At 40.5% G+C, this 72,089-nt stretch overlaps 2 protein-coding genes across 7 annotated transcripts in view; one reads left to right on the top strand and one right to left on the bottom strand.

Annotated features, from left to right (window-relative positions):
* Window positions 1-11,951: 11,951 nt before the first annotated feature.
* LOC110976880 (transcription initiation factor TFIID subunit 1-like) lies at window positions 11,952-57,167 on the bottom strand. Of its 6 annotated transcripts, none has more exons than XM_087132702.1 (38): window positions 57,119-57,167; window positions 56,419-56,484; window positions 54,072-54,131; window positions 53,664-53,857; window positions 53,320-53,452; window positions 50,766-50,882; window positions 49,710-49,996; window positions 49,295-49,501; window positions 48,668-48,847; window positions 48,034-48,322; window positions 47,570-47,680; window positions 47,177-47,286; window positions 46,751-46,936; window positions 46,131-46,250; window positions 45,554-45,727; window positions 44,986-45,159; window positions 43,503-43,693; window positions 42,368-42,482; window positions 41,830-41,971; window positions 41,347-41,477; window positions 41,119-41,196; window positions 40,481-40,630; window positions 40,145-40,267; window positions 39,575-39,750; window positions 38,607-38,730; window positions 33,648-33,842; window positions 31,345-31,481; window positions 30,655-30,841; window positions 30,217-30,422; window positions 29,770-29,878; window positions 28,902-29,000; window positions 18,673-18,765; window positions 17,953-18,105; window positions 17,415-17,534; window positions 15,594-15,771; window positions 14,369-14,575; window positions 13,697-13,776; window positions 11,952-13,409 (listed from the first exon to the last, which is right to left on the bottom strand). In XM_087132702.1, exons 4-38 carry the CDS (start codon window positions 53,802-53,804, stop codon window positions 12,930-12,932), a joined length of 5,703 nt encoding a protein of 1,900 aa, XP_086988828.1. In that variant the 5' UTR covers window positions 53,805-53,857; window positions 54,072-54,131; window positions 56,419-56,484; window positions 57,119-57,167; the 3' UTR covers window positions 11,952-12,929. The 6 variants fall into 6 exon arrangements, with proteins under 6 accessions (XP_086988828.1, XP_022086238.2, XP_022086239.2 ...); XM_022230546.2 differs by having other exon boundaries at window positions 56,456-56,484; window positions 57,119-57,165; XM_022230547.2 differs by having other exon boundaries at window positions 56,419-56,488; window positions 57,119-57,144.
* A 14,535-nt stretch (window positions 57,168-71,702) lies between these two features.
* Window positions 71,703-72,089, top strand: part of LOC110976986 (anaphase-promoting complex subunit 15-like) — a 6,990-nt gene continuing 6,603 nt past the window's right edge. The window contains exon 1 of the mRNA XM_022230739.2: window positions 71,703-71,892. Within this exon, the coding sequence (XP_022086431.1) occupies window positions 71,773-71,892 (120 nt within the window). The 5' untranslated portion in view covers window positions 71,703-71,772. The remainder of the gene's footprint in view (window positions 71,893-72,089) is intronic.

Raw genomic sequence — 72,089 nt, 5'->3', positions numbered from 1 at the left:
ATCCAGGAGCTCAACTATGCACGTACATGTGCATTGGTATCACTACCAGTGTATTAAATTTGACATCAATCAAAAACTTCTCTGCATGCTGTATATAAAAATCAAACAGTAAGAAAAATAAAATAAAGAGTAGCCCTGGTCAGTTGATGACCAATCTTCTTTCCCTTCCCTAAACTCTAATTCAATTTTCTTGGAATAATCCCGCATAGGCTTTCGACAATTTGAAAATCAACCGATTATTCTTTGACCTTTGCTTACACAAACCGGTTTCCCTTGCTAGTTTCTTAACCACAAAAACGCTCCTTGTTAAGAAAACAATCTGGAAAACACAAACGAAATTCATGGTGGCGGCTGAACTCCACTCCAACCAACTTAACACGCAGAATTGGAACAGTACATGTGTGTACGCATGTGCACACACATAAAATTGTGCACCGTTCGCATCAATATAATTTCATCGACCTTCGACATCGCTCCCTTTCCCGCGATCCTCCTTCATCGCTCTTTCTCCATCGCTCTATCATCATCACTCTTTTAACATTGGTCTTTTTCCGTCGCACTTTTTCCATTGCTCTTTCTTCATCGCTCTTTTTTCATCGATCAAAAGAGAACGATCGATCGATGTTTGAAGAGAAAATGGATAGATCAAGTTATTTGAATAATGCGGTTAAAAAATCAAGGAACCAACAACTTGCCTTGGAAATGAAGTCGTAGCCTTACATGTACTTCAGTCCAGCAGCTGAGAGGAAGTTGCAGCATGCTGTAGCGCCGGGTCACACGAGTCGCCAAGTGGACTTCGGTGCATGCGTGCGGGGAGCGTGCGATTCTCAATCTGCGCATCATTCGCTGCCAGCCAATCGCTTACCCTAAATGATCTATGCGAGGTAAAAAATGCGCAAATGGCGTTGCCGCATGCGCCAACAGAGTAGGCTCTGCAACTTGCTTTTTTGGCGGGAACTCTGTGAAATTAAGGTACACGTGAAAGAGAGGCTTTAGGCATATTTCCAGTCACTACAAATACTGTGGATTTGCAGCAGAACTATATCAGTCAAATTCCAGGTAAAAAAGAAGAAAAGTTGGCCAAAAAGTCAAGAGAAAGTGCACCTTTGGACATTCTTGTCCCCGAGGGTTAGGTTGACCAGACCGTTATTGGGGCTGTTTGTCACTTGTCAGGTAGGTCGTGCGTCCTGAAGCGTTGGGTGACAACTGGCGAGCAAACTGTCCGTATGTCAGCCACCAGCACGTATCCATGCATAATGTATGGCTTCACCTAAATTCACCGAAGTAGGCCGGGGCAGGCAAACCATGCACGCTAATTATTCTGGCTCTGCGAATCGTTGTGCGGTTCCATGATTGTGTATGTATACGTATGGCTACGGAGCAAAAACGTGTTACCGGGATTTTTACCAGCCAACTTGTGCATTCAACTTCCGGCCTACCTTTAGAATAAGAGGCCCATGGAGAGTGACGAACACGTCGTCAGGTTACAGAGAAGCAACGAGTCCACACAACGAAAACAATATTAACACAGTCAGTAGCTGTGTGTCTACAAGATATAGGGGAAAGAAGTATAACACAATAACGCTGATTGTGTTCATTAAAACTAGTTATTAATAGGCCTACTTGGCAAATTTACGAAACACATATGAAATCATGCCGATATTCAATAAGGCCCACATCAAAACACACAGCGAAAGGTTCTGGATTTTAAAGGCTCACGAGTACTGTACATGCAGAAATGTACATGTACATGTACTGTACATGTCCCTGTTGATATGATGCAGTGTGTGCCCTTGACTAGGGGGCCTGCCGGTGCTGCATAGTCTCACGTGCAAACCAGGCTTAATTACGCAGTCAATGTCAGCTCCGAGCAGACATTAATTCATCACCTGGGCAGTGCAGGTGCGATACTGCCTGTGAGGAGTTTCACGATTGCAATGGCCAAGAATCTTCTGAATCTCACCCGAGAGAGACCGGTTAATGTTCGGAGGTTTTCCGTAATCACTGCCCTAATGCGGAGATATTGTAAGCTGTGCGTCGGAGGATAACATCACTGCTTTTAATACAGGCCGCAACACTGACATTGATGCGGCCTGACATGGTGTTTGACGGTGCAAGTTATATATCTGGCCAAACGTAATTGTCTTGTCGTACGAAAACGAGAATTGGAAACGTTTGCAAGAATTTGTATGGAATGTAGGTCGCCAAGACAGACAGCGAAGCGGCAGACACTTGAGGTAACCACGGCAGGCCTTTTAACAATGTTTACATAATGTCATTGTACCCTGGTTCGTGTTTAATAACATTTTTTTTTCAAATGCCCCGATGAAGTACTGGGGGAATGAACAGCCGTGGATCACAGACTCCATCGTACAATCAGGCTGAATTAGTCGGACCCAAGTTCAGCATGAATTGACAGTTTTCGTGAGACGTCGGCACAACTGTAAGTTGGGGGCATTCTTCCTCAACTTGAAGACACTTTATCCTCTGAATTGGTGGCTTAATGTGCGCTGCAGCGTTGTCGTCGTGCACGTTTGAGTACACGTAAAAAGTTCTCTGCCAAGTATTGAACTGGTTTTGAGGGATTAAAGCCGGGGTACAGGGGAATTTGATCGTACATGCATAAAGTTAAGCTTACAAAATAAAATGATTTTAGAACATTACTTTTTATTATAATCAAGTTGATTATGACCAAAGGACTCGGCCGAGTACTTTTCGAATATTTTCTCCTTAAAACTTATATTTTACAAAACTGGGAGTGTCTGAAGTCTTACATTTATCCTGTATTCTGTGCATCTACCATACAAAGGCCCATGTACTCCAGCTTGATTCCCTCCTGACCCTGCAATATTTGGCAGAGAACTTGGTACTCGACTACAAATTAACACTGGTGCCATGCTAGGTTGAGAGAGGTTGTCTGAGAGGTCAAAAAGGCTTTATCTAAAGAATGCAAGGTCGTTAATGCCAACAGAAACTATGCTCTCGTATATACACGTACTGGTACCCATGTCAAAGCCTAAGGAAATGTTCACTTTAATGTTTGTAATCATTGAAATACATGTACAGGTACATATATATGACAACAAGTGGTAAAAAGAATGCACTAGTTATCGAGGGCCTACACATGAGGGCCTAATGATGAACCTGTACGTGTAAGATCTATTGCGAACAGATTGCGCACTTGCGCTGCGTGTAAATCAATTAAAACCTGGGTTTAGAAATATTAAAGGTAAGGAGTCCGGCACTTTTCAGGATTTTTTATTTGACCCCCACAAGCTTAGTACTATTGGAAATGTAATTTCAAAAGAAATTGAATGGTATAAAATGTGGCTCAATAGCTGCAAGTATAGTGAAGTTATGAATTTTTTTGTTATTAAAAATAGGTGTAATCGGTCCGTCACTTTTTGGGGTGGGCACAAGTTTTCTTTTCATCAATGTATTTGAACCACATGGAGTCTTATTGCTCATCGGTCCCACTTCCAGACATGCCAGAGTTGGACAAAGATCTGTAGTTAAGTCACAGTGGAAGTGTAAAGTAAACAATATCTTTTATTATGGAGAACTTTATCAATAATAAACACAGGATGCATGTACATGTATACAGTAACAGGTCAGTTGAGTTAGGCGTGAAATTTATAGTGATGTGTGAAAGATCACTGAAGCACAGTTTTGATAGCATAGTTTTGACGGTGCTTTGGTTAAATGCCTTGAGTCGTACATCAAATGAAGAGTGCTATAAGCTCTACAAGATGATGACATCATCGTTTCAAACCCGGTTGACACTCACGAGATATTAGGCTTAGACAAGACTATGTCACACGACAACAAACAAAGATGGCCGCACACAGTTGTTGACGCACTTTAAGTGGCTCCGATCTTACATTATTTTCATCATACTTTACACCCAAAACTCGACGTAAACAGACATAATAAATGGTACGAACACAAATTTCAGTTCTTTTACAACACAACTGCTTTTTAAAATATAGAATTTGATTCACAAAAAGGGCAGAAATCATTGATTGAAAACAAACCCTTTTACACGCTTTCAGATATACAATTTAGAGGCGCCGTTTCGCTGGTCTCCCTATTAAAGGAAAGAAAAAAGGGTGCACTCACAGGAAAGGTTTATTTAAAGCAATAAACGTTATCCCAGACTGTTGACAAGACGTTCAAAGACAAAGGTTAATATTTTCAAAGGTATGCATCCACTAGGCTATATTTCAGTCACATGAAATTGGTACACACAATGAGCACATGTAATTACTCGTCGTCCGAAGCCCCAGACTGACAACAGATCGACAGGTTAAAGCTCTAGGCCAATCCGGAGGACTATCGTTCTGCAGACTCCTAGATGTGAACCTGTAGATTGGAAGGGCATTGCCTTGGGCAGGATCATACCAGGATTTGTAGCAAGTAGTTACTGATGAATACACTAAGGTTCATATAACTAGTGTGATGTCACACTGTTATTGTTTCGAAGAAGTGAATTGGCGTCAAGTGCCTGGCATTTAATACATGTAATATACTTTTCTTTGGCAGAGTGTACTATGTGTATTGATCAACAACATTTATTAATCAGATCGAAAACCAGAAATTTATTTCAACAACGACATCCTTGGAATCCTGATTATGAAGCAGTAAGCGCTGCAGCAGACTTCACAACAGATTCTGCTTGGAAGGCCATTGGGTGGTTCTACATGTATTTGGATTGAATTCCCAGATGCTACTCCTAACGTCCTCCAAGCTATCGCAACCAACACCCAAGGCGGCCGAAATGCATCAACAACTCTGTGGAGGAAAATAACATATCGACAGTTGATTTCACTGTGGGCAAATCCATTCCTCGAATAGACTTTGAACACCCCTGTGCTCTCAGGGACTGGAGAAAAAAAGGGTAACTTTCATGATCCGGAACGCCCAGCAGAAGATCCTTGTGGTGATGTGTCGTTGATGAGTTGTCACAAGCCCGCATTTCGCCACGCCAGCTCTGGGCACAGTATCAACTCCACACCGCCACTAAGACAACGGCAAACATCAGGACTGAAACAGAAGGAGACAGGGCAACAACCTACAAGGGCTTTTATGGATCAAGTGGCTCTTGATCTCTTGCCTAATAGGTCGACTTCAATGCGATGTGAGAGGGGTTCAAAAAAAGTGCAGATCTTGCACTATGCCTCCATGACATTGCCTTGTGACCCATGTGCAATTCAAATTTACATCAGCGGTGAGAGTGGTGAGAGAGAACAACAATTGTGAGCCGAATCTATAAGTGGGCAAAAAGAGAGGGTGTCCATTGTCAGTCGAACTGACCAAAGTAAGCAACTCTACCTCTGGAGAAAACTGAAAAAGGTTCAACTGTTACCTATACTGCCGTCATAAATTTGACGATTTAATTTGTCCATGAAATATTTAAAGATCGGAATAGCGATGTGCCAACTGTACAGTCTGTGTCATAATTCGGTTTTAAGTTTATGATAGGCTTCACTGGGCTCTGAAATCCAACTGCGGACCTTTGCCTACCAATTTATGAAAAGCTTGTCACAAAATGGGCTTTAGATATATTTCTGAAAAAAGGGCAATATGCCAGAATGACCGCCACTGTCTTTACAAAAGAACATTTCTTCTGCTGCAAAAGTCCCTCCGCTAGTTTTCACAGCTGGTTGTCCTGCCATCGCAGATGTTAGAATCGGTGATAAATGTAAAACGTGTTAGCACTGAATTTTACTTTTCAAAGTTATTATTGTATAATGGCCATGAGCCATGAGGGATTAGAATGATTTGTTAGACAAGTGACTCTTCTTCATTCCCTCGTTGAAATCCTCGGGAGGGGACATCAACAGAGCCTGGACAAGCGTTTACGAATAGGTAAGCGAGCTACGTTATTAATTTTGCCGAAACTGTTGCGCCATACCACATTTTGTGAAGAGCTAATTCAACATTCTGTTGATTTCACTGGTAAACGGGTGGCTGGAATACCCATCTCTGCGATGATTCGCTGGACTTGCAGTTATTGATGAAACCGTCTGTCTGCATGACTTCATGATATGACAGCATGACTCCATGTCTCGATGGAAGGCAACTGGCATTCCGGGCAACACTGGCTGATGCTGGTGATTATATTTGACACCAAACTTATTCCCTCAGCTCGGAACAGAGATTCCCTGTCTACAGCTCAGAGACAGAGGAGAAGGAAATGGAGCAAAGCAGAAGCCAAGAGCCGGGGGTGTAATTATTGATTTCAACAGATGGCATCCAATGCTGACATTTTTCAAGATCGAGTTCCTGCAACTTTCTCGCCATAATAATTGCCCACACTTGCCTGCCCCTGGAGAAAAAAGGATACTGAGAAGACCGCGATGATGAGGGGGGGGGAGATAGATGTACTGAATCGGGTCAGCTTTGGAGTTGCGTTAGTCATTAGCCAGGTGTGAAGAAGCGAGCGGTGCTATTCCAGCTGGGGACATCGGCGAGGGACCGGGGTGTATGTCATCCACGGATAATCGCTCATCGAGAGCGCAGGTGCGTCCTTGGATGATGATTACGACGACGACGTTTTGGGTGTATCACTTCAATGACAACAATTACAGGACAGCTCTCCATTATTCATTCCTGAAAATGTAATCTGTACATACATGTACGTTTCAGTAACTATAATATTACTTTGATTTTTTATGCAGTTTTGATTCGTTAACTTAATGTTATTTCAATCTTTTCGTTCATTCACCTGTACTCCGTTTTCATTTCCTCTCACCTCAAATCATTACTTAATATGACATCAATTGATAGTACGTGTCGAAATGATGCCTAGTCCCTATAAGGTTAGTGAATCACGATGTGTAAGTGGGGGCTGCCCGTTTATGACCGCAAAAAGAAAGCTTTATAGAAAGATATGGTAAAGAGCCGGAGAGTGATCCGTGCAAGTCAGAGCGGCGATGGTGACTTTGACATTATCGACTTAGTAGTCGCGACAGTGACAACGGCAGCTGTTATGACGGGCGACTATAAAACAACGGTCAAAACGATGGTTCTCTGTGGTAATGCCGTGGAGATAGTTCACCGCAAACTAGTTCATGCGAGACGACTTCGGTCTGCACCTGTCGCGACAGCTGAATGACATTAATCATGAAATTCAATGGACTGTGAAATTCTTGTCTTACCAATGTAATACTATGGATAATGAGACAGGCGCTGGGATCATTTCAAAAAGATTGGAAATGTCATAAATAATTCGTTAAAGACAGAATAGGTCTTTATGACCATGCTACGCCAATGACCAATCGTCCAAATAAACACTACAGGAACCTGCTAAACGTGCAAAAACTTGTTGGGAGTTGAGATTGACAAGAAGAAACATGGTGGAATCATTTGAAAAATGATGTTAATGGAGAATTTTTTAAAAGTAAAGCGAAAGAATGTACTTTTAATGTGAAATGATAAAACAGCATACGTTCAGAAAGACACTTTTAATGTTCTGCAGTACCCAATTCGGACATCGTTTCGAGCGTTTTATTTTAGTGTTGGCATGTCTGTGGATGTAGGATCTTTGCCAATTTAGCGCAAAGCAAAATTGCATATGATGTGACTGGAGGTTTTTTCCTACGAATAACCTGCTGGGTGCAAATGATACGACCCATCGACTTCATTAGTACCCAGACCTTTTTTTAATAGGTCCACGTAAACGATACACACGGTGTTTGGCAAGAACAACAAGACGAGATCCCGAAAACGCTACAATGACTTCGATGAGGAATGCCTGTGTTTTTGCTAGGAAGGAACATGAGCCAAAAATCACACCATGGGAATAGTTTGTCGAATGACCCGAGCTCACATATAGCCGTCTCCACGTGATATTGAGGATCAGCACCGGGATGAAGGGGAGAGGGGACTCACTGGAAAAAGAATTTACACCACGCGAGCCAAAATTATACTATACAGCAAGACTCATCGATTAGCCGTCAGCATCGGAGGCAAGAGTGAAACATGAAGTAGCACCCTTGGGGAGGGGAGATGCAGAAGGGATTTGTCTTGGTCATCCTCTGTCTTGAGACAGCTCGGTGGCATCCCTCAAGCGAGTGAAGGAGGGCACTGCTCACCCCCTCTGGCAGCAGGCAGAAGTGCCGTCTCCTCTTTCGCTGAAATCTTGTCGCGAGTTCGATGGAAAGGCCGAAATGTTTGTCTGTGAGTGCAAACGTGCGCTGAACTTGGGAGGAAACAAAAATCTTCCAAGAGGAACAGGGAGTAGATTGCCAAACTTGCCCCCCTCAAAAAAAACCCCATAGGCCCTATTTCCCCTCACAAATTTTCATCTGCTTCGAGTTTTCCGTCTTTTTGATCCTTCGTCTATGCAGCGACCTCAGACAGTCCTTTCTTTGTTCCGTTCAACCCCGCAGTCCTTTTCCAGTGGCTTTTTTCAACTTCGGTTACCTTTTTTTAAAAACTGAACTTACTTTCACTTACATGTTTTTCATTTACTTGTAATCAGTCCTTTTCTAAACCTCTTTTTGATCTTTTGATCACCGCCTGTAACCACAATGAAGGACATTTTATCTTCATCTTGTCGTCTCCTCCACTATCTCTTCCTTCTCAATCATCGTTTGTCACGCTGATAGGCCTGTCTCTTTCATTCTTCGGTTCTTCGTTGTATCCATTCAGCATTGAACCTTTCTACCTCTTTATTCCTTTTCTCTCATCGTGAATGTAGTTTCTGCAAACTTCACTTGTATTCAAGCTCTGTCTCTTCTCTGCTGTCGTTGCCTTCTTCTCCACGGTGTTGATATTAGATCTTAAAGTACTACTTTCTCTCATCTCACGGACTGGGTAATCCAAAAAGACGACAAAATGTAATGACCGTCTTCAGGACTTATTGAAGCTCTGACCTTCATCAATTGCACTCGATTCAAGGCTGCGTGGGCCTTACATCACCAATCTACATCTGTGGGGGGGGGGGAGTGTTACAATGATTAAACTCCGCATATGCCTCACGGCTCTGTGATTCCGATCTCTTCGCTTTTGCGATGCACTTTCCATTTTAATAGGATGATTAATTTCGCAAAGCTCCTATTTTGTTGGGCATGCGAACACCAAACCGACTTTTCAAATGGCGCCTGTTTCATTTTGATTTTACGAAGAATGAAATGCTATGAATGCACGACCGGTGCACAATGATCAATTGATGACACATTGCTTCAAGTTCATCGTGGTTCCTCATAAATAACCCAGACCGTTACTGTCTACGGTGATGCCTAATCATTACAGATTGAATTATTCAAGCTTTCAGATAGGAAGAAAGTTCTCGGCAAGTAGCACGAAATAAGACTGGGAAAGGAGGTGGCTCAAAAGCATCCGAGGTTCGATCCTAGAAGAAACTGCATAGCGCCACCAACTTATACATTTGACAACTCAGGTTCTGCTTTCGAACTGTTTTTTTTTAACACTCGGACATTCATGACTTAGGCCTATCTATGATTTTCAAAGTGCTTACATACCTGCAGTGATGGCAATAGCTCGCTAAATTTAGCAAAATAGGCTGGGGTTTGCAGTCCTGTCAAATTATTTTCTCCCCTGGATAGCGTTTACATTAGAACAGGGTTGGCGGTGGGGTGCCCCGCTTTTACCGTTCGATTCATAAAGACTTGTGGTAACTTTGAATTTGAAGTTAACTGTTTTACTCCAAGTGTGCTCCATGGTGTAGTAAACCCATCTACTGTATATCTGTAACAACTTTTAAATTCTACTGACCACTAAACACATTATGATATTCAATCTATGATCGATTCTCCACACTCCGTCTGGTCGAGTGTTTAATCAAGCATTTTTGAAGATGGCGTGATGCACACGTTACCCGACAGCTTGCCAATGTGATTAGGCATAATGTATAATATGTTGGAAATCGATGACATTATTATTCTCCTCCAAAGTTCACTCGGGTTATGCTTCAAGTTATTGCCACGGAGAGTGAGCACTCAGTACAGGTGGGGAAAGGGGCCAACTCTTCCCCGGAATTTTCCACCAGCTCTTGACAAGTTTGAATTACAGCAGCAAGCATCCCATCTCGGGTGAAAAATTATCGAGAGAAAAATTCCCTTTTTGCGAACTACCATCGATCTAAAAACCTGGACACCGCATCGGCCGTAAACGACAGGATTTATTGACTTTATCACAGGACCACCTTTGTCCTTTTTTTGAAGGACTCTCCTATCATCAAGTGAACACAACATTCGTTTGTTTACTGTATTAGTCTCTTCTTGCATACACCATTGAAGATTTCTTCGCTAGCAAGACATCACTTGGAGAGGGAAAAAAATTAATAATTGAATTGGGGAGTTAAAATAATAACTACATATAGGCCTATATTGTCGAATACGTGTACATGTACATTCGGGGTCGTTCCAGTAGGAGTAGCGCTTCCTGTTTTTCCTGCGGTTATTTTTGTGGTCGTTGTGGACTTTCTTTTTGACGGCTCAGTTTTCCCGTGTCGTCGGTTTTGTGGCACAGGTGGCTAGGCTAGTTTCGTGGTTTGAATCAGACCACGTTACTCTATATTTCCTGTGGAGTCTCGCATTGCTGGTTTCAGAGAAAGAACACTAGCAGAGTAGCCGATATTAGTAGTAGAAGGATATAACATGAAATTAAAGTCCAAATACGTCATTTCGTCTATAAAACAAACCCTTAGTCGATAGTACAAACCCTTTATGTCAGACCGGTATCGAACATACAAATAAATTTATTCCCAAACGGACGGGCTTTATTATCTTCCTCAAACGGTACGCCCGTAACTCATGTCTCATCGGCTCTCCTTGAGTTACAACTTCCCCGGAAAAAAATCTGCTCGAAACTAAAGAAACTCCCTGTCGTCCATGATTCCCCTTTAATCTTCGTTTTCCTCCTTCCCAGTAACCCCAGTAAGTTCTGATGAACTAAAATGCCGAGAATATGTTCTTTCTTCAGCACGGAGATAAATGTACTCCTTGCAATACACCACACATTACCTCAACCTTTTAGTTCATTCTACAAGGAGGAAATATCCAATGCAAACACGTAGGTGAAAATGGAGCAACTTTCCCACCCCCTACCAATCTTCGATGAGTTCAAATTGACTCGCCGATGTTGAACACTCATGCTGTACTACGTCGGGTAGTCGAGACGACCGAAACGCTCTTGATTGGGCGGATCACTGACGAGGAAAGACTTCAGCTGAGGATCTTCTCTTCAATCGGAAGATCACACTGCCTTGAAATTTGAGCTGGTTTTGCAGTCTTGCAAAAACTGAAGGTCTTGAATGAAGAGGTTAGCTGGCAGTCATACCAAAGTGGCGGCGAGATATTGGCTGGTGTCAACTGAGCAAATAGAATGGTACACATTAAAAAAAAAAGAAAGAAAAAGTCAAACATGAGGGAAAAAAGTGTTTGCTGACATTTTGTGTGAACTTGAAAATGGAAATTAAATGCTTACCTTTCTACAGTCTGACGAAAGGGCTTTTCAGCCAACTGTTTCCATTTAATATTCAAAGACCATGTCACACCTGGGCAGGGTAGATTCCCGCCCCCCCCCCCTTCCCCGAACTCAGGGTCATACACTCGGTAGTTTTGAATTCGCTATGCACGTAAAGACACAAATGGTAGCCTAAGTTTCCATTCAATACAACATAGGTTTTGGATGTTGTGGTCACTTGAGGTTCATGACTACAAACGCGTCGGCCAACAAGCATCGAGCACGCCACGGAAAAAGAATGGATTTCGGGCTGACCTGTCTCGGGAAAATGCACGTTGCGCGCGAACAGCATGTCCGATTTCCACAAATCTGGTGACAAAATGACAGGAAGATGTTACTGCAATTTTTTTTTTTAGGCTCGGTGCATGAAAAATGTAACTGTGATGACACTGAAGAAAATTGCACTCTTGTAGGTTATACTGTGGAGGAAATGTTAGTTTTAAGACATAACACACGAACACGTTTTAAGCAATAGCTTTATTGACACGAGCTCAGAAACATTTCACTTTTTCTTCTAGACTTGTGTATTCAATGATTAAAGCTGCCTTTATTGGTGACATAGTGATTACAGGAAATCACTTCACCAAAATGCTTGAATAAAACGGGCAAATCGTGACCCCAAAAATAAAAAGGAGTACTTGTGCACTAAAAAATTTTTACCTTTGTTTTCTTTCCTTCTTTTTGGAAATTGTTTTTTCCACCTTACAGTATAAAATGACTCGATTCTTCTCTCGTCCAATAGCATTCAGACTGATATTTTTCAATACAAATTTTACCAGCCGGGTTTTCTTCTGGTTCTCCCAACATATTCCGATCTACTTCTGCTTTACGTTATCTTTAATGTACAATATTTACAACCAAAAATCGCCAACAAAGACATCACTATCCTCTTTCCTGAATGGGATAAGCTTCATTGTAAGAAATTAGCCTCTCTATAAATATGAGATGAGTTATTGGTCAATCGAACAAGGAGATCTTGACACTGAACAAATAAATAACAAAATAATGTATAAAAATTTTCAGTTTTGTGATCTTAAAATTTTTCCCCTCAATTTCAAATTCTTGTACCACAATTAGAACTGGCTAGTTTCCATATATCCAGTTCAAAAGCTAATGTGGGCTTATTAAAAACAGACTAACATGTAACTTGATTTCTTGTACATTATAAGCACCTTCTGACCTCCTCTGTGTCAATGAATTTTACAAAGCCAAAACACAAACTTAAGAAGTAAGCCAAAAATGACCTTTTACGCCAAGAAGAAACAAGTACAGTTAAATCTGGTAGGCAACAATGGGTCTAAAATCTCTAAATTCTCATGTGCAGGTAGTGTTCACTGTGTTTGGTAATCATCTCATTATCTTAAGAATTTTGTTAGCCACTTCGCAGCTCAGTGAAGTGTTCCCTTGCTCTTTGGCTCATTGCTCAGCCACTGGATTTAACCTTCATCCATTGCCTCTTCTTCATCCTCCACTTCCACAAAGTCATCCTCGCTGTCTTCTTCCTCCTCGTCGTCTTGAATCATCTTGCCCTCCTCCACATCCAGCTCCTCTTCACTCTGTTCCACATCTGCCATCTCAGAGTTTGGCCGGCTCATGTCGTACTCCGCTTCAAATGATTCATCCACCTCCGCTTCCACATCATCTTCTTCCTCGCCGCCATTCTCATCCTCAAAGTTGTCGGCTTCTTCAGTTTCGCCTTCTCTATCCTCTTCCTCCTCCTCATCATTTGGATGCTCGGGCTCATCCCCATCATCGTTTTCTGACTCCTCACTCTCGCTGAGCTGGTTTAGGAAAGGGTTGTCGCCTTCTTCATCTTCTTCGTCGTCATCTTCCTCTTCACTGTTGTCTGGTGTGATCTGGAGGTCATTGAAGAGGATGCTGTCCTCGGCATCTTGGATGGGCTCAAAGCTGGACTTCTGCAGATGAAGAAACACATCCATATCGTTTCTAAATACTCTTTTGAGAATGACTGTATTGAGCTGCCATGTTTACAGTGAATACATGAACGGTAGAGAGCTAATCTAGAGCATTACACATCCTTGTGGCAGGTGATGCAGTTTGTGTGTTTTAGACCAGGTACTGCAGCATGTCGAAGTCAGCTTCACAATCAAAGGTAATGCTCAAGTGTGGTCTCAAGGTTAACTTGTTTTGGTGCTAAAGGGGAACTTCTGTTGAGCAAGTAGTCTTAGGAGCGTGTACTGACCTTTTCTCCATCTCCCTCGATGTCCACAAACTCTCCCTCCTCCAGGTCATTACCCTGTACATCATCTTCATCATCAAACCCTGCAGGAGGAGAGCACACAATTCACAGGCAATTAATTATAAATAAATATAAACATATTTTAGACTCTCAAACCTGAGGGGAAAGAAAGAATACATGGAAGCAGAACCCAAGTCCAAACACATATCTTGTACTTCACATTTCTTTCATGTACAAAACAAAACTCGGCAAAAACAACAAGGATTAAGAAGCTGTAAGTTTACTCTGCAAAAAATTCAACTGTCAAGTTGATTATATCAAGTTAGATGTCTGACAAATTTAAAACAAATCTTGTTTTTTGTGAACTGGTTTCTGCCACCTGCTGTACATTACTTTCTAGACAATTTACATGTAGGGCACTGCTGTTTATTTTTGTTTTCCTGCAAATGTGTTGGTTACAGTTGTTATCTCATGAAAAGATAAAGCCACACTCACAAAAATGTGCACTTGCAACATGATATAGTATAATAGGCACAAAGGTTGGAATAACTTCAGGCATCTCAATCTCCCAACTATTTCAAGTGTCAAATTTCCCAAAACACCCGTTCTGTTATAAAGGATGATAAAAAGTGTCGGAGGGATGTGGGAAACGGGACAAGGCCGCCTGGTTTCTACCTGTCATGCTGTCCTCATTGGCCATCTGACTGGAAGGGGTGTTGGGAGCGGCCGACAGGCTTTCCGTGTCGGCCGCCTCCAGGGCACTCTCCCTTGCCAGCGCGATGTCCTTCTCTAGCTGGGCCAGGTGTTCCTCGTTGGAGGCCAGCTCAGCCCTGCAGACCTCCAGCACCCGCTGGGCAATCCCGGTTAGGGTGCTCTCCTCACCTGTCAGGGGGAAATTATTGCAGGAAATCAGCAATCACATCCACTTGCAGGCCGTGACCAAAACACTTCCACTGCAGATTTCTTTTGGCTGTAGAATTTGAGCAGCAGGAGTTCAATGGGACACTGGTTAACCCGCCTCCAGTAGATAACAAGCAGATAAACTAATCAGACTGTCCTGTTTTGTTGTCACTTTTCAAAGGACAAGTAATCCTGGCTGCATGCTGAAATAGTTTGCGGCACCCGCTGCTACATCCGACTCGAACCAGCAAGCTCAGTGGTCGAATGGTTAAGATGTTTGCACTAGTAAGCAGGAGGTCGTGGGTTCAAGTCCCACCCCAGTAAGCTTGTGAATTTTTTCGCAAGCTCTCAAACCAACACTGAGCATACAGTGTTATGAATATATGTCGGTCCTCAATGCAAAGTACATAAGCCCAACGTACACTTGTTTTGGGAACCAAATGAAAATTCTTTAGAAAGTGTGGCCTCTCCTTAAATAAACGAATACACATAAGAACATGGAGCTGAGTTGAGTTCAAGCATACTCTCAATTTAGGGAACAAATTGAAGCCCAATAAAAAGACAAAGCCTAGACTTAGAAAACCTCCAATATGCAGACTCGGACTGTACTGAAATCTTGTATCTAGAGCTACATGTAGGTCTAGGTCTCCATTGCTTTTCAATATGTGGGCACATGCTGACAATTGACTTTGCCACAGCTATGGAATCTTCTTTCAGATAAGGCCCTGGCAACAGAAGGAAATTCAGGGTAAAAACCTCTTCACTTATCACATCCATGTATGTATGTACATACATGTGTGTGTGAATATTTGAACACCATTAGAGGTTCTGAGGAAACTAATGCAATGGTTGTCCTCATACTCTTTATCCATTAGGTATCGAGGCTGCGTTCAAATTATCAACAGCAGATGCATTAATGTGGCGAACTGCATTCATCTAACTTCAGTGTTTTGTGCATTCACGTGGCTATTCAAAGCCTGCCTAGTCCCTTGACTCTTACCATTGTAAGCAGCACAGTTCTTAACCATGAGCTCCACGTGCTCTAGGAAATGGTCACGGTTATTGTACATGTGCTTCTGTGTGTTCTTCCTCATGGTCTCCAGGTCCATGGGGGTGGTGATGATCTTGTAGTAGTCCTTCACTTGTTTGGGGTTGACGGGCTGGTGGAAGGGCCATGACTGAGTGAAGAAAGGGGAGGGGGTTGATGGGAGAAGTTGGATATCATTACAGGTTCATGGGCAAGTACATTTAACTCTTCTGTGTCTGTGACTAGGATGGGAAAAAATCATATCCAGGTCAACATAAGCCAGAAATTCCATTGTATTTCCCTCAATATATGTTGAAGTTCTCAACCATGTTTCAAAATCCAAATTCCTTCAACCTCCTTTTTATGCATATTACTGTTAGACTTTCCAGTCACAGAGGAGTCCTTTGGTTTGAGCACCATAAATACAACACGATGGCGAAATAAAAAAAAAATGTTTTTATCAAAAGAAACACGCCATAATTAGTTGTCCTGCCGAGTAAAAAACTGATATTGAGCATGCCCAGAACAAAAACAAATTTTTGATCTGAATCATGGCTCCCATTTAACACTGACTAGAGTATACTGGTCCAATGCTGTCATCGTTATGAGAAATTTACAACAAAGTACCAACGATAGACATCTTGGGATTAACCTGAGTGGGAGAAAATTTATCCAAACAGTTCTTCATCTTGAGGGATGTTAATCATCAATTACAGCCCAGTTCTCAAGGCATTCATTATCCCCTGATACACAATGACCTGGTCCCACTTTCACTAGTGCGTATCCCACACGAAATAACCACCTCTATCAACATTCTTAGTGAGATTAGTGGTCCAACAGAGTGGACGACACTAATACTGTCCACAGAGTGAGATGATTGCGATTGCAAAGAGCCAAAGTTTGTCAGACTACAAGGCCCAATTTCAAGGTGCTGCTTATCATCAAGCAAACTTTTTTGCTAACCACAGCCCAAGTATTTGCTTGACGGAAACCAAATTTCATGGCAAACATTCCACAGTTGCTGTGCTTAGTACAACAGCTACACTGGTGTGCACAGAGATTTCCATTGTTGTGTCAAATTAAGCAAACCTTTCTTCCAAGGTCAGTGTGCTTTGTGCTGTGCTTATTGCTTACGGTCTTCATGAAATATAGGAAGCACAAAGTTGTGTGCTTGGCAGCGCTGTGGAATTGTGCCTAGAACTCCATCTAATCAACTGAGGAAAGTGGAGCAACGTGTACATGCAGGAAACAAGTATTCAATAGAAATAAACAGTAGCATATTTGTTGAAATATTCTCCCCATCATCCACAGCTGTGATGGTTCAGCATAGCCCTAGGAAACTAACACCAACAATTAGTGGTAAAAACACAGCCGAAGAGGTTGTTTAGATAAGCGCATATTGAATTTGTTGTTTAATCAGTTATGACATTCCTGGGTGTTATTTACCAACCCATCATGATGGTTTAATCAGTGACAGTACAAAGCTACATGACTGTAAATGTAAAAGAGGGTAGTATAAACAAACGAACATCAGGCAGTCATGCCAATCTGTTTTTCATCATGTGCCTGTCGATTGTCTATAATTTACATTGCTGAACTTTATTATTTACAGTGGATATGTACATGTACATGTCATCTGCTTGCAATGGTATCAATCAATCAAAGGGGTAGAGTGAAAAAAAGTGACATGAGCAACTTTGAGGACATTACACAATTCTTCGTTTTAAGCTGACCATGAAAATAAGTTCAACGGGTCATCCAAATGCATTGATGTTTTACAAAGAGGCAGCTTACATCAGGGACCGCTCTCATTGCTGTGATGATGTTGTCTAAGATGAAAGAGAAGGCAACCTGATCGTCATCATCAAGCAGTGGATTGATGGCTTTCTCAATTCGAGAAAATTTCTCATCTTTCTGCAGAAGACAACAAATTGAAATGTGAGAACTGGTACATTCCAACTTTGAGTAACGCCACAATTCATGTGAACTTTAAACAAATTTTACTGACCCGCGGAAATCGTCACAACGAATGCAAGCAATGACTGATTCTACTTTATTTTAAACTACAACAACTTCGAGTTCAGTGCTTAAAGACAGCTCTTGAGAATAACTCACGGTTCTAAGTGTGGACTGAACAAGTCCTGTCGATGTGTGCCCATTTCTCAATTTCCCAATCACCAGCCAGTAAGCTAATGCAAAACTCATTTTTTTATGACAGCAAATGCCGCAACCAATTGCACTGGATGGAATTTGCAAGAGGGTGAACCAAACTTTAGGATCACTTTACTGCATCAGCATTCACACTATACAGCCAATACTAATAGACACTGACCTCCTCCATTCTCTTTTTGCAGAGAACCAGCATGTTGTGGGCTACCATGGTCATGGGACTCGTATCACCATTGTAGAGGGCGCTGTTGTCCACAATCAGCTGCACGTCACTCAAGAACTCTTCACGAGACTGATATTTCCGAGCTCGCAATTTCTACCAGAGAGGAAAAAGGTAGGGTCAAACCTGAAAATGAACTAGATTGGTATTTCAAAAAGGCAAGATCAATCCGGCTCAAGGCATGCCAGCTCAAACATGCTGGAAGTCACATTGAAACACCAACCTCATGCCTGACCCTTGCTGTTCTCGTATGACTTCCGACGGGCTTTATTTTGGGCATGCACTGTTGGAATATCATGTTGGTTCTTTCAAGATAATTCTGTTGTATGCTTAGGTCTCAGCACCCATATGATTCTAGAGGACTTCTTGCACCCTTTTTCATGTACAGCTTGGGGAAAATAAAGAAATATGGCAGACATTTTAATGCCACTGCCACTGCGCACTGTAACACCAACACAAAGATGAACTGAGGGTTGTGCACATTTTGATGAAAATTGGCCAAAATACAATGCCAACTCTGGTTCCAAAATACAACCATGATGCCATCAGCAAGCAGAGGCATCCGTCAGGCATATCATTGGATGAGTGCTGACCTTGGACAAATTATAAAAATTATGTCTTCATTTATGTCTTCGGATGCCTTCAGAATCAAAGTTTCCATACCTCACGCATGGTCTGCAAGTCCATAGCATTGTGGACTATCTTGTAGTAGTCGCTCAAGTGACGAGAATTCACTGGTTGGTGAAACGGTGTGGCCTGTGAAATAAGAAAAAAACACTAAATAAATGGATCACTTTAAGCCCGCATGGCCTCTCCACCCTGAAAGAAAATGATAAATATGTATAAGTGTGAAATAAACTGTTCACTGACAAAACTCAGTTTAACGAGTACACTGTGTACCTGTAGGCATTGCTCCATGTACATGTACTCAAATTATCTCTTGCTTGTAGTATCACTTAAACAGCTGCCAATAAAAACTTTATAACATTTCCAATTTGGTTTCTTTTTAAGCACTTTCGCGGTCACTGTGATGACTTTTTAAGAAATTCCATCACAGTGATATCTGAACACAAATTTCAACATTCTTATCCAAGGATGCAAACAAGCACTACTTCAAGCTGCACAATAGTTGCTTTTCCCCAAGACAAGGGTAAGAGGGAACTTCCCTTTCACAGAGACATGTCTTTACCATTATAGTCCCAGTAAAGTCCAACTCCTCATTGACAACAACTGCAAATTGGGTGAGGAGAACAGCTGGAGGCCCGGCGTTGCCTAGAAGGATGATCTTCAGGGAATACGTATATACCCCAAGGATGGCAAGAGCAAGGTGGGGACTGGCAATCCAACAAGAGACTAGTGAGACCTTTGGGCTGCCCGGGGAGGGTTATTTATATATATATATACATATATATATATATAAAACATAAAACCCGACGAGGACGGGGTTCCGTTTTAGGGGGACAGCCAGCTACGCACTTTCCTTTTCCCCCACGAGACTGAGTCATACCCACGTGACGTCATGTACACTACACCAGACAGCTCTTTCTAATGCTGCCACGCTTACGCACATAAAATCCTCATATGGCTGTTGACGCTGCTTTTGACAAAGCAGTTATTATTTTGGGGGAGCTATGCTGGATGGATGACATCGTACCCATGCAGTTGTTCCTCTACCTTTCTAATGCTGGTAATTCTCCGGTTGCAGTTTTCGGTCCTAAATCCAACTGCTTTGGCCTCTGTTTTATTAGAATATTTGAATAATACTCTTGGCTACTGAATATTAGTTTCACTTCTTTTGAATGCTGGCATCCCTATTGTCATTATGTGTTGCTTCAGGGTCAATGCAGCAGTTCATTGCTGACCATTTCAGATGCATTTAATTTTTAAAGTTACTAAAGCCACTGATGGTTGATAATCATAACATTATACAAGGGAATCATCTGGCCTAGACCACCAAAGGGATCAACCAGCAACAAAATTATGGCAAGCACTGACCAATTCGTGTTTTAATTCAGTGTGAGGTTTATGAGTGAAAGCTTCTTCAACTGTTGGTGGAGCGTAGATTAAAAAACATTACTTTGAGATGGGGCCTATTCACTACTGTTGCACTGCTGTTGTAGCAGCTACAGAGACCAGTAGTTTCTGGCCTCTTAATGAAACGCATTGTCATTGACTGTGTGATACTCATGTGATGTATTGCAATTTTCAAACACTCAATCATTTCTTTACTGGCTCTCAAATTGGTGCAGCCCAAAAAGGCAATTAGTATTTATTGAAGAGTCCTCAGGTTTTTTAAACACAAAGATCAATGACCGCAAAAAGTGCCAGCGGCAGGTAGATTGGACTTTGTTCAAAGCAAGGGCTGGAGAGAAACCAGGATATTTAAATGTCACCTGCCATAAGAGACCGATTGAATGAGATGAAAGGAAATGCTCGCCCAATAACAAGATTGTTGTACTCAATTTCCTTTGATCACTTCACAGCGAGACAAGCTAACACGCTCTGTGCTGTCCAAACTGCAAACACTTCCTGCATGCTCTGAGTGATTGCTGAGTGATGCTGGAAGTAACATGACTAAGCTTTTTTCCCCCCTCTCTTCTTTTAAAATGAGAACTCTCTTGGAAGATAGTTGATGCTATCTTGCCACGAGTAATGAGAATTTCTTGTGGACCACAGAAAAAGCAAGATGATTATTGCTCTGAATTTTACTCGTTTTGCAAAACTAAGATTTTTGACAAAACTGTAATGACTTACACGTACATGTATGTTTAAAATGTGTAATACACCTTGCCCTTAACTAAGGCTGACGTAATGTTAAAGCTAAGATCACAGAAAGAGGATGTTTTCTTGGAAGGCCTTGTTTTGAATGTCACAATTCACTAAATCTTGTTAATGGATAATTAGTTCCAATTAATGTCATCCACACATAAATTTTGGTGGCCTAAAATGGCAGTAAAAAGATTAATGCTCATTTAGTTGGGTTCTTTTTAAAAATGGCAATTCCATGATTGTAGTTCTGAAGATTAAGTTTCCACTTTTATTAAACCTTTGTCCAGTTCTTCAACTATTTTATAAATGAACTATGTACAATATATCCTTACAATCCATTTTGCTATGATGCCTGATTAGTGTGGAAAAAATCAAATCTGAAGATGAATCCTCTTCAGGTGACAATTTTAATAACAAAGAAATACATGTAGCTCCACAGACCCGGTAAACAAAGCCGGTAACCACCACGTAAATGAGTACATTAAGACATGTATACTGTAGTCTCTCAGCAGACTACCTGTGACAGGAAGTGGTAAATCTTGTATAACATGGATTTTAACAGAAGTACAATATGTCCCCAGAGTTTGACGCCTTCAATGCCTGTGAGGGGCTACTCTCCACGGTGCATTACGTCTAATTTCCTAGGATTCATTACAAGGTGCAGAGCCACATTTTTCAAATGCCCTCTTAAAATCAACTTTGTCCCAAGAGGATGATCTCGGAAAGGACAATTTGGCACAATCTAGCATTTGTGCTTAGGAATTCTTTACTATTCAATGTATCAGCTAAATTGGGCTCTCGGTGACTGGAAAGAGTAGAGTGCATTCTGTGGTGTTTCTCCAACTCCAAATCACTAAGGATGCAGCATAGCTCCAGGCAGAAATGAGCATCTCTCCAACCATGAAGCTATAAAACACATTTTATGGCAACATGCTCCAACACACTATGTCAATAAACATGAGGAGGTGAATATCCTGTTTCGACCTGCAGTGATTGGATAGAGGGTGGAAAATTCCTCAAGTGTCCCAAATGACCACTTCCATTTATCATGTAGGGGTGTGAGTGGCCACATACAAAAAGCTGCGAACAGCTAGCACACAGCTGAAATTCAAAACTTCCCATGATTTTGTACAGGGCAGGTGCACAAAAAAGCTGGAGAGTAAAAATCTTACCAAAAAAGTTAAAATCTGCTGAAAACTGAATTCTCACACCCCTGATATATGGTTGCAATTTTTTTTTTAATTGGGGATTTTACAGAAAGGAAAGTGACCTGCCCCCCAAAAGTCTAAGTTTGAGTCAGCTTACAAGTAAACAAGTTTTGAACTTGACGGCCAGCGAAAATATCTGGCACTTGACAGCAAAAATGTCAAGGGTTATAACTTCCAACAGCCATGACTTTAGGCCACAAAATCCTTCACATTTTGAGTTTCAAGCAATTTCAAAAAAGGCAAAGTCTTGTATATCCATCAAAGTGTCATGGACAAACAATGGAATGCTATGTGACTGATAAATGGCTAATTTCCTGTTTTAGCTTTAAAAGTTCAAGCAATTTGTAAAATGCGCATAGTACACTTATTTATTGTATCACTTTAGAATAAAATTGGTCAGGACAAATCAGACACAGGTTGATTTATCATGATTTCCTTTCCTACAACAGTCCCAGTAACAAAAATACAGCCATATATGACAATTGAATATAGTCTTGGTATTAGTGTCCCGTAACTGTGGTAAGCAGAGGTAATCCCTTGTCATAACTTCTTCTGCTGTCTACAGAAGATAAAGGCTTTTTCTGGACACGTGGCCACCAAAAGTTGTGTTTCTGATTCCAGTCATGAGGGACAGCTGACAGAAAGTTCAATACACATGGCTCTAACTTGCAACCTATGGATTCTCCAAACTGTGTTATCTACATGTGGGGGCAGTGCCCCAATTCAAGGAAAATTCTCCACCAGGCGGAGGTGCACAAAAAGTACCCCCCACAGATTCTTTCGAAAAGAGGGGTCTGTATGGGCCAAGAAATGGTGGGATTGTGTCAGTATGGCCCGGGATCATCTCTGTAGATTCAGGGGCACCCATCTGGGGGCAAAGCAGACAAAAATGGGATTGAAAATTTGTCAGAAGAGCCCGAGGAAGGTGAAGGATGTCATTTGAAAAATGGCCCCTGAGAAGACTTGGGGACATTGACTTTTTTGGGGGGGGGGTGAGTTTATTTTTGGCGGATAATTAAAAAATTCATTGGTTAACCTATTAAAAATTGAAAATCAAATGAAATCTGAAGGACCAAACAACACATTGTTTTTTGTTTGAGAGTCCTCAGGGACTTCAGTTGCCTGCCATGGGGCTCCAAACTTGGTTGATTTTACACTATTTTCAATGGAGCTTGAATTGGTTCAGTGCACCCATGTAGGCACTGCGTTGACCCTTAATTTCTAAAAGTCATATTTCCACAGGGTGCCAGTTAGAAGCTATAGATTTTTATGTGGCTGAGAGACCGTGCTTTGGGTCGCAATGTTAGCTGTGTTGCAAACCTACCAGTACATAGAGCAAGTGGCACTTGGGGAAATACAGTTTCTTTGAAACTATTGAGAAAATAAAAAAAAATGAACATTTTAATCACAATCTTGTCTAAACGAGCTTCTGATCTTGACATCAATTTCAGTGAAGTTATGGGATAAGCCCATTCCGATCACTGATTTTTGAGGTGCAGATGCACCAAAATGTCCCAAACGATCATTTTCTGATCCTGGCTTGGCCCTCATCGAGTGAATGCTGGCCAAGACTCAATGCCAATGAACTGCAGAGAAAAGCAGCCTCATACCACCATCTCTCTAACCTAATAATGCTTGTAACGACCTCCAGGGCTAAAACACAACCCACAACTCATTTGTATACAAATACAAGATACATTTGTTTCCTTATGAAATTTATACAATCAGTTCTCGGACAATGATATATAATCAAAATTTCAACAGTTCAGCATTTTCTAACCAGCCAACTTTATTTTTTAACTTCGTTAAAGTGGAGTCTTGCTTTATTTTTTTAAACTTAAAAGTGGAGGATTAAAAAATGTTACAATTGATAATAAACAACATGTACAATTAATTTCAAAATGTTTGCTTTGTTCATCTTTTATGACAAATAACAGTTTCATAAATGTAGGTTTTTCTTAACCAGCCCATGTGGCAAGTGAAAGAATGCATTTTACTAGCCTACGACAATTTTTACTAGAATTTGTATGCTGATCTAGAGCTATGGTTGCAGCCTACTTCAATCGCAAAATTTTCTTCTAAATAAATCTGACAAAACAGTACTTTCAAAATGGCCAAAAACCTGTGAATGATAAATTCCAACTACATGTACATGCATCTACCATGCAACTAGCACAAATATAAACGACGTGGCTAATGACTAGCAAGAATCAAGAGACAGTATGGGACCAATGGGTAACACATTCTATCTACAACACCTGCTTCCTATTGAACGTTTTTGTGCACAAATATTTTGCACCAAATAAACTGGGGAAGGTAATCAGTACCAGGTGGGTCCAAGCTGCATTATCAAACACAAAAAGTCAAATTTGGCTCTTAGTGGATCCTGAATTTGCCTGAAGTACATGGGGTTACAGGAGTCCAAGAAAAGAACACTTGGCAATGCATCCACACGCACAACGAAATATGTCACATGATATTGCAGGTCCCTCAGGTTGTTGAAAATCCGCTGATCTTGTTAACAAGTGGTAATAAAATACAAGAATGAAAACATGAACTCAATTGTCAGATAGCACAGATGGGAATGATATTAAGAAAACCCAACCTCTCCCAATCAGTGGCTGTCCACTACATTTAAAATCTATTTAACGAGTGGCAAGTGAGACTGCTTGATTGGTTATCATCATGACCATGTAAGAGAAAATGACGGCAGTAGCTGTGATGTGGACAAATATTTGGTGCAACCCTTCAACTTCTTCTTTCAGACCAAAAGGCACCATCTGCAAAGAATTTCGCCTCTTTTTTTTTTCGCACCCAGGGCAGCGACAGTGGCTTCCTGTCTACATTTGGGGCTTGTTCTGGAGGCGGCACAAGGAGAGGGCCATCCCTGGAGACAATTTCCCATCCCCAAGATGGCCCGGAAGGCCCACATTTCCCTGACGTGAGATCTACAGGTGAGATTTTGGACTGATCTTGCCTCAGCTGTATCTGGTTCAAGTCCCCCTCCCTCAAACCAGACAGAATGAGACCGATGACCTCAGACCACATTCTTAATTGTGATCCACTCTCTCCCCGACTGGCAAGGTTCCAGCCAGCAAATTTTAAATAAAAGACACAGGTTTAGCTAAAGGTACATTTTTGTTTTCAGCCACTTACTTCACTTATGCAGTGCTAAACACAATGTATTTTTCTTGCAACGTAGCTCAGAATCAAAGCCAACATTTGAAAAAATCCTCCATCGGCGACTACCTGTCGAGCCACTGACAGCTTGAACCCGGTACTAGGCACAAATTGATTCACGACCTTATCAGAGACCTGGAAAATGAGACGGTCATTTTCACCCTTTAAACTCTTAAAAATCGTGGTTGCATAAAAAGTGGCTCTTCAGGGTGCAACTTCTGCATTGAGTCCAATCAGTCCAGTGCTAATTTCAAAGCAATTCCGAGTTCTATTTTCAAAAGTAACTTATTTGGCAGTGCTGGTTTATGACGCACAAGCACTCACATGTTCAAACATAAGCAGTTGTCATTAACAATGTGCATCTTAAGGTGAAAAGTTGCCTCAGAATGTTAGCCTCTCAAGACTGTATTTTGCAGGACACTGGGTTTCAGTCAGATCATCAGCATAAAGGGTTGCATGACTGTCATTTTGCAGGCCAGTGCTTTTGTTTCACAGGCTACGCACAAAGGAGGTTCCGCAGCAGAATAAAAGAACTGCCCTACAACATGGCTTCCACGCAAAGCCTCTGTACAAGGCAGTATGAAGTGAATGTACTCTATGCTCGATGCACACAATGCATGCACCATGCAGGGACGGAAGAAAACTCCCTCCACCATGAAATTATTTGCAGTAGCTCCCTGACGTATTCAAGGCACAGAAATTCTCGTGAGGAAAACTTGACAGGAAGTTACTTATCAGCTTCATGAACCCACCACAGGCACTGGTTTCCCCTATTCAACCAAAATAAGTCATGCTGTAATATCTGGTACAGCCAATGGGGAAGTTTAATTGTAAATGGGAAAATCAAACAGTTCCTAGATGTACCAAGGACTCCAGGACTGCTGAACTTGTGATTTAATATTCATACTGGTACATGTACATGTAATATGTTTTCTGCATTCTGAGGGGTCAAGTTGGCATCAACACAGATCTTTCAGTAATTAGTTGTATAATTCCTTCTTAGCATTGGTCTGAGTGATCGAAGTGCAATAACGCTAGTGGTAAATTACTACCACAGTCAATATGAAAATCAAACACTGTCTAAGAAAGTTGATTAGATTTTATGCATGCTGTAAAGGTTTTACTGCCATTTTTAATGTGAATGAAATTGTATGAATAATTTGTAGGTTACAGGTATTAGATGATGTCTAAAAATTGTTTCAGTTTTTGATCCTCAATACTGGAATTCTCTTCTGCAGAACATGTGCAACATCAGTTCCCTTGACAATTTTAACCACTTCCTGCAGGGTGGAATTTGTATGTGTGGGATGAGTTCCCAGTGGATTTTCAAGATTTTCAAAATTCTTCAAAAATTCATGATTTCATTTACTAGACGTTTACTCCCACACAAATGACTGTGTGGTGGGTACTCTAATCTGACATGCAGCCTCAATTGACACCTGGGTATTACAGCCAGGCCTGCCGCCCAGTAAAGAGAGCCCAGATTGTGCAGAGTTGTGTAATTTCCTTTGTTTCCGAAATTGGCCCTGGGCATTGCTGAATGGCAGTGGCGTCTTTTCAAATGCGGCGGGATTAGCATGCAGCAGTACTGTATTGCTCATTGCTGGGGCACTGTTGTCCGCGCTGATAATCCACTGGCACTGAATGCCACAAACAGTGGTATGCCATTTCAAAACAATGATGGATTACCCCCGCTGATTTCACCTGGAGAACAATGGAAAATCCCAGCAGCTTGGTCTTTTGTTCCGAGTACGGTCTTTTGTTACAAGGCCCAGCTCTTTGATCCGATTTCGGTTACCCCGGCTATGCATACAAACCCAAGGTACCCAGTTCCAGAAACCCCGGAGGCAAGTGGTTAAGGATAAACCAAATAACCTGCATGTTCCCTTCATGGAATATGTCATTCATCTTCTGGAGTTTGGCTATTGAAATTGCCCATTATAAATGTCAGATTATTATCGTTCTCGTTACTTTGACAAATTTTTGGTCAATGTGTTTAATTTCCTCCACTATGTGCAGTGGAAACGCAAAGGAAATGACTTGATGGAAAGGGGGCAAGAAACAGATGAAAAAAGAACATCAGGTGACTGTTTGAACCTTGCTACATGAACACGTAAACTGCATTAAGGGGAAGCCTCTTTGAAAGTGCAGAACATTACTTTGTATACTCGCCAAAGTGGATCCATCAATAAAGCCATGGGGAGATTCAAGAATTCTGGGAAAGTAACGGGACATTCTGTCTAGTCTGAACGAAACGGGACAAAGCTTGGGGCAAACAAATATCCAAATAGACACTAAAGACAGGGATCAGTGACGCCTAACTCATCACTCTTCTATCAGTTCCTACTTGTGCAGCAGTAAGCGTGTGGGGTTATCAAAGCAATGTTGGGTGTGTCTCCAATCCAGGATGGTTGGGGGACATCCGTGGCTAATCCAAACACAGCACTGGAACAGCAAGGGTGCAGTTCAAGAACCTTCAATTGTATACTCTATCAAAAAATTGGTGGAAGCTCATTTTTCAGGTCGATGTGTCCAACAAGGGCTTTTGAGCTTTGCAGTTTGGGTGGGTGGAAGATACGTGTAACTATATTAATTGCCCTTTCAGAAGACACATTACTAGGAGTCAGTCGGATCACGGTCACTGTCAACCCACAAGGGAAAAAAAGGTTTCAAAAAATTGGCTTTGATAATTCATGGTCTTACAACCTTTGCCACACCCAAAATGAGACATTTTTCACACCAATGTAGCTTCATAATCCAAGGTAAAACTATTGGTACAGTCTAGACGACTTCTTGAGTGTCGGGTGGGGTCTAAAACCCTCTTACTTCTTTTGAATGGCACCTGAAAAAGTGCTGAGCAAAGGCTAAGGCATCAGGCCTGTATGAAATCTTGTTAACACCTGGCATGTGCTAGGGTTCCCAGGAGAAATGTCTGTGTTTTCGAACTGCATTACCCACAGCGGAGACATCAACTTCCCCCACCCTGCTCTTGGCCAATTTGAGAAAACTACAGTTTCTAGTCTCTTTTTTTTTGATTTGTGAAAATTTAAAACTGTTTGTGAAAATTTGTTTATTTTTTTTATACAGTGAAAAAAACAACTATTGCGGTTAGTGAATTACAGAGCACTTTCACTTGGCCTACAACTTGTATGGGCAGCCAAAGTTTACAGAAATATCAACTTTTGGTTGGTTTTCGATTTTATCTGAAATTTGCTCAAACTGGACATTTGTCCAATTAATTCTAAGTAGGGTTGTATTTTCATTCAGTATTTAGTAGTATGCGTATTATTATCCATCATTCTGATAGTTGCATAAGATTTTTAACACTCTCTGAATTACTCGTTTACTTTTGTACTGATGGCCAACCATAGTTTTAGCAGCCACTTGTCGAAAAAACACGACTGTGACGTCAAAAGACCAGACCCTATTGACAAGATTGTTTGATTCCCCTGCTAATGCTATGAAGCCTGTCACAACCTAGAAAGAAGAACAAGAAATTTTTGCAACAAAGTCTTAATGTTGCAAACCTACCAGGTTTTTAACACTATGTGAGCAGCTTACATAAGCAAAACCGTAATGCTATAGAATTGTCTCACTCTCGAATATTAATTTTCCCTCGTTCATGTTAACCCTGACCCTGTAAGACTAGATTGAAAATAATTGACCTTCATCAAGGAATCAGCTAAGAATCATCTTCCACAGAAGTGCTGGTAAAGATCATTAACTGGTACTCACGTATGGTATATCTCTCATCTCGTTCAGAATTGGTTCCAGCATAATCCCAAGGGTGACTACTGGGTCGGTGCGACGTCGATTATTGGACTGGTTTGGCCGCTACAGGAAGAGACCAATCAAGAAACAAGTTCGTTTAAAAGCCCTCATGCCAAATGGATATTAAATGCGCAAGCTCAAAATTGATCTATAGACATTCTTTGCTCACATACGCTAAAGAAGTGTCGGGGAAAAAAAGGAGAAAATTTCAAGCCTCAAGAGACGCTGTGAAGTGTTTTTTTTTCCAATTTGTAATGGCATACTTGGAAAGAAGGAAGTGATGAAATGAGCTGATCTGAGGAAAAGTTGACACATAGTTGATCTCCAGATCAAACTTAATTTGATTAGGTGCATCTGCAAGGTCCAGGAAATCCTGCGTTAGGATTTGGAGGTGTGATGTAACCTAGAATATCCTGGATGTCAGAGTGAATGATTAGTGGATTACAGTTTCTGGTATAACAAGGCAGTTGACAAGTAAATTAAAGACTTAAAGTTGTTCAGTAGTGTACTCATTTTGTCTTCAAATTTATGGATCGAAACAGATTGGAAATTAAATTTGCCTGGCGAATCCAAGATTCTATGGCTGCCAATCAGAACAAATTATCCATGTGAAAAAAACATATTGCAGAGGACTTTGAATTTCATAACAGGTAGAAAGCTACAACAGCCAAAAAAACCGGGAAAAGAACAAAAACGAAATGCAACCTAAACATTATCTAGCAAGTAAGTGTCAACTGTCAGGAGTGCCCTACAACTGTGTCCATATAAGAGAGCTAATTTTAACAATATCCAAGGACGTAAGACGACCAACTTTACAACATAAGATGCTCACCTTGAGATAGTCCAGGGGTTGGGAGGACTCAGTGCGCCTCTTCTTCTTAGGCGGCAAGTTCTCCTTCGGGAAACGCAGGACCAGGGACTTACGTTTGACCTGCTCGGCGCTGGATGAAGGACAACAGAAAATTGAGAAGTTTACTAAGGAAGCTTACTGCATGTACGTTGTAAAGTTGGGGATTCCTTATATTGATAATATTTTACAGCCAACTGTATAATATTACAATTAAGGTTTAACAGGCATGAAATAAAAATTACCTTGCATCAGCACAAGTAAAATTGTTCACAGAAACACTGATAATTCTACAACTGCGAACATGTGAAAAACCCTTGTTGCCTTGAAAAGAAAACTGTACTTTGCTTTCAAAATGCATATGGCTTGGAACTGAACTGAATAAAAAATCTGCAAATGGCATTCCTTAAGAAAAAGTGAGAAGACACTCACTGCTCAACAATGCTCTTGGCCAGGATGACCTTTGTTCCCTCCGTCTTGACAAGTTCATCATCCTCCAATTTCTTCTCCTCTGCCTCCTCCTGTTCCTCTGTCATTGCCACGGCAACTGATGGCAGGTTTTCCTTCAGTTTGGCATAGTTGGGGCACTCTTTGTTGGTGCGCATGTGGCCAATCAGTCCACAGGCCCCGCATTTCATCTGGACAGAGGAAAAATGATCAAGGATCAAGGTAGCTACCAACTTCACTAATTGCCTGTCAATACCTCCTTGCTCAAGCGTTGAAAACCTTGTAAACAGAATCTTGTGTGAAAGTCCTTTTCAGAAACAAACATGATTGACCAATTGCTCGCAAGATTCATAGTAAAAAGAGCTGTCTCTCACTGTACCCAGTCAAACTTGGACCTGTCTTCAATTTTCAATTTCTCCCCACCTTGAGGACCTTGGGATCTATCTTTTTCTCTTTCTTCTTCCTGAAGACCTTGGGTGGCTTGGGGTGCAGCTTCTCCTGCTCCTGTTTCTCCTGGTTGCGCTTGATGCGGCGCAGTTGCTCCTGGATGCGTCGTCTCTCCTTCTTCATCTCTTCCCGGTGCTTCTCATCGTGCAGGGCAAACTGACGACTGGGGAAAAAGAAAGGATCAAGTGAAAACAGAGCGAAAGATTTTATAGTAGGCAATACATTAAGGCTTGCTGATACATTTAAGGCTTGCTGGCTGGACAACAACTACTATGGTTGGTTTGTGGCTACATGGTTGGACTATAAGTTCCATTTACAGTTTCAGATGCTGCAGTGTTTGCCCACAAGGAACCTGAAGATTACGTACAGAACCTTTGCATCTCCTTATAGATACTCCATGGAATAGGGCATTGTTTGCTTCACCTAGAAACACAGTATAGACCTTCCCCAAAAGAATACACATGTACAGTGTACACAGGAATTCATGCAGATCTTAGAGAACCAGCAGGTTTTTTATTCCACAAACAACCGCAAAAAAAATATTTACCGCATGGAACCATAAGAACATTTGTTCCGGCTAAATGTTAATGCATGGAAGCTTGAAACTCTGAATTTTAAAGAAAACATGAAGAATGAACAGGTTCAGTTGGCCAAAGTGACACTTACATGTAGCTCTCATCCTTTGACTGGCGGATGCGGACGTAGGTGTCAATCACCTCTGGCCTCCGGACTGTCTCCACTCGGACAAAATCTTGGCCATCCTCCCCACGGAAGGTGCGGTAAATCTTCAGACGACGCCCACTCTGAAAGATGAAGCATGGAAACATGCAGAGTGGCTCAGCAACATGAAAATACCGTTATGATACACCACTTTGATTTAGGGAGCGTCTAATAATTCATAGCGGTCAGAATGTTCCTATTGGAATATGGTGTTCTCATTCCGGAATGGTCGGCCGTTTCGTTAGGAACGGGACATTCCACATGGAGGGCTGTGTTCCTTTGTGAGAACAATCCGACCATCGGGACGTCCCCATTTGTATTGCCCATGCACAAATCTTAGCCTGTCCAAAAACGGAGCCTGCCATGACAAATGAGCAAACTACTTTGCTTTTTTGAAAGACCTAATTTATGAATATTTTATGCAATAAGTACACTGCTTGAAATAAAAACAACACAATCTTAAATTTAGACTTTTGATCCCACAACAAAAACAACGATCAATTCATTTGTTTTCTGACTGGAAATGAAGTGACATATTGATTATTGATTTGATTTTATTTTCATTAATTTAAAGAGATTTGAAATTATCCAATATATCCACTGTTCTACCAATAGTAAACTGACAACTGTCAGTGCACAGTGCCAAAGCTGGTATTCGTTCCATACACTGCACAACGCAACAAAATAAACTAGTGCATTTGGTTACTGTCATCACCATCCTCACTTCAGCTTAACGTAAGTGGTACATTTGCTGCGCTTAATAGCAGGGTGTCCAGAGCCAACCTGACAACAGCCAGGGTGGGAAGATTTACAAGTTGTTGACAATACTCTTCTTTGACGAGGGCCTGCTCGCAACAAAAATCAAGGCATGCACTCTAGCCATCCCTGGAGTCACGATTACCTGAAAGGGCACTGAAAACTCTGGGAAATCCTGCTCAATCCGTCAGGATTACACTGAATGCACTGTTGCAGCGAGGTAAAGAACAGGACAGAGTTTTGACAGAGATACATGATGAAAAAAAAATCCTGTGAGTACTGTGAGGAAGGATTGACACAAATCTGGAGAGAACAGGGAACTTGCTTCTGTCAATCAAAGTGTTTTCTTTTAAATGTCACTGTGCTATCAACGATACAAGAACAAGAACACCCATTGTAAGTGCCACAATGGCTGTTTACTTGAGATTGCACCAGCAACATAGGTTTCAAAAAAATCCTTGTGTGTGCACAAAGTTGGTAAACATTTAGTAGATAGTAAAACTATCACATCATGCCAAGTGTTATTACCTTCAAATAAAAATACTTAACAGAAATTAAAGCAACTACAATGAAGTGACCCTTATAAAGTCACATGCCCTTCCATTCATTTTCTACTAAGGCAAAGTGAGCCCCTATATGAGGAAACAAATGACTCCTGCTGTAATGCAAAATTCTTATGTGTAAACAGTGGCCAAACACAATCTTTCTCAATCAGACAAGAAACCTCCAAATCTTATTAATGATTGGAAGGATCAAGGAGGATTAGGTCATTCACTCTCCCAGTTTCTGAATTTCTCCATTTCGAACAACTGCTGAGCCCTACACAAATCCAAATTACATAACACCGCACAATATGGGCTCTTTTTACAAGGCTGCAGGCCTGGCTGAAATACTCGGGCATCAATGAAGGTCACCTGTCAACTTAAAGTAGTGCCTAAAGATTACTTCGAGCGGCTACAAATGACCGTTAAGTAAAATGACGAATTTTTGAAGCATTTTGAAAACGGAAAAAATGATAGTCATGCCGGCCCAGCATCATCAACATTGAAAAATGCCCTGGCATGAAGTGGTTAAAGAACGTCTGAAAATGACCTCGGACTCGGCTTCTCTCAGATCTACTGGAAGTTTGTTCCAGAGGCATGAGCCTGCTACTCTGGAGTTACCTCCGGCTGTCCTTTTGTTAGATCTAGGAATAGAAAGCTGGGTAAGATGAGAAGAGGAGTGAAGTCGATGTTGATGGGATATTATGAGATCAGTCAGATATGACAGGGCTTGGGTATGCAGGCACTTACATATTAGTGTGAGTATTTTAAAAGAAATCTGCACTTTTATTGGCAGCCAGTGAAGCTCTGCCAACAAGCCTGCACAGGGCTGATCCTGTCCACACACAAGGACCAGTCGTGCAGCTTTATTTCGAAGCTGTTGCAAGTGTTCAATCACACCAGAGCCTAAATTTAAAAAACTAAAAAAATGAACGATGTACATGGACTTACAAATGAAGATCCAAAGCTGTGTGTTGAATTCAGGTCATCGTCCCTGCTAGATGGGCCGGCCCCTGGGGTGGGGGTGTTGGTGCCATTTTTGCCACCTGCAGTCTCCTTGCCCTCCCCCTTGCTGGTGCTTGCACTGTCCCCCATCAGCATTCGTTGCAGCTCCCGTCTCTCCGCCTCCTCCCGTTCATGGGTTAGCTGCGAATTTTCACAAGAATTAATCACTAGTAGGATGAGAAATGTTTGGTTCATATTGTAAACTTTTGTGGAATAAAAATTTGTCATTTGGACATCATCATCTGGAGAACAAATCTTCAAAGACTTAAAATGTTAAGTTGACAGACATTGCCAAATAAAACAAACACCTTCAGACGATTTCTTGTTTTCTGTACAAATATTCTTGCTGATGAATTTTACAACCAGTACGTGTGTGCACCTGTTATTTTATCATCAAAAAAGGTCACCATATGTAGTTACTCATCCTGGGGAGGCAATCAAGGAAACAACAAAAGCAATCCATGTGAAAAGTGACTCAACTTTCTGAAACAAGTTCTGGGTCCAAGCTTCAAAAGCAAATCTACTGTGACTTCCATTTAAGTGACTTTGAGAGAACCGAAAAAAAATGAATATCACTCTTAATGGTGACACTATCAGAACAATCACAAGGTTTTTTTTCTTTGTGAAGCCTGTAAGAAAATTGAATAACAAATTGCTAACTTCATTACAACTCCTTTGTCTTAACCGTGCCACATCCAGCAGGATTCTACGTAATTTCCACCAAACCTTGACGGTTTGGGCTATAGCAGAGAAGTTTCTCATACTGTACACTCACACTGAAGTTCAATAATGGTTCCCTGAAGCAATTACATACAATCAACAATTTCACCCAGAGTTGAGCAATCACAAGGCCCGAGGGAGGCTTAACATTTCACTTTAATTGAATTCTACTATGCCACACTGGTGAAGGCTTCTCAGGTCACACAAGGAACAGACCAGAAAGGCTGTAAATGGCGCTCTTTCCAATCAAGCTTACTTCTCTAAGCTAGGAATTACATGTACATGTCTCTTCTCTGAAGAACTCATCACAAGACTAGAGAGTAAAAACAAGCGAGATTATTACAAGTAATCTGTGGCTGAGTGCGGCGCGAAGGATAATCCACCGTCCCTTGTGACCCAGTATGGTTTACACTAATCTTTTCGTGGGTCCTCCTGGGGAATCAACACTACTTAAATAACCTGGGGCTGGTTCAAAAGTGCGTTATAGCATCATGTCAACAGGGGACTTGAATTACACACATCAGCAGAGAGAAGCGCTTGAGATATAATTAAGGCAAGCTGCTTTTATTCTGGTTTTTTTTGTTTTATGTTCCTTCAGGCAGGTGAGTTTCTTGATGAGGTGAGGCATTAGTTTTTAGCCAAGGGATACTAACTCTGAGAGCTTACTGCAGACAATGCAAGACAAAATATGGGAGTGTACAATTTTGCATGTTTACAAATGATAGTCGTAATGTGACAGTATCAAAGGTCGTCTTTTTACAGCAACCACAAAGAATTGGATTTGATGCTTACACAGTTACAATCTTAACAGGTGGATTAAGTTTAAAAATTGAGTTTAAGAAAGCCTTCCACTTCTTTGTTTTCAACTTCCCACTACTGTGATCAAATAACGCAGTTACAGTACAAGACAACAGTACAAACCATGCCAACAATGCATTATAATTGGCACAAAAATTACACGTTTGCATTTAAAGGGGCCGGCCATAAAGTATGTATGCACGAAATGCCGAATTCAGACCCTCCCCTCCCCTGCACGCATGGTGTATGCAATGGCTTCAAACCTCCTCCCCATGTATGCATACGCCTTCCACAATTCCAGACTATGCAGCCGGTCTTTGTGTCATGAGTATTAAAAGGTTGCGATTTACAAACAAATGGGCATTGGCATGGGAGGATAAATATGATAAAGATAAATAATGATAAAGATTCATTACAGGCAAATTTTGGGTTTGCGTACGGTACGCACTGGCTCTAACCCCCCTTCCCCACTGTACACATGGTGAACACAACGGCACCGACCTCCTTCGTGCGTACATATGTTATGGACGGCACCTAGCAGCTTCGGCACCATTATGTAGGATGGTGGGCACAAAAGGAAAAAAGGAGGAGGCCTGTCAAGTCGGCTTGCATGGTGTAGTGGGTAAGGTAAAGAAACATTCTACCAGGTATTTCTGATCAGCTTAAATAATAAATGGTACTTTATTATTTGATTTCTGGCTTAAAGACGTAGCATTGAAGTTTGTTTTATTCAAATGAAAAATGCTCGCTTCAAGATGTTATTGACTCTCGCCTATAAATGCGACACCTTTATCACATTATACAAGAAATATATTATTTCAATGTTTGAAATGGTCAGTATTCTGTTGAAAAAGCCTTGTTCATTAACAGTGATGGGTAGTCCAACTGGAAGGCTTGCAATCTTTAAATGTCTTGCTGTCTTTAAATGTCTCCAATCCCATTCTCGGTTCAACTTTAATTGAAAAAATAACAACCAAAGTCATGAAAGGGCTTACCCAATGACTAGGAAGCCAAACAGTTACTGATTAAATTACTTAAGAGCTGAAAGAAAAATATAGTGCTAAAAGGTTTGAGAGCTTCGTCTATGAATTACTTGGCAAGGAGGCTGAGAAACTAATCACTGCTGACTAACGTTTGCACTAAGCCAGCAACCCATAGCCATTACTGTCAAAAAAACAGATGTTTGATTCCCCATGAAGTACTTTTTGCATCTGAAGCACCTGCATCTTTAAAGCTACAGGCATTGCCTCACATAAATCTTAATTGAGTAAAATATTTTGGAAAGCAGGACCTAATTACTATGCATATTTCACATGAATATTATGTTTCACTGCATCACTAACAGCGTCCTCATGTGGTTACAGGGGTCTAATCCTCAAAAAGCATACCAGACCTTTTTGCACCCAATGTTTGGTCAAACAAGATAAACCGATAAATTTTTTTCAGAGCAAAATGAATTAAAAAAAACATTTTTTATTGGTTTTTGTCCTGATAAAGAATATGGCTTTGGGTTCATATTACAACATAGTTGCTTCTGTCTACTGTCTTGCCGAGAGTCCAAACAGACTTACTTTTGACCTGTTCAGGGTATTACTGACATAGTTAGAATCACTGTTGGAGCAAAGGTTTTGATCCTCAAGGTAAAGGCCAAGGCTTGGACCCTCAAGCCAAGGCCAAGGCCCTTAAGTATAATATTATACAACTTTGCCTCAAAGATACACAGAGCAAAGTGACATTTTATTTTCTCCCAAAATAATTACTAGGGAAAAAGTTGTTTTAGTATGAGTTGAACTTAACCTTAAAACCTCCAACTTAAAATTTGTCTCTTCAAAACTGATGCATTTTGAAGAGATGATAAACGACAACTTCTTGTATTTTTATAAGACACATCACAATCACACAGCTGTGTTTACTTCATTTAATACTAACACATGGCCTGCAGAATGAGGATACTGAGCTGAATTTAGAGTTTTGTGCTACATAATTGAAAAGATCACTGCACCGAAATTTTCGGCACAAATAAAAAGCAGTGTCAACTTTAATTTTATACCATTAATACTTTGGGAGAAAATGAATGCTACATTTAGGTTGCATTTTGTTGTTAAAGACTAATTCTTTATTACAGAGATGGAATTGACAACTCTATGGTGATCTTTAAAATGGATTCTGAATTTGACATGCTCAAGATCAGACCACGATGGAAAGAGACCATGATTGGACCTACACTGTAATTAGCAAAATATCATTTTCTGCATGGGGCAGTGCACTAAGAAGGTGATTGGCAGTCTTCAACACATATGTTGTCTGTATGCATTCCATAGAATTTTATGGAAGTTAAAAATCATCTCCCTGGCCTTGTGGCCACAAGCACAGTTATAATGCAGCAAAACATTCTATCAAACGTGATACTGTAAATGCACAAGCGAACAGAGTGAGGGTGTTTCCCTTCTCCATTGCAAAACATGATTATCTTAAATACTGGAGACTTTGCAGACAGCTCAGAGCTGACCCTAGGGTGTAATTTTGTATTTGCAGAATAGCAAAATTTCAAACAAATTTATCTGGAAAATTAAAATATCAGAGGACATTGAAGAGCAAAGCCCTAAAATTAGAAGACATTGATCCCTCAGGGCTAAGGCCAAGGCTTTCACCCCTAAGCCTTAACCACTTCACGCCGGTGGCAGTTATCAATGTTGATGATGCTGGGGCGGGATAATTATCATTTTTTTCTGTTTTCAAAATTCTTTAAAAATGCTTATCTTCATTTACTGGACACTTACACCCACACAAAGGACTGTCTGGTTTCTGACAGACAACATCTATTGACGCTAGAGTATTTCAGCCAGGCCTGCTGCCTTGTAAAGAGAGCCCAGATTGTGCGGTGTTATGTAATTTTCTTTTGTTCACGAACCTGACACAGTGCGATGCTGACCTTTTTCAATAGGGGCCAGATTAGCGTGCAGTGGTACTGTTTCAAAACAAGGCTGGGTTATCTCCACTACTGAGAGTGAAAAAAAGGTTGGTAATGCCCAGCAGCCTGGTCTTTTGTTACGGGTACGGTCTTTTGTTACAAGGCCCAGTTCCCTTTGTCCGACTTTGGAGACCCCGGCCACGCTTATAAAGAATACCTGTCTGGTACCAAAAACCCTGGCGGCAAGTGGTTAAGGCTAAGGCCAAGGCCCTAAAATCAAGCCTTAAGGCTTAGGCACTACATCACTGGTTAGAATCAATACAAAAATGAATGAACATTCATTGTAACTGTACAAAAGAAACAATATTATTTGTCTAATTTTGTGTCATGCAGCACACCAATCAGTCATAATCCGGTTACTATATCTGTCATGTGAAGCCATTCAAGATGGTGGCTTGAATCCAGCTAATACTCACCTGTATGCTGGTTTTCTTGTTGGTCAGCATGCTCTCAATGTTCTTGCCCATCTCCTCAAAGTCACTGTCATCTCCAGAGCTGCTGTCCTCATCGGTTGACAGCACCTCATCTGAGGCTAAGACTCTGCAGTATGAGAACAAGATGAAGCAATGAAACTAAGCACTAGGCTATCAGCCTGCCATGCCAGTAATCCTTTTATATTCGTGCAGTACAATATTGAAATCAAGAACAAATACTTGATGCAGGCCCATCACCAGAGGGGGCCCCGAGGGGTCCAGGCCCCCTGGTGGGAAGCTGGGGCCCCATCAAGAAAAAGCATAAGCATGAAAAATGTGTTTTGTTCCTGTGATGTGCCCCCCCTTCTAGATGATACTGAGGCTCCCCTTAAAGCCTGAAGCAGGCAACAGTGCTGACTTGATAAATGCCAATAGAAGACAAGGCTTATCTGATTTCTGATGGGAAGAGCATACTGCCTGAAACATAGAGTTAGCAGTTCTATTTGGAACCAACGCTCAAAACAGGGATAGTTTATACATGTTGTAATCACAAACCTAACTGGTTGATTGACACCTCACCATGCAAACCTTCCACATGTGGCTAATCTGATTCCAGGAACAAGCACGAAGGAGTATGGTCAAATGTACTTTGAAGGTCAGAAGGTTGAAAGCAAATTTGTACTAAAGTTTCTACAGAGCTTCAGGTACCAACAGCAAAGCCAGACATATTAAGGCATAGAGCAATTTCAGCAGTGTGGCTGCCGTTTCACTGTTACAGCCACTCTTCACTGACCAACTGTTTTAAGTCGGGCCATTTTTAAGAAGCCACACCGGAAGATTAAACACCTAAATGCCAAAATGTTTAAGCAGTATGTGATTCAACCATTCTGGTTCGGCAAATGTTTCGTACTGCAACACACAAGTGCTATCTAGAAAAGCTACGAGGCAGCAAGTGTCTGCAAGAGTCGTACTTATTTTGCAGGTCAAATATCCTCTGGCACTCTTCCTTGTAGCGCTCTTGGTGCTCCGCGATGCCAAAACGGTTCCCCCGAGCAAACTTGGCAGTGGCAGTCTCCCCCATCTTGGCCTGCTGAGTGGAGTAGGTGCGCACCACGTCAATGACCTCCCAGCGAGATAACTTCTTGATCTGGGTAAAAAAATAAAAAAGAAAACACACAAAAAATGTTGGGATAATCTTATAAAAGACAACACTGGTCACTTATGTAAAATTCAACAGTGGCAAAACTACGCCATTTTACATACTAAGTTTCAAATTCAAATATTCCAGAAAAGAAAAGGTGGTTTCAATTTAATGTGTCAATTATTATTTTCCAACAATCACTGGAAAAGACTGTCTTTGGGCAAATTCCTCAAGCATGGAATACAATTACAACATGCAGTAATTGCAAGCTGAATATTTGCATGTTCAATTTTTACATCTATTAAAATACACTTTTTTGTTTCATAGTTTAATCCCATCAACACTGTTAAAATAGATAATTTGAATGGGTTTAAATTAAATTATTACAAGATGGACTTACATCCTCCTCTGAGATGCCAAACTTGCGCAGGAGTTGCTTAGCCTGTTTCAGGTTGAGACGACGAAGATCCGCATCCGTGCCTGTCACTGTCTTCTTCACTTGCTGGGGAGAACTAGTGTCATCCTGTCAGATCAAAAGCAACGGCCACAACTGATTTACTTCAATTTTAAAGGAGCAAGCCATGAATACTGATTTAACATTATGTAGCTATCCAGTCATTTTTATTAAACACAGCATTCACGTGGTGAGAGAAAATATCACAACAAAATTACCAAAACTGACACTGGGACACTTGCTTCTGTGTCAAGTTTGAAAGAAGTACAAACTGATGGTTACCTTAGCCCCAGAGGGCTTGTTGGGGACTTTCATGTAGGCAAAGCCCTCGCCACATCCTGTCGGATCTGTGGGACCAGTCACAGCGAGCAGACACTTGCCCTTCATGGCAGCTATGAAGGCCCTGGTGGTGTTCCAAGGAGCCGTCCGGACCTGGGGAAAAGATGAAGTGAATTTATAGGAAAAGAGGATCTTGTACCACACTCTTCCTGTATTTCAGATCTTTTTAGGTGTTGACAGTTCGTAGCAGTGTATAACTACTAACACTCCTTACTTTGTTAAGTATTTCAACATTCCTCATAAATCTAAATAATCTGAATTCTAAATCTAAAATCATAAATTCTGACAAAAAATCTTAGTAGAAAAGTCGGATATTCATTCTTAAGCACTCTTCATGAAACTGATGTTGAACTCGATTTCAAATGCAGTTTGATGAGATTTGAAACTTTTCATGGTGGAGGTAGCAAGTAAACTAGATAGGATTGCCCTAGCACCATGGATGTATCTCTTTTTGAGCATGTGGGGTTTTTAAGAACTCCACATGTTCAAAAAGAAATACATCCATGGTGCTACCGCAAACTTATCCAGTTTAAATGCAGTTTGGGTTTGCGGTGGCACCATTTGCTGAATGATGCACTCACCTCATCATCGATTTTCTGTAAGTCGTCTTCGTTGTCATCATCTGGAGCGAAGAAGGACTTCTCACCATATCCAGCATCCTGATCCAAAAAAATTCACAAAACATAAAAATGAGGGATTTTGGACGACTTGCAATCTTACAGATGTCCTTGTTCTTGCTCTGGAAGATCAACTCTGCTTTTTTGACACAATTGAAAAATTTGCACAACATGACTCTCCCAGGTACTGACCTTTAATCTTTGTTCGGCTGCCAGCATGCTGTAGTATGCACAGCTCTGCTCAGGGGACACCATGGCCCGTATCTCCTCCTCGCTGGGAAGCCGAAATTCAGGTTTGATCACCCACCAATTGGAATCCATGCCTGAAAAAAATTGCACATTTTCGGGTGCTTTCATTTCATGAATGGAAACGTAAGGCCTTAGTGTGAATAAATTATTGGTGAAAAATAGCTAAGTAGTGGCGAGCCATGGTTAAAGAATCACTAAATGTAATGCAACATTATTACAAACTAGTATTGGGCAGTTTTTGTCCTACCAATATCTACTTATGTTCAATGCAAAGCATATTTCTCATTTCTCCAATGCTGGTCATTTTGAATTAAATATCTCTGGTGCTAAATGAGGCTACTGCCCACTCCACTCACAAACCACTGCAAACCTTGTTTCTTCCCAGTATTATCCTGATGTATCTCTACTAATCACGTCCAAGTTTACCTGTGCGTTTGAAGTCAGCGCACAACTTGAGCCGTTTCCTAATGCTGCTCTCTGAGTGTGTCGGAAAGGCTCTCTTGATGTCCTCCATCTTGATGCGACGGGGACGATCATTACTCTTCCAAAACAGCCGGTAAATGAACACCTGTTTAAACGCCCACAGTTGCAATGTTTCAGTATATAACAGAGTGAATTGACACCCTCCCTACACATGTTAGCATGCCCTGCGCACTCACAGTTTCTTATTAAAGTTCTGTTTGGGTTGCAATCTTCAACTCCAAAACAAGCATGGCTTCTATGTAATCAAGGTGCTTGCACGTGTAACATCACATGGAAGATTGAAAGTCCAGTTTTCACACTCTCATTTTAGCATAGGTTTTCAGGTACTGCCAGATGTACGACACTTTCAGACTCCATTTTATGGTTAAAATCTGAAGTACATTTCATGTCAATGTACATAACTAGACCATGAATTTCACTTGCATTCAATCGCAGCAAAACAGACAGGACACTTAGTGACAATCCTTTATGGACCACAGACCTGTAGGAAGTCTCGGATGTGATTGTTGGCCTTCTTTGAGTTGGGGCCTGGGACTTCCCGAAGAGGACACTCCTGTCCCAAGGTGTAAATGTGGTCAATGGTCCTGATGAAGTACCTGGGCAAACAACGACGACAAACTGTTACACAGTCAAAGTAATTCATGGGGTCCAAACATCAACACCTCATGAAGTTCCTCACAAGGTGACCACAAGTCGAGACAACTTCATCAAGCAATTGGAATCAAGTGTTGCTTGTTTATTGTTCGTCTTCCTGTTGTGAGACCTCTGACTGACCAGTGATGAATTTGTGATGGATATGGCTACATTCCTGAGAACATTCCAAAATTTCTGATTTTTGGTGTCACCCTTAACCACTTCCTGCCGGGTGGAGTTTGCACAAGCAGGATGTGTTGCCGGGCAATTTTTCATGATTCTCCATTTTCAAAATTGTTCAAAAACTTCATTTACTGGACGCTTACACCCTCTCAAAAGACTGTCTGGTGGCTACTCTAATCTGACAGGCAACCTCCATTGACACCTTAGTATTGCAGCTAGGCCTACCGCCCAGTAGAGACTGTCCACATTGTGCGGTGCTGCGTAATTTCAGGAAACTGGCCCAGTGCATTGGTAGACGGCAGTGTTGTCTTTACAAATGCGGCCAGATTAGCGTGTAGTGGTATTGTATCACTCATTGCTGGAGTGCTGGAGCACTTTTACCCCACTGATAATCCCTGGGCACTGAATGCTGCAATAATATACTGTTTCAAAACAATGACGGATTATCTCCAGCTTATGCCAACATTCTGTGCTGACAGCATATGAACCTTGACTGGCGAGACCTAGCAGCTCAGTCTTTTGTTCCGAGTTCGGTCTTTTGTTACAAGGTCCAGTTCTTTTGTTCTGATTTCAGGCAACCCGACCATGCATAAACAGCCAATGTCTCCGGAGCCGGGAAACCCCGGTGCCAAGTGGTTAACTGTCTTCCCTCTATGACATTTCAAAGATTCCCTCTATCAATCATATATTCAAAGCATTAAGAAATTGAGGATGTCAGATATTCTCAACACAGAGCACATGCGACAACCAAACAACAGTTTAAAATTCAAAGAGAAAAAAATCACATGAAGCACACTCACTTCTGCCTAGTCCTGATGACCAGGAAGTCAGTGTTTGGCATCTTGTGCAGGTAGGCTGGGGATCGGAAGAGGTTGTTTTCCAAGGCCTGCAGGGATTCTCCTGGTGTTAGGACGCCAAGAAAAGGAGAGCTCCTGACATACACTGTCTCTCCGTGCTCATACTCTGGTGGCTTTGAATCTGATGGCGATTTCTGATGTAGATAATAAACACCAATTAATGAATGCAATTTAGATTCAAGCATCTAATATCCTAAATGCACATCTACATTGTTACAGTTGACTCCCGTTACGAGGGCCGGCGGACTTTCACAATTCTGTCATTATAGCCAGAGCGTCGTTAAAAGTTTATAGCCCCGTACATGTCTGTTGTAATCATGTACAGGTACACCGATACCGCACACCGAACACATGAAAAGACGATGTTATGTGTCTCTCATAGATGCTGAATTTTTATCTAATGTTGATGAATAAAAGGATATAAATAAAGTACATTTAAAAGTCAAATATTTCACAACCTGGATCAGAAGAAGCTGAGAAGAATAGCCGAGTGAGAAGAAACATTCAAGTCCGTGCCGGTAAGTACATGTACATGTACGTCACACGTCCTGAGTGTACATTTTGCTTTCGTCGTGAATTGGCTAAACCAGTCAAAAGAGTGTGCCACTATTACCAGTATGTCTGGGGTTTTTGTTGAGATGTAGATGAGATTATTTTTCTAGTGCAATTTTTCTTTTATACACGCAAATAATAGCTTCGGATTATGTTGATGCTTTTTGTAGGGCATATTTTCCTGCACCTGTTTAAGGGGGATGCGTTTCACATCAGATTTGCATTTAACAAAATGGGACAAGAGAGGGCGCGATGTCATTGATTAAAGATCGGCGAGATGAAACAACATTACGTTGAAGTTCTTACAAAGGTACATTGATAAGGCGTTGACAGACTGGGAAAACGTATGATGCCCGAATTTTGTCGTTGACAGCTGCAGATAATACGGTTTGGACAAAAGTCGCTGTAAATGGGTTGAGAACAATACTTTTGCTCACATGGGGTCGGCACAAATCGTCGTTGTAGGCGAAGTCTCGCGATATCCGTGTACGTAATAACCAAATATTTCTCTACAGCAATGAACACAAATTGTTCGGGACTGGGAGAATATGCTCGTTGCATCCGGGTTATCCTTATGACCGAGCTCGTAATAATGGGAGTCGACTGTAGTTTCTTTTAACTAAAGGTATGTAATACACTTCCTTTTTTTTCCCCGGACAGCTCAACAACTCTGATTTTTAATTTTTTGTCAACTTACGTTATATTAATTTTATCTTTTTTAGTTTTTAATTATCATCACTGGTGGTTTTGTATCTGCAGATAGGTCAGTGAACTATTTGTTTTCTGGACAGCTTCATGGCTTCCATAAACTGTTTGATAGCAGCACCAAGTGTGCAAGACATCAAGGTCTGTGATAGTTGTGACCCACGCTTACCCGCTTGTAGTAGTTGCATATCTTGCTGGCCATGCCCACTTGCATCATGTGTGGTGGAAACTGCTCGCAGAACTCGGTCAGGATGAGCTCACCGTCCATCCCTGACAGGTCCTCCGGGGTCCTCATGAAGAACATCTCACCCCCTCCCGAGGCCTGTCGCTCCTGCTCTCGCAACTGCCAATCATAAAACGGAAGATCCACTTGGAAGTAATGAACATCTGAAAAGCTATGAGCCATGTTTGGTCGGTTGAACTTTTCAAACAGACAATGCTAGAGCCGAAATTTAAAAAATTGAACTAATACTGTTCCACGTATCAGGTGTCCCTTTCCTGATGCTCCTTGCTTCACTCTTGAGAAACATTAATAGGTGGCAGATGCAAATTATCTGTAATAACATACCTCCACCCAACTGACTCACAATTCAGGCTTAAATTTTTGAATATACAATTTCCAGGTAAGCCTAAATGGACTTCACTAAAATATGACAGAGAAAAGAACTTTAAGGTTCAAGATACTACTTTTAGGTGGCATCTTGACTTGCAAGAACAGTGAGTTAAAGCAAGTTTACCTTGGCCTTGGTCTTGATGCGTCTGAGCAGTGGCCAGACGTTATGATATCCTGGAGATGCCAGGGCACCGTGGGAGAATCGCTTGAGCTGGGGCCTGTGGAAATGGCGCAGCCTGATGGGACCAATGTGGGTTGGGAAGAAGGGTTGGCGCAGCTCCACAGCAGGGGTGGAATGCTGTGGGGAGAAGGATGCACAACCAACTATTACTGACGATACCAAACTGGTGGACCAAATCAAGTTCACACTTCTGACTATTACTCATCAGTCATTACACCCCCCTTCGAAAACAAAACGACTCTGAAGTCCTTGTTATCCAGCGGTAAACAGATTTTGACTTCAAGAAATTTAGCAAAAATTAGCATTTCTGTGGTAACCTGAACTGTGTCTCGCTCCTCTTTCTGCTTCCAGATCACACTCATATTAGCTTTTGACATGCCAAAGTACCGACTTATCACTGATGTCAACTGAGCTCGAAATGACATTGTAAAGACTACCTTGGCAGTAACATAAAGATACTTTTATGACAGTGGAGTCAACTTGGATTGTACTGCAGGGGAGATGACAAGGTATATCTAACCTGAAGGTTACCAGCCATGTTGGCTCGCAGCTTGTTCTCACCAACATTCTTAGGGTAGTAGTAGGCATCGTTGGAGATGTTGAAGGGCTCCTTCACATCTTCATCTTCCTGGGGTTGGGTCTTTAAGGAAAACATATTCATATTTCTTGCATTTCTGTAGGACTGAATTATACTCTACAAAATTTGACAGTTAATGATTTACCTGTGGCACTGCCACATTACACCACCATTGCATTAGCTCTCATCCGAAAAAATGAATCTTAAAATGTTTAAATTTATGAGAATCAAAAGGTAAGGGAAATGATCAAACTGAACATTTTGCAACAAAAAGATTGTTTCTGATCTAGTTATAAGTTCTGGACCATAACAGAAAAACAATTCCAATAACCCTTTGACTTGACAAGTACAAGTCTTCCCACGCAATTTAAACCTCATATCTGAGTGGCAATCCACTCCATCATGAGTCAAATAAAAAGTCAGGTCATAAAATATTTCGCAGATGATTTGATTAAAATGTGAAGGGACCTCTTAAAAGGAATACCTCTGCCCCTGTTCATTCCAACTGTCTGTGATTTAGCTTGGAAGCGGATCAACTTGGGTTGACGTTCCTGCAGACTCACCTGCAGAATATTGGACTTAGTGACTCCTGTCTTCTCCAGGACAATCTTTGACCTCCTAGGTTCTTTCTTTTCTTTGACCACCTCCGCCTCCGCATTTGGGTCTGGATCCTCTGGGATCCCCAGGATGATGTTCTCATCATTGGGGTCCAGCTTCATGGTGCTAGGAGGTGGGATCCTGTCCATGTTCTACAAGTTTGTAGTAACAAGACAAGCAAGAACAAATTAAGGTTATGTCTGCAAGGTGCTTTCACAGCTGCAGCTAGTTGGTCAGCTTGCGCGTATGTAGACTGTTGGGCTTATCCACTGTAACCAGCTCCCAATGTAGAACTCTGTGTGCAATATGAAACTACAACTCATACTAGACGGCACTAACCATTGTAACTACCATAGGAACTGTAGGTTCTAGAACAACTTTGCTTCACTCACCTCATGGTCCCAAATGATATCATCTTCCCACCTGTGGTAAACCAATTCCTCGTTGTCAACTGGAAAGATGGAGTACCAAGACAACTTCTCAGGCTCTTGGCTATCTTGAGCTGCGGCATAAGAGTGCAAAAAAAAATCAGAAACGGCCTAAAGTAATAGGACTTAATTTCACCACAGAATGATTGTCAAATTTTACAGGTCTACAGCAAATCAAGTAACAAGTCTAATCACTAATGACAGGGGATGTAGGAATACTGACAAAAATGCCTCTGTCTCCGTTCAATGGAAAAGTTTAACTGACTTGAGACTGATTGTGACAGGCCGGACAACACTGCTTGACAGGCAAGACGTTATCTTGTACTTATGATGACAACAATGCAAGTGTGTGTTCACCTTGTTGTGCCAGTTTGTTGGCCACCTTTCTCGCCAGGGATGGACCCTGGAGTTTCAGGCCCATCGGAGCCGAGCTGAGGCTGGGGTCCAGAAAGTCCATATTGCGCCTTCCTGTGAAAGAGTCAATGACATGTGCCAAAGGTATTAAATCGGGATTTCCTGCAACGCCATTCAGTGTTTAACAAGGTATCTAAATGATCAATGAAAGGAATGGGGAGGGGATCCTTACTTGGAAAGCACTAGCCATATTAACTGTGGCTAGTTAAACATTTTAGGTCGACCCCGAAGTCTGAGTTCACAGAAGTTTTAAAATTGGTAATCAGGTTGTGTGGAGCTATAAGCTATACTTCATGGCTGATTATAAATGTAATGTGATGTTAAAACAGGCTAGTTTGTGAATTTCACAAGATTTGGGATTTGAAATCTGGTTTGACAGGGGACCATACTGGACAGTTTGAACATACCATGCGCAGTGCAGTATGCAAGGACAGTCCTGTTTGCCAGTGTAGGCACCCAACCCGCCAGTGTGTTAGCGTCAATGCCCTGCAACACTTTCTCCTTGACCTCCTCCCCATCCCAAATGATGTTTTCTTCCCAGGGCAGCTGGCTGACCAACTCAAAGGCATCCTGCGGGGCCGGGGGGACACTGGGACAGTCGGCCAGGATCTCTTCAAGAGGGACAGTCTCCTGGGGGGGCTCTGCCTCGTCATTTACTGGCTTGGGGCTGGGAACATTCTCTTTGTTGTTGTTATTCTGCACAAGTGTCAATTTTAAAAATTGGGGGAATTGGTAACAGTTTGTACAGGAAAGATATCCTCCAAACAATTAGCACTTAACCGTGAAGATGATTATTTGACATTTTTGTCCATGAAATAGAAGCAAATCCAACAAATTTTTAAAATGATAGGCAACAGCTAATTTGTTCGCCTGAACTACCAGATTTTCAAATGCTTTGTGGAATTTCTTGCTAAAGTACACTTCATATGTCAGTGTCATAAACAAGTGCATGATTGGCAAATGTGACTCATGGCGTGGGCTAGTTTGCACAAGTCTTTAAGATGACAGTTGATCATTAACCAGAATTACACCATGACCTACTTTCTTGGTCTGGAGGCCATAGTCAAATCCTTCTCCGCTTTCCGGTACTCCCAGCATGTCGTACCAGTACTGGGCTGGCCCGTACCGCCACTCAGCCACCTTGGGCTTCACGTCTTTACTCTTAGTGGCATCTTCATCATCGTTGGACACCTGGGGCTCGATAGGGGCCAGCATGGTTATCTGCCGGGGTAAGAAGAAAACGAACAAGGATTCCACATTAATTGAAGGAGAAGCATCATGAAGAGATTAGTTTAAGACTTGTGATAATTGTTGAAAATGCTGTGTGGCTACTAGTTTGGACAGTGATTTGTCCGTAGCCGGTACATTGGTGAGTTGGCTCATAGTTACCGTAAATACACAGGAAAACTGCAGTGTGCTACCCAAGGTTCTCCAGCGTCAGTTTCAATATTGTGCTCTTGTGAATGTATTCCCCGGTTAAGACCCTTGGGCTTAATGCGGCTATCACAGCAGCACCAAACTAATTAATTTGAGGCCAAAATATGACGTATTTTCACATTCTATCAAACAGTAAACACCTGCAGATGACTTTTGTGTCTGAGATGGATGAAACTGAGATTTAGAAAATGGGCCTGACTGGACAGAGCTTGCCTATGGCCTGAAACTTGCCTCATCATCTGGAGTGCAGTCTTCCGGGGGTGGTGTCGGCGCATAGTTATACTGCCAACCCGTGATATTACTCTTTGTAGGACTTGACACCTGCTCCGGACCATCTGAACTGGCTGTCGGACGACGCTTTCTTCGCTTCCTCTTGGCACCACGCCAAATCTGGGGAAGCGTGTTCTGGCATCCGAAGAGACGGTGGAACCTCAACACCTGTGCAAAATCCGTGACCTCTTTACAAAGTTATTGGAAACTCTTCTTGATTTATTCTACTTATCTCACACAGTAAAAGACCTTCTATTTGAAGTCATTCACAAAAGCGTTAAAATGAAAGGAAGGTCAAACTGTTTCAAAGTGCTGGATGAGACAAACTCGCACACAATGGGCCATATTGTCTCGACCTGGACCACAACGTGCATACCTTTCCCTCTCTGAACTCTGGGAACAGCTCTGTCACACTTGGCATTTTCTTGGTCTCCTGAGGGGTGTCTTGATCCCCTTCTCTACCTTCCCTCCTCCTGGTGGCTTGCCCATCCTCTCCCAGGGTATGACTGCCCTCGTCATGGCTGTCTGGTGGTGAGAGAGGGGTGGAGGGAGGGACCGTCTTGCGTAGGACAGGCGGAGGGGGAGGGGGCATCAGTTGGGAGTCACTCTCAGATTTGGAAGTTTCTGCTGAATCGTCATCGTCATAATCCTCATCATCAGAACCTGCTACCAGATATGACACAAGCACATGTAGTACATTAATAATGGAAATCAAAAACTTAGGCAGCATTTACACGGCTGCTCCTTACTGAACTACAAAGTCCAACACAGTTCATTTGCTATTAAGATACAGGGGTACAATCACAAACTTATGCTGCATTCATTAACACCTGTTGGAACCCCTGAAAAAATGTCCATTAATTACGTTTATATCATGCTTATTCTTAAGTAAAGTAAGTAGCATCAAGATATGAAATGCAAATGTGAAGAGTGTAACATAAACTGAAAAACTGACAACTAGTACTTTTCTCTATGAAACTGGACCCAAGGTGCAAGGATAGCTCTTTTTGAGTTTGCGTGGTTCTGAAAAGAACCGGAGGGCACTCATGAACCGCACATATTTAAAAGTAGATATCCTTGCATGGTGCTACCCCAAACCTTTTAAACTAATTTGCCACAAAGCTTCACAGCTCATCAAACTGGGCCCTAATAACAAGACTGCAATACGAATGAATAAGGCCATCATTTATCCCTGATTTTTCCTGGTCTGGAATGACTGTAGATATTGGCATTCCTGTGGGATGACATGCCAGTTCATTATGCCCCAGCTTATGACCTCCACGGCAAAGAGAGAAAAGTGAGAGTAGAGTGCCTTGCCCAGGGCCGTAACAGATAGTCAGCCAGATCTGAACCCTTGACCCATTGAACGTTTTTATCCATACGAGGTTATACTGGCTACACTGCCTGTTTATTAAATCATAGACTTTGTGACCTTGTTTGGAAAGCATGACTGTCGACATAGCCTCTCTGTATTTCTCATAAGACACATCTTCTGCCGCCTCGTTGATATCCGAGTAATCTACTGCATCACTGGCCTTTTCTACAGAACCTGAAGAAAAACATGGAAACAAATAGTAGAAAGGACTCATAGGAACGTTTTATCACTCACGTAATGGACTCACATCTTCAGTGTTATGAATTAATCTGCATCTTATGTCGAGGGTATCAAATCTTTTATAGTGCGATTTGATGACCACAGTTAGAAACATTAATGCAGTGGCACAATGCCTGTGGACAGGTGCCTCTTCAACCGATAGGATACTGTGACTTGCCAAATGAAAGCATGCATCTAGCTTAAGAACATACTCGTGCAAGCGACACCAACCCAGTGATGGTGTCTCCTCCAATTAGTCAGGCAACAGTTTGGATATACAGTACAGGTCAGAATTTTAGCCAACACGCTATTACCGATCAGTGAACCTGACACACTGTTCAATACACACTTTGCAGCTTTTACCGTGCACTGCTGGTCCAAAGCACAATAGGCGTGACCCCAGACCTCATTATCTCGGCAGGGCTTGTGACCACAGACTGCAAAGGTGACCGACAACGTGTAGTGAACCACTGCACACGTAGAGCTGTCGCTCCAGCTTCGTGTACGTGTACATACACTCTACATGTACAGGTACATGTAAAATGTACACTGCATGGCAGTGCACTGAATATGTGAAATCACGTACGTGTAGTGCTTGGCTGGCAAGATGACTGTCTTGAAGTATCAAAATATGTATCACTATCACAGCCGTTTTCTTTTTGTTTTGTATCATGAAAGTTGTTCAGTTGGATTACATCTGGAAAATGTCAAATTTCAGTGATTAACTGGCCAGTAGTCCACCGAATGTGTTAGCTACTACAACACTTTTTCCCACATGTAAGCTTTGGATTTTAAACTCATGGGATTGACTCGAGTGATAACGACAACGCTTTTTTGCTGGTTCTAATGCTAGATTGGTTTTAAGCAATTCCCGACTGCGCGAGAACTTTTTCACAAATAAACAGTAACCACGAAAAAAATCCATTCCTCAACCAGAACTATTATAAGTAGCTGATTTTACAATGAAGGGTTTCTTATTTTATGGAAATTTAGTTCATGTGTCACAATTCCAGTAAATTGGAAAAGCACTGAAATCAACCGACTAAAGCCAACCGAACTTGCGTAAATGTTAACTTGACTTTTTCATTTCCTGCTACATGTGCTGCGACCGTGCCACGACCAAGTAATCACGAAACTGCAACCACCCCAGCACTTTCATCCCAACCACCAATCATAAATCAAAAAATGTGTATTGCATATTCATTTCAATACAGCCCCAACAAATGCAAAGCTACAGCCCACATGTCACACAACATGCATATTTATGAAGTTCACATGGGCGCTACTTTGTCTGTTGTGTGCAGCCGGTGCATGAACGTCGCTAGCGCTAGTGCTAGCGCAGACCTGACTTCCTTTCATTTTGGTACGATCTTTGCTGTTCAGTTTGGTCCTAATATTGTCACAATCAGAGCGATATTTTATTTCCAGTTCAAAGACTGAAAACTGATGGGAAAAATCCCCATCTCACATCGAATTTATATTGACGCAATTTTGAACACACAGAGTTTGAGTGTGTATATGCTAGGATCGCCACCATGGCGGCCATCTTGACTAAAATTTGGCTAGCGGACCGGCGAGGTCAAACCCTGTTTATATTTTGTGGATTTCCTACAAACTAGTTTTCTCTACTTTAGGAAATGTTTTGTCATAAAAACTGCTAGTTATAATTGTCTCTGTTGAAAATTGATTTCATGCTCGAATTTTCTGTGCCTGATTCAGAGGTTTTGGGAGAAATTCAGACATAAACAAAAGGGTTGCCTGCATGGCACTTTCACTGATCCTGTACTGACAAACAAAACGCTTTATCTTCGAAAATGATTTTGTGATGCCTGCTATATACAAGGTAAACTCCTGACAACATTTCCGTGGAATTTGAAGATAGCATGAGCTGCACTCAAACTGAATAATTTTCACTGTGGGGAAACTAGGAAAATGACTGCTCTGGTCAACAAGGGCCTGGCTGTTCCGGGCTTTGCGCGTAGCAGATCAGACTGTAGTGTCGGCGTTCTCTGTTGCCCAGGGGTCAGCATGTTTCGTGTTGCGATTAACTCCTTTCTTTTCTGTTGGACTCCTTTCTTTTCTGTTTGACTCAATACACACTGACACGTGTTGCGATTAACTCCTTTCTTTTCTGTTTGACTCAATACACACTGACAAGCTAAGCGTGTTTGCGTGTAGGCTAAAATTCTGACCTATACTGTATTCATTGAAAATCTCCTTTTACAAAATAAAATTGGATGTCAAAAAGTCGTAGACAAATCTATGATTTTCAACTGAAGAGAATACCCTCAAAAGTACAAATCTACAAGTCACTTTAGCCGAGGTGCTGAGCTTGCTAACGAAGTACTTTTTTTTTCCTACATGCACATTGTCCATATTTTGTTTTGCTTACCATCATCCATGGATGAATCTTCAACACTTTTGCCATCGTCGTCAGCATCATAATCCTCTTCGGTGGCAATCTCTTGGACAATTTTTCCAAGACCTGACAAGGCTCCCAACTCAGCAAGATGACGCTTGGATTCCTGTTTGAATACATGACACCAGTCTACAGGATTCAGACATTTTAATAACATTTTCCGAGCGTGCTTACAGGTCTACACAAATGAGATCCACAGAAGTGTACACTTCGCTTAGTTTTCAAGGTCTTGACATGACAAATAATATTGGATTGAATCAACAGTGTTTCTTTGATAAGGCTCCTCTGGAAACTTAAATGCAATATTTTATACTCACTGGATCAAGAATGTCATCTTCTAGGTTGCCCTTTGTGTCGATATTGCCAAACAGGAAGCTAGTCAGAGTTAACTCCTTGGCGGAGGGCGACAGCAAAGGATCCGCCTTGGAGGTCATATCTCCATCTTCCTCGGAGTCCATGATTGCTGAATGGACGGCTGGAACACGAGACTACAAAGCCTGACTACATAGTTCTGTATGAAAGGCCAACAAGTAAAATATGACAAATACTCATTATCAGAGTTGTTTGATTTAAATCACAGATTTAAATTGTGATTCAAATCACCATTTCAATTAGTGATTGAAATCAAATGATTTTTAAAAAAGAAAGTGATTTGAATCAACATTTGAATTTTTTTTCGAAGGGGCAAAATGATGCAGTTTTCAAAAAGTTCAACTGATTGTTACCTTTTTTTCCAAGTTCCACACATTTCACAGGTAAACATCCTTCTGTAAACCCTTCATTACCTACAGTATTGATAAGAAGTATGGGTGCACATTTGTTACCGTCTGTTTTTTTTTCAAAGCTAATTCAGGCTACATGCTTCAAGTGTAAATCTGCTTTTTAGATTAAATTAAAGTGTCCATCTCTATGTGGTACAGTAAATAACAGTGTACAAGCATATCTACATGTATCTTTTATCTCCACCTGGTATTTATTGGGATTAGAAATGTTGGTCATTATGCAGTGAAACTAGCAAATCAATCAATGCAAATGCATTTTTCAACTGATAAAGTCGGACAAAATACTACCTTTTTGCACTTCCGCAGAATGTAAAATGTACATCAGGTAGATGGCATTCTGTTGCTTACCAGTCCTTGAGTTTGAATTCTTATTTGTGGTTAACAAATGCCCGTAAACTTTTTTTGAAAAAGCAGAACCCGACTTAAAACATTTGTACCTTATCCTTGGCATCTCTGAAGAAACTGTCTACCCTATTGCTACATGTAGATGCTATATTCATCCTCAATCCATTCATCCTCAATCCTCCAAAAATCCTCCAATGTTCAAATTATCATTCATGCTGAATCTTCCCAAATCCTCCAAAACCACCCAGAGGATTTTGGAGGATTGACATGGGTTAGGGTTAATCAAATTACTTGCTTTAAATCAGTTACTCTAAATCCAAAATTGCAAAAAAGGAATGAAAAAACCTGAATACATGAACTGCTACATTTGCTTAACACACTGACTGCCATACACAACTTCAAAGGGGCGTTCCCATTTACCAATCGTTGTATGCATACATGCATATTTAATAGGTGGGTCATTCCATAAATTGGGGGTCCAAAGTGTGACATTTTTGTGTCCCCATTACATGTGACCTGTGTAATTTGAGATGGACACATCACTGAAATTGATTTCAAACAATTTCTAGTTGTTTGGCAGGTAATTTACATTAATGCATTACTCTATGAAATTTAAGAATGTGTTCTGAACTTACAAAATCATACAGTCATTTGCAAAAGTTTAGGACCACCCATAGAAAATGCATTAACCTGAAGGAAAACCAAACTTAAACCAGTCAATCATGGCAACTTATGTTTATTTTCAATGTGTAACCTTGGGACCATGGTTGAACATTTTTGACTACATTTCCATGATTTGACACGTTAACAGTCTAATATTCAGTGTTCCCTCATTTATTTCTAATTGCTTAGACTGGCTTTTTTTCCTAAGCTGCCTTACAGACAAAACGTCATACAAGACCTGCCTTTGCAAAAACTTTCATTCAAATGGGTATATAGCACTACAGTGATGTTATGCACCACTGTCAAATCATGTTAATCATTCAGTGAGACAGTGTAATGCAGGCCCAGTGACAGAAATACCAATAAAATTCCAGGTAGTCTTAAACTTTTGCAAATGAATATACATGTATGTCAGATGTGACAGGGACAGGAAACAAATTGGACCCCTAATTTATACAGAGCGTTTTTTAAAAAAGGAAACCGAGATTAATTTGTTAATATCTTGGACATGGTTGAATATTTTGGAAATTGGCAACCACCATTTATTCAATAATGATGTCCTCTTTCTTATGAGACCAAGAAATTCAATTTACCATCATAGATGACTGACCATGAAGCAGTTTAATCAACCATGTCAGAACTAGTCTTGTGCCAGATTCACTGCAGCCAAAATATTTAACCCCTTGACGACGGGAATTTCTTTCCGAAAGCCGACTCCAAGAATTCAAGCCTCGCTTGGCCACGAAGGCCACCTGCCAAACTGCAAATTCTCGGTTTGTGGCCCTGCGTGCTCTGTACGCTTTGAATTACACAGTGAAAAGGCTGACTGTTCGGTGGCATGCGGCTCTACTCACGCTTCCACATTCCTGTTGCCTCTTTTCAAAGTGGGAACTATTGTGAAGCTGGTGATTATGATGCAAATTCGGTCTTTTCATTTCTGGGCTACACACAAAGGCCAATCACCATATATACAAATAACCAGGGTCTGCCTTCTTTCACCGTGTTCGCTCGAGCATGGCCCGAGAATAATAGCTGAAAAGCGGGTTGAGGATCTCAATTTTTACGGCGGCTCTAGCCGCGTCCCGGCGTGAAGGGTTAAGCATGTCCAAGATATTGACAAATTAATCTCAGTTTCCTTTTTTTTAAACACACTGTAGAATGACCCAGGTACCTTTCCAATGACTGTTTGAACATGAGATTTTTACGGATGTACGCCCTCGCCTCCACACTGCCAGCAGCGTGTTTGTTGTGTTCTACAGTGATGCCAGTGTTTTCAATTTACCTTACAATAGCCTTTCACTTCCTATGAGTATACTCACAGTAGTGGAATCCAGTACATTTAGGCAACCTGTCTTAAATTTAAAAAAACAGAAAACAAAATACACTTAAATTAGCAAAAATGCAGATTTATTGTAATAAGCCTAGGCTACTCTGATTCTCTATAAAAATGCCCCAGACTAGACTGTGGTCTTGTGTACAAACATCAATGTAAAGAAAGTCTGTTCAGCCATTTGTCAGCTTGGGGGTAAATTCAACCATATCAACGATGACTATGTCAACTGACTTGTGTGACACGTCTACGTCTGACATGTCTGAGGAAAAACTGTTTTTTCTTGTATTTCAGCAGACATATTCAGTCATTTAAAAATTTTTTTCGAGTTTATAAAGCGTTAGAATTGTGGTGGCTGGATACAGAACTCTCTTCAAAGACACCATCTAAACTAATTCATTATTTCAGAGCACGATCCCCCAAGTAAGTACGAAAACAATTTGTCACGAAAAGGATTGAATACTTTAATGGGAGCCCCCTTCATCGTTGAAGTCCTCAGTCTCTGGCGAATTTTTGAAAGCTAGAATCTTACAAAGTAGATAAAAATATCTATCATAATAACATTAACAACCCATATGTTAGTTTTCCTTACACTGAAAAGCTTGATAAACACAAGAAATGAGCATATTTCCATGTAAACATTTCACGTTACCTCGCTTTGCACGTACAGCCGCAGCAGTTACTTGTAATACTGCCCTCAGCGTCAGGTAATGTTTTTTACCAGTGGCGGGGCGTGGAGGAAGAACCGGAGTGCGGGGGGGGGCGTTATAAGTGGATAATACTTGGATGGGGTCAATTACAAAAATTCAGAAATGTAAATAATGGTCTTTATTCTCCCATCGCTTGGAAATTGGCTTTGTAGTCGGGTTGCAGCTCAACTATAGTGAGGTAAGGGCTCGGATTTCACGTGTGTGATTGACTTTATTGCTTCTGTGCTCATTAGATAACTGATCATTTTTTGTTACAAAAGAGACAGTGGCACCGTATAAAAATTTGTATAATCTATTAATTAGTTATACAGTAAACATAATGAATTGCAAAACTGAAATTAGGTTGAGAATGAAGAAACTAATAACTCAACATTTGCAATGGACAATATTCTGGAGTCACCCATATTTAAATTAAAAGCTAGGTTTGTATTAATTTTTGAAGGGAATCAGTAAAATTATAAATTAAAAATTAACATTTTCACATACATAAATTCACATATGTGATGAAACATACCTTTGTTAGACTTTTATGCCAGGTTTTGAAAATAAATTCAAGGGAAATGAGGCCAACAGGAATCCACAAAATAGTCGATTACCAGTACCTTAATTAGTTAATATTTTATTAAAACAAGATTTGAGGTTCAAGATAAAAAAATGCCTTTTTTAGGAATATAGTCCATTGTACAATATATATACTTATGAAATTATTATGAAATTATGATTTCTTTTGACCTACATCATTCTCATACTTTTTTTACATAGTTTACAATTTTTGCCATAAAACGCAAAACTAAGGGAAAAGATCTTTTAAAGGGTTTTGCAGACTTTTAAATCAAAGTTGTCAAAGGCAAATCCTGCTATCAAACTGGTAGCTAATTTCCAAACATTTTGTAGTGAGTTGATAGACCACTCTCATTCTACAATATGTATGGGCGGCCAAAGTTTACAGAAAGAAAAACACCCTTTAGTTTTCAATCAATTTCGTTCAAAAGATACATTTGTCCCATTAATTTTAAAGAGGGTTTCATTTTCATTTATTATTAAGTAATATGTGTATTACTATCTGGTGTTCTGATAGCTATTTGGGATTGGAATTATTCTTTTACTTTCGCATTGATGGCCAGCCATAATTTTAGCAGCCACTCGTAGGCAAAACAACTGTGACGTAAAAAGAGTAGATCCTTGAGCATAACTGATTCAAGGAATAAGCTGCTTTTATAATTAAAGCAGGTTACAAAGGACTGATGGTGCTTGCTGTTGATAACATGCATTATTATCATTGCTTTGAGAACTTTTTCAAAATTTTGATTTGTTTGAAACCATTTTTTCAAAACTACAGTAGAAATGGTGGATATGAAGGTGTAACCACTTTAGTTTTGTGAGACTTGTCCGTTTCTCCGGGAGGGAAAGCATTAGCAAAACAGTGCTTGAGAAGGTAGGCTACAGGAAGATCCCAACCTCTTAAAATTATTGTGCTGGCCAGTTTTATTTTCAACAGTTTTGTAAATCAGGTCTGCACCTTTATTTGCAACATCCAGCATACACTGTGCTTATCTGTTTGGTTAGTATGAAAGCAATAGGGTGGGTGAGGCAGAATTATCTGAACAGAAAACACCAAAGTGCACAAATACCAACTTTCATAAAGTTAAAACAAAACAAAACAAAACAAAGAGGTGAGTCCATGCAAAAAACACAGAATGATAAACACAGTGAAATATGGATGTCCTTACGTCTATGCAGTTTCAGGCAGAATTTGTTACAGACAATTAAGAATTATCAATTAGGAGTTTAATAACTTAGTAAAACAGTTGGGTAGTTGTGTTTCTATGTGAAAGGGACCTTTGCTCTAGTCCACAGCCTACAAAATTTTTACTAATATTTTTGTTTACAGGAAATTTGGCTCATAAATCTTCTCTATTCAGTCAATACTGAAAAGGGCCATAGGTCCTTTAACCTGCACATTCACCACAGGAAAATCCTGACGTTTTGAGGGTACCATCAATCCTTCTTGTCTTACATGTATTAAATTTCATTAAATTTATTACATTTATTCAAAGAATTTTATTTCATCACAATTTCGGCAAGAAAAATATTAGATACCGGTTCAACAAAAGCTCTGTGACAATGCTTTTGTGCTTTCACTTTCTTGAAAAATGGAAAACAAAACTCTTTAGTTTTCTTCATTTTTTGAAACTTTAAAATGTACTATAAATGTAGGAGCCATTTCTTTTTTGGAGTGAAATAATCGCTGAGATAAACTACAACTGCCACAAAACTAAGATGATTTTGTAATAAACATGGCCAACCTTGATGCTGGTGTATGTCAATACACACCCTCACTTTGACCCCAATGTTGAAGTTTATTTTATGTCAAATCTAATCAACAATGGCATAAAACCTGCTTTTTCTCTTTTCTTTTTGGTCATGGGAGTTTTAATTCCCAATTTGAGCTGTTTCCAGAATACCACTGAGAGCCATTTATCTTTGCTTTAACCAATTTTCAGGACATACCAAAAAGATCCAACTTTGTCATCAACAGTCCTTTTCAGCGGGGATTTGAGTAAATTTGGAGTTAATAAATCATCTTTTATTTTAAAAAATTGTTTCAGGGAATGTACCTAAGTGACTGTGCAAACACAACTCATACTTAACCATTTTTCACAAGTTTTTGACATTGACATTATTTTTCATCAACACTGAAAAACAGCAGCACTACACAAAAATATAACAAGATTCATATTCTCTTTGATTTATCTTCTCACGTCAGGGGCCAACAAGCTGGCCTTTTGTTACTTTTATGGAGGTACAGGATGTAAGTGCAGAAAATGTCCGAGCGTGTTCCTAATCAAGCCAGTCTCAGTAAGGCTTGATGGTCCTCAACTTCTAGAGGCAATAAAAATAATTAATACTCAAATTGTTAAAAATGCAGCAGAATGAATATTTGCCAATCTTGGTCAATTTATGGGTTTTGCTAATTGTTTTTTTTAATTAATTGTTATTCGAGGTGTATCTCAAAACAATCGTGAAGAAAACTTTTTTGCTTGATCGCATCACATGCTTGATCACCATCACGCTATTCACAAACACTTTTTGGGAGGAAACTATAAACAGCAATCCACTGCAGATCATCTATTTGATGTTTCTTCTTTCACTTTCAATAAATTCACCTAGGAGAAAAAATCACGGTATGCTCAGCAAGCAGGGTCATCGTCCTCAGTCAGTCCTCCTCCCTGCCACCATTCCCCTAGTTTCATCACTGATGGTGAGAAATGTCATCTTCTCATCTTTCTCCAATGGCCTCTTTGTTACTCGACCAGTCAAGGTCAAACAGCTGGCCTGTCTTCTGAAAAATTTCAAAGGAAGAGAAAGTGCTGTCAATAATTGTGGGGCAAACCATGAGTCACATTGTTCATATATCTTATCTTAATGAATTTACCGGAAGAATAAGTAGTGGAATGCTCAGAAAGCAGAGTCATCCTCATCCTGTTGATCCTTCTCATCCTAGTCACCTGTTAGTCCTCCTCCCTACTTCCATGCAGTTCCTTGGTTATCAATGTCACAGTCATCTTGTTGTCCTCCATCACAGGAAATTGCCTCCTCTTCATCTTGCCAGTCTTGGTCTTCCAGGCTTGTTCTCTTTAACCACAAGGAAAGAGGTCATCAAATTTATGCACCCCCCTGTTCTGCTTAACAACCTCGGAATTTATAGAAAAAGGAAAAGACGTTTTGGTTTAAATACCAGAGAAAGAAACTTAAGTTTTATAATCTTCTTGTTTAAATGAATTGAAAGACATTCAGAAAGTATTCTTTTTCCTTTTAATTTTCTTCCAACCTTTTGTTTCGTATCCACCTTGAGCACAAGCTCCCCCTCATCAGTTAAAAAGAGCCATGTTATTGGGGAGTGTTCATGTTGTTGGAAGCAATGCGACTGCAATGCTTGCATTCCATAGTCGTTCGTGAACCGATGATGCGTTTGTTACCACCAAAGGGGCCTCAATCTATTGCTGGGAAAATTGCCCCCCTCTTGCATGGTCCATTTCGGGGCCCATAACAAACTTACCTCAGGAATTTGTAATACAGGCATAGCAACCTTCCAGTTGCCGGTTCAGCGAAGGAGCTTCAGAGACTTCTAGGCTTGTTGAATCCAGGCCATGTGCAATTCCTGTGGAAGGGTAAAAAACTTCTCGGCCTAGGCTAGCTAAGTTATATTAGTGGGGTTCCAAAAACCGTAAAGCTTAAAATAGGTTTCTAGTTGCCCCTTTCTGCATAATATCCAATAAAATGCAAGGCAATGTGATTTATTTCTCAAGTCATTTCTGTGCACAAAGCAATTTCATTAGTGTTCCTTCTCTCCATTTTCCAGCACCCAACATTGTTACCAGATGTCTGCCACGGTTTGTATCATTACTTGTTCCCTTAGAACTCAGTTTTCACTACCTCAGTTTTCCTTAGTACTTGAGAAACTCATTTTTTTTCACGGTTCACTGCATGAGAACTTCCAAGACAAACAGTCAACATAATCTTGAATTACAGAAACAAGCAATGCAATCCAAATTCGATGGGTACGATTTAGCAAGTTTAGAACATTTTTTAATAATCTATCTGCTTTTTTTCATTACACTTACCCCAAGAGTAATTGCATGCTTAACGAACAGCCATTCTTCTTGTCTGAGTACAGCAACCCGACTTTAAGGTCCTTTGATGACACCCTCAGCAAGCAGGGTCATCAGTCATCTGTTGGTCCTCCTCTCTGCTTATGGTTCCTGTCTGAGAAGCAGTCCATCCTTATCCTGATGGGGGGGGGGGTTCGACATGCATCCAGTCTTATTTGGGCTTGTAGGTTCTCTTCTTCACTGGTGGGAGCGGTGCATCTTGGTCTAGGACACAAGGGGAACAGAAGCCCTAGGCCTACCCTAGCTAGGTCTATCACAATAGCTATACGTATCATATAGGTATATCATATTTCCGTGAAATATTCAAGAGCATTAAATAAGCTACAAGTGAAAGGCTTACCTGTGACTTGTGAAGAGTGGCTTTATGGAAAGCAAACGTTGTTCTCAGCTCACAAATACCAGTGGGAATACTGTTTGATTACTTATGAGTAATCAATTCGAAAAGCGAGATACCTTTACATGGCCATTCAACTAGGACTGCATGAGACTATCAGCCATGCTGGTTAAAAGCATTGAAGAATTGAGTTATAATAGTCTACTTTAACCAAAAGGAACCTGTTGGGAGAGGGTGGGTGTTATAACGCTTCGTGAGCACAGAAAATACTGGCGAAAGTCATAATCACTCGAGGAAAAAATTCCCATCACTTCCCATGCTGATTCTTACAGATCAGACTTAAAACGAAGATTGCAAAATGCCGGTCTTTGCCACCGGACCTACTCATTTGGTCAAAGATTATCTTCTAGCTGCGATAACAACAAATTAAACCAATTTTCACTTTCGCCGAAGCTTTTCGGACTTACAAGTTGCCGATTTTGCAACCGGACTCACTGTTCAGTTAAAAAAAGCTTCACGTTGTGTAAATACCTTACAAGATGAAAATAGCCCAAGCCGATCTGATAACCGGTCAGACTTACATAGAGTGATACAAAAGAAAATGTTCGCCAATGCCGATGTATAAAAATCGGACTTACATTATCAACCAAGGTCTAACGACCAAGACAAATTGCAACCGCGTCAGGCAAAATTAAGAAGATCATTCACCCTTACAGATTTTGCCTCCGACCTAAGGTTTCTCACAGTATAGGCCTAGTAGTTAGCACCTGATACTTTCAAAGATGTAACTTCGAAAGTGATACAATGTACATGTCCAGCCAATCTTTCCAAGATCGGTCTTATGTTCACAGTCGAGGAAGATGAACACTTACTGGCTACAATAATCTGACAAATGTCACAATTACCAGCGCTTAAGCCATCCGCCTATATACCGATGTTACTCGGATGGCACTAAGACAGAAGTTTACTTGCGAGACAGTTTACAGACTGACTTCGTCTTTTTAAGGTAATGCAGATTTAGTTGGAGATCTTTCCACTGTGTAATAAGTAAGGATGACATTAACTGTCTTTTGACTTTAAAACTGAAATGATAGTCTACTGGGAAAAAACATCAAGAGAAAATGTAAGTCTGTTGTCGAGAATTACTTCTTTCACCACTGTCATATGATAGCTATTTTACAATTTCTGTTTAAATTCGGTCGATTATTTTTGTCATCGAATTTTGAAGACTCATTGCTGCTTTCATTTTTTATTTTAACAAAGTTATCTTTTTTCGCGCTACCCGATAATTTTCGTCGTTTACGTCGTTTTACGCGGTTTGGAAATTCGCATCTGTATTCATTATCTTCGTGTTTCATTTTTTTTCGTAATTTTTGCTATCGATTTTTGAAGATGTTTCAGAATTCGAACGCTGATTTCTGAAATTAAATTCAATACCGAAGCCGTGATTTTTAGCGATTTTAGTTTTGACGAAATTTTCGTTATTTGCCCGTCGCTTTGAAACGTTCAAATAATGTTCACTTTCGTCACCGTATGTTTTGGAGATCGCGAAGGTCGCTTATTTGAACTCGGATGCAATTTTCGTATGTTTTCGTGGATTTTCCAGGCAATAATCGTCGTTTTTGATTTTGTCTTTTTTCCGTGGTGTCGCAGTTCTGAGAAAAAAAGGAATTCTGATTTCAAGAGTTACTTCTTTCATCATCACTGATTGTATAATTTTATTTTGGCAGTAATATCCGTTATTTATATATTCTGGTCGAAGGTTTCATAGATGTGTTCAAGTTCTCGGAAAAGAACGCTGATTTCAAAGTCTATTCCTTTCAATATCATTGCAATGATTTTCACCATATACTTCGATACTCCCATTTGATTTTGTTTAATTTTTCTTGGTGTTACCACCAATTTTTCAGAGACTCGTCATCGCTTCAATTTTTCGTTAGATTTTTGCAGCGACTTTTGTCACTTTTCGGTACGAAGGCCTAATCCTTTCATAATTTTCGTCGTTATCGTGACCGAGTATGAACGTTCGCGAAAAGTAATTCCGACGTCAGAAATGATTTTATGCGAGAGTAACGGTCGAGGTGGTTTGTTTTTCTGTCATTTTTGTCGTTTCCGTTCTCCTGTTGCGGGTTGGAAAAAAGGTAACCTCATTTTCAAGAATTACTTCTGTCGGCGCCGTACTAGTTATTTTTCCTGTTTCAGTCATGGAAGTCTTCGGGAACAAGGGTTGAAATAGTAACGCCACACAATCAGGACCACAGAGTGGTAACAAGTGAAAATGCACTTCAAGAAATATTTACAATTTAGCGTTAATCTTTTCAATATTCCACACCAAATATTTCATGACATGAAATAGTTTACCTTTTTCTTTTTACCGTTACACTGACAAACTCCACTTCCCTACAAAATCTATACAAATTCGTGTTAAAATCTTAAATTATATTCAAGTGAACACACAGGATGTAATCTGTTGTAAAGCAGTAGGCCTACAGTTTCAGGGAATACATGTACATGAACCGGACAACGTGCAAGACCAAGTATTGTCACTTACGCTCGTAATAGATTTGTATAGACTGACTATATGGAAGTTGATGGTGCTGATATTAATGAATTAAAGTTTACAAAATTGTGACTAACTTACATTGATCATTGTGAATAAAACAAGATCTTCTATGGAAACTGGATCACAAACCAGGCCCTGTCTCCGACTCCAATACAGTTTTTTTTACCGAATTACAATAACGATGGTGGTTTAGATATTAAAAGCTTATACAATTGTAACCAACACAATGATTAATCATGGTGAATAAAACACGAGAAAAATATTACTTGGAAAACCGAAAACTGACATCCATTGCAGATTATGAACAGAATTGTAGTACAGGTGGTGATTCAGATGTTAACATCTTATACAATTATAACTTCACAATACTCGTTGATGGCGATTAAAACAAATCGTGTTTTTTTCTGTAGAAACTGGACAACGCACCAGGCGTTGCAAGTGGTATCTACCTTAAAAAGTTATTCCTTGATGACTTGTAACAGGTTTTTTAAACAATGGGGATATGATGGGCCTACATTAACCTCAAGCCATCGTTTTGAAACCATTTATACAGTTATAATGAACAAAGTTTATCATTTTGGCTACTGTCACCATACCATCGATACTTCCCATTTGATTTTTTAAAAATTTTTCTTGGTGTTACCACCATTTTTTCAGAGACTCGTTATCGCTTCAATTTTTCGTTAGTTTTTTGCAGCGACTTTTGTCACTTTTCGGTACGTAATCCTTTCATAATTTTCGTCGTTATTGTGACCGAGTATGAACGTTCGCGAAAAGTAATTCCGACGTCAGAAATGATTTTATGCGAGAGTAATGGTCGAGGTGGTTTGTTTTTCTGTCATTTTTGTCGTTTCCGTTCTCCTGTTGCGGGTTGGAAAAAAGGTAACCTCATTTTCGAGAATTACTTCTGTCGGCGCCGCTCTAGTTATTTTTCCTGTTTCAGTCATGGAAGTCTTCGGGAACAAGGGTGGAAATAGTAACGCCACACAAACAGGACCACAGAGTGGTAACAAGTGAAAATGCACTTTTAGAAATATGTACAATTTAGCGTTCATCTTTTCAATATTCCACACCAAATATTTCATGACATGAAATAGTTTACCTTTTTCTTTTTACCGTTACACTGACAAACTTCACTTCCCTACAAAATCTATACAAATTCGTGTTAAAATCTTAAATTATATTCAAGTGAACACACAGGATGTAATCTGTTGTAAAGCAGTAGGCCTACAGTTTCAGGGAATACATGTACATGAACCGGACAACGTGCAAGACCAAGTATTGTCACTTACGCTCGTAATAGATTTGTATAGACTGACTATATGGAAGTTGATGGTGCTGATATTAATGAATTAAAGTTTACAAAATTGTGACTAACTTACATTGATCATTGTGAATAAAACAAGATTTTCTGGATCACAAACCAGGCCCTGTCTCCGACTCCAATACAGTTTTTTTTACCGAATTACAATACCGCTGGTGGTTTAGATATTGAAAGCTTATACAATTGTAACCAACTTAATGATTGGTCATGGTGAATAAAACACGAGAAAAATATTACTTGGAAAACCGAAAACTGACATCTATTGCAGATTATGAACAGAATTGCAGTACAGGTGGTGATTCAGATGTTAACATCTTATACAATTATAACTTCACAATACTCGTTGATGGCGATTAAAACAAATTGTGTTTTTTTTCTGTAGAAACTGGACAACGCACCAGACGTTGCAAGTGGTATCTACCTTAAAAAGTTATTCCTTGATGACTTGTAACAGGTTTTTTAAACAATGGGGATATTATGGGCCTACATCAACCTTAAGCCATCGTTTTTGAAACCATTTATACAGTTATAATGAACAAAGTTTATCATTTTGGCTATTGTCACCATACTCGCTGCTGGTAAACATGATGTTAATCGTTCAAATAAATTAGTGAATCTGAATCTATTCCATGTAGATTTCATTATTTCGTTAATTGGTTTGAATTATTTGCGGTGCTTGTACAGGCGGCGCTAATCCCAGATTTTAATCATTATTTCGTCGAGAGATTTTTCTCTGCTTCTTTTGCTCCAGTACGTCTACAGAGAACTCCTTTAATATATCTAAAATAAGGTGTTGACGTGTTTAATAATTAATGTTCGATTAAAGAAACTAATATAAATGTTAAAAGTGTTGCCTCCGTTTTCAGCAGGAAGGGGCCTCTTAGAAATATCACCAAGCTTGATCAAGAGACTCAGTGGCAACGAGCCAAGCACTATCACTTTCTGAAGCTGAAATTTACTCTTCGTTGTTCACATTAACACTGTCTTCTCTAGTGAGATCTTACGACCTATCATAGTCGGTGTGACAGACAAAGTACCGGCCATTGTCTGCAATAATGAGCTTCATTGCTTAATATAATCGATACTGATGAGGATTTTATACAGTTATAATGAAATAAATGTGTCTGCTTTTCGAAGAAAGTCGGCAACGCTCCAGGCATTGCCACAAATGTTCCTGAAGGCTCTCCTATTTACAGTTGTAATTTCATGCATAGAGCAAACAATCTAATGTTAAAGAAGCTGTTGAACAAGTTAAACAACTATAACGAACTTAACTTTTGTAATGTTTTCTAGCTGATTGCGCGGGACGTCATAAAGATTTCGAACAAAACTCCAGGCATTGTCGGTAATTTTATCCAATTTAAAGCTGTTCCTCTTTCGGGCTGTAATTTCTTTCAAGGATATAACAAAGCTCGCTGGCCAGAGACTGCCAGTAACAGTGTCTTAGAGTCACTTTCGCTGTGGTTAATTTTTACACAATAATATTTTTTTCCAGATAGTGTAGAAGTGAACCTGCCACTTAAATCGTATAGTCTGTTCAAATTTCCTTGTTCCTTGGAGAATCCTGTCATTCAATTGATAATCATTTATGATCGAGTATGTACCGGTAGCATTCGACTTCAAGTGCCTTTCTTATACAATTATAATGGAATAAGCTGTAACTTGCTTTCGTCAGTCAGCAATAATTTAAATTTCAGTCTACTTGGCCAACAGCGGGTGGTATTCCAGTGGATATGTTTGTATTTTTTGAGAATCATCCAGTAATAATTACTATAACAAGTGAGAAAACTGGATTCAAATGATTGGGATACATTTCAGAACCGAGAAAACTTTACACTAGTACTTTCATTCATGTATATATAGAATAACCCTTCGTCACTGCACATGGCATTGACTTCACACATTATGATCATTGATTCCACCATTGCAAATTTACGCGTTCACTGTCTACAAAACTGTTAGTACCTAAGTGTGCTATGTCATGAGGCTTCTTTCTCTTGACTAAAGCATTTTCCATTACACTAACTGAAATGTAATGTTGAAACCTTGGTTAATATTTCCCCTTCATGATTGTTAGAGTCCGTCTGAATCATAGAAATATATCTTAAATTAAAATGAACGCAACCTGATCACTGTTTGTGAAAGATGCATGTTTGGAGAGGCGACAGGTTAAAATCTGCCCAACGAAATTCCTATCTTTTAGACCCTCCGACCCATTGAAGTGGCGCTGCTTGAGCGCGCAAGGTGTGCGCGTGCTTGCAGCCAGCTGCTCTTGCTCACTGATTTCACCTTCACGTATTCCTTCTCACTCACATTCTCAACTTTGTTCCCTACACTAATACCAAGGTATACTATGATTAACATTCCTCGCGCGAGTATACACGATAGCTACGTAGGGACATTTTGTCCGACCTTTTGACCGCAGACGATTCGCCCATTACCTTGAATCTTCTTCACTAACCTTGGATTTTACTTGACCCGACCCGCTTTGACATTCATACCAGACCTCAGATTTGCGAGTTCGGCGAGGATAAAACGCAGGCAGATTTCTAACGAACTCCGAGTTGGGCCTAACTAAGCCTAGCCTACCACACGGACTCACACTGATGGTTACAAAAACACACACAGTAACTCGCTGTTTCACGCTGCGGCTGCCGCTCCTGCATTTGCATCCCTACCGACCCCCAAAACACTTAACCCAAGTTGCAATATTGTATTTGACATTATACCGAATCTGTGATTTCTAATTGTGTTCACTTAAAATATATTCATACTCACTTGAAAGGCCACAAAAGTGTCCATGATATTCATCTTATTGTTATTTATCCCATCAGCGTTTTGCAGAAATCGTGGTTGAAGAATCTTGCGACGATGCACACCACCGTCACACGTAAACTTTCAGTAATATTTGGGGTTATTATAGCACATTGCCCCATCGCCCTAATCTGATTATGTTCAAAGGTAATTCCGGCCTTGTTAGCACCAAGCATTGATCCATTTAGCTAACGTAAAGATCTGTTACCTGAAATTACCGGTGTAAAGTTGTGTGGCATTTGTAATGGCAACAATCAAACAACTATTACAAGTATTTTTTAAAATTTCCTCTGGAATACCACCGCAGTAAGTACGTTAAAAAATCTACAACTTAGACCAAGATAACTAGATAAAATCTGGAAATTTCCAAAGAGTTCAGTCTGCATGTAATTTACAATAATCGCAGCTGGAGGAAAATCATAATTCCAATTATAATAAATGATTATATTGCTTACGTAAAGGAGTTCTCTGTGGTGGCGAACATGTTTACAAACTCTGTCAGACTTGCGGTCTTTTGCAGCCCGGAAGATTTGCAATAAGTCAGCAATCAGACACCAACACCTGGGCAAGTAACCGCATTCTAATGCCTTTCATGCAGCAAGTTTTCAGACAATGATGGGATTAACGGAACCCAAAGCCACGCTCACTGTTTTATTGGCACGCGAGAACATAATGTCACACGTGCCATACTCATTCTCATGCAAATTAACAGGGCCGGGGGGAAAAAACGTTGAGACGCATTCAGTGAAACGGACAACATGCGATTTCTTCTTCTTGGCTACCCCCAAACCCTATCATTCCTTCCAGTTTAAAAGTAGAATTTAACCATTACTACGGTGTTTTTATTCAAATGTGTATATGTACTAGGCTTTAAGCATTCACAGTCGAGTCAAATAAAGTGACACAGGCTAACCGTAATCATTGTGTTTAAGCCCTAGGCTACATGATTGATGTCAAACACACTTCCATTCGTTTATTAACATTTCATTTCTGAAGTAAGGGAAATGATGGTTTACTCACCTCAGTTTCGAAGACTTACCTCAGCCAATTTTCTCCTTTTTTGCGAAGTTTGAGCAGCATGACTCCACAAAAGTTTACACAGGTCCACACAGTAATTCTAAAACACATTAGGCCTATCTGTCCTTTTGAGTTCTAGTTCACATTGGTTTGGCCAAAGCAGGAAAATGTTCAAATGTTCATTTTTTTCAAGTTCAGTTCAGTTCATTTTCCCCCAAACATTATGAAACAGAAAGAGCTTGCGACCTGGTGACGCTCCACACGTCACGAAGGCACTTGAAGTTGAAATTTTCTTGTGTCGACACATCCAGCCCACCTCCGCGCATCCAGGGCGGTCATCACTGGGATGAAATTTGTGCTGATGCGGACAGCGAGTTGCAGTCAGGCCGTTGGACAGGAGAAAGTTTATCCCGGAGTCCATCCATCACTCTGGAGATGGAAGTTATTAGGCGGTTTATTAAAACAGCAGAGGTGAGCTCGGCCATGGCCTTGCAAATTGTATTGACTTTCCACAAATGAGACAAAAAAGTGCACGCGAGACGAGAGGAAATTTTCGGAGGTCCTCTCCCGGTGAAAGTAATTCTGCGGAATGACAAGGGAGTGAAAAAAACGAACCGGTTTATTTTCACACGAACGACGTTACATCTTGCATATTGCATTGACACTGGGTGTATCCCTCCGCTAAAACCATTTCAACGATTTCATCCTACAAAGTACTCATTTTCAGCATAGAAATAAGCAAATGAATAAAGTCATCCCTAAAAACCCTAAATACTTGAAATAAAGTTGTAATATTTACAAACAATATAGTTTTTGTCAAACTCGAGACACTACTTTTTAGGACAAACAATCAGACGACAGAAACAAAATCTGACGTTATCTTAATTGGCGTTTGTAATTGGTCACATGTGTGAGAGATGACTCCAGCTCGTCAATCTAATCAATTTGATTGGACTAAAACAGTTATTATTCATTTGAATAAATGGTGACGCCAACAAATGTACTTCAGTGGCGCTTTTGGCGGGATGGAAAGTTTGACTTCCATCAAACCGGTTCAAACCAGTTCCATAGACTCATTCAGTCGCACCATTATCCAGAAAACTGTCCAGGCTATAACATACATGTACTGTACATGTACTGTACTGTACATACTATATACATGTACACAATAACGAACAGACTGCTGTGTTGTTTTGTTTAAGCGTTTTGTTGTGGGAATATGCTGACCATAACAATATCAAAGTAAAAGAAAACCAAGTTATAAAATAAGATAAAAGAAAACGCACAAAGAGGGCAATATAAGGTTGCCTTATCACGTGGCTTGGATTTATGTGGGGTGCAATTTGAGAAGAAAGACCATGTTTAAAATGGGGGGGGGGTGCCGAGACTCAATTTGAAACACACATAAATGAGGCCTTATCTCGTCTGACTTCTTTTCCTTCTACAATTTAGAGATCGTGTTTCTTATTTGGAGGGGCTTTCTCAGTTAGGGGGTAACAGACAGTTGCCGCCCCTTCTGTTTTATTTTCTCCATTACCCAAAAAATAAAAAATAGCACTTTTTACGGAGAGGGCATAAATTGCCCCAAAATAAATAAATAGATAATTTTTAAAATGACTTTGTGTGTGCAGATTCTTAAAAAATGAAAGTTGATACAGACCTAACCAAAATTTGAAAACAATAATAAAAAACCTTTGTGTACAATGAATATTCATTTTCACTGTCATCAACAGGTTCAAAGGTCAACTAAAATAAACACGCCACACAGCGATTGGTTTCCCGACTACTCTCAGTCTCACTATGGTTCACACTTATAGTCGGGAGATTCGATTCTAAATTGAAATACGTTTTCAGCCATAGTCCTATGTAAGATGTCAACTCGCTTTCCGTCATTGTTTCCTAAATTATCTGACCCCTTGTGGTTTGATATTGATAAACCCTTTGAGGATGAGAGCCAGTTAGCCGATGAAGAAAAGGAACACCAAAATTGGGTAACTAATTATTAGGCAACTCTCGATATAACAATTAGCATGGACATGATTAGGCTACCCTCAGAACTGTCACTGTGGGGTCCGACCATGCCGACGGACGTCGGACCCCACAGTTCTGGGAATAGGACATGATAGAGTTTTGTTTATCCTGTTTTCATGGTTTTCAGGTTTTAGCTCCTGAAAGTGAAACTTTCATT

This window comes from Acanthaster planci, linkage group LG02 (genome assembly GCF_054643075.1).
Source record: "Acanthaster planci isolate LZ-2023a linkage group LG02, COTS_SCS, whole genome shotgun sequence".
Classification (NCBI taxonomy): Eukaryota; Metazoa; Echinodermata; class Asteroidea; order Valvatida; family Acanthasteridae; genus Acanthaster; species Acanthaster planci.
Note: the sequence above shows the minus strand (reverse complement) of the source record. Positions and strands in the feature narration are given on the sequence as shown.

Excerpts from the sequence above, each read along its gene's own strand:
- LOC110976880 (XM_087132702.1), bottom strand. The coding sequence starts at position 53,804 with ATGGACTCCGAGGAAGATGGAGATATGACCTCCAAGGCGGATCCTTTG. Across the intron at positions 18,766-28,901 it reads AGATGAGAGATATACCATAC|GCCACACCGTTTCACCAACC; the intron begins GTGAGTACCAGT and ends CTTATTTCACAG. Across the intron at positions 18,106-18,672 it reads ACTTGCAGACCATGCGTGAG|AAATTGCGAGCTCGGAAATA; the intron begins GTATGGAAACTT and ends CCTCTCTGGTAG.